Source organism: Manis javanica, chromosome X, assembly GCF_040802235.1.
Source record: "Manis javanica isolate MJ-LG chromosome X, MJ_LKY, whole genome shotgun sequence".
NCBI classification, from domain to species: Eukaryota; Metazoa; Chordata; class Mammalia; order Pholidota; family Manidae; genus Manis; species Manis javanica.
The window spans coordinates 97,654,543-97,715,490 of record NC_133174.1 but is presented as its reverse complement, the minus strand read 5'-3'; the positions used below and the strand labels follow the sequence as shown (position 1 = coordinate 97,715,490).

The 60,948-nt window shown below is 42.4% G+C and overlaps 1 protein-coding gene and 1 long non-coding RNA gene across 5 annotated transcripts in view; one reads left to right on the top strand and one right to left on the bottom strand.

Annotated features, from left to right (window-relative positions):
• Window positions 1-1,219: 1,219 nt before the first annotated feature.
• LOC118970971 (uncharacterized) lies at window positions 1,220-33,091 on the bottom strand. 4 transcript variants are annotated; one of them, XR_012127518.1, is made up of 4 exons: window positions 32,335-33,091; window positions 25,041-25,216; window positions 4,754-4,881; window positions 1,220-1,421 (listed from the first exon to the last, which is right to left on the bottom strand). It is a non-coding gene; the product is annotated as an uncharacterized lncRNA (long non-coding RNA). The 4 variants fall into 4 exon arrangements; XR_005059200.2 differs by lacking the exons at window positions 1,220-1,421; window positions 4,754-4,881 and adding an exon at window positions 17,607-18,084; XR_005059199.2 differs by lacking the exons at window positions 1,220-1,421; window positions 4,754-4,881 and adding an exon at window positions 22,185-24,329.
• Window positions 33,092-57,830: 24,739 nt separating this feature from the next.
• LOC118970918 (melanoma antigen preferentially expressed in tumors-like) overlaps window positions 57,831-60,948 on the top strand; it is a 3,470-nt gene continuing 352 nt past the window's right edge. Inside the window, exons 1-3 of the mRNA XM_037010318.2 lie at window positions 57,831-58,120; window positions 58,577-59,179; window positions 60,083-60,948. The exon at window positions 60,083-60,948 is cut by the window's right edge and continues 352 nt beyond it. Of these exons, the coding sequence (XP_036866213.2) occupies window positions 57,831-58,120; window positions 58,577-59,179; window positions 60,083-60,596 (1,407 nt within the window). The 3' untranslated portion in view covers window positions 60,597-60,948. The remainder of the gene's footprint in view (window positions 58,121-58,576; window positions 59,180-60,082) is intronic.

Genomic DNA, 60,948 nt, shown 5'->3' with positions numbered 1-60,948 from the left:
ACACTTGGCAGAACCTGGAGTGCTCCCACACGGCGACTACGTAGTTTTACTGACAGAACTTAAAGGTAGAACGTAAAGGAGAAGACTTGCGCAGGCTTGCAGGATAAGCCAGTCCGGTCTCTAAGACTCTGAGTGAGCCAGACAAATTGATCACTCACTGGACCGCGGGCAAGTCAATCGACTCTTGAGCAAATGAGCTTAGAGCTCGCTATTTCGGAGGCGTTCCTTTGTTGACATTTCCACGCTCCACCTCCCGTTTCCGGCCTGCCTGAACCTTTCCCACCTCATCCCACCCGCTCAGACGCAGGCTCCCTCCCGCCTCCCCATCCCTCTCGCCTCCCCCGTCCCTCCACTTCCTGTCTCAGACTCACGTTCACAGACTGTGGTCCCGTTTGCCGCCATCCTTTCTGCCCCCCCCCCTCCCCCAGCACCTCCCAGCAGGCCCAGCTGCCAACAGCCCCCCTCAGCGGCAGTCACCTCCTCGGCCACCAACTTGACTGAGATTGTCATCCCAGCCTGACAAGTGCTCCGCTTGAGGCACTGACTTGCATGTGCCTCCTGCCATGTCTGCCGCAGGGAAGCGAGCCCCGGCTCCAGGTCGTAAAGGCAGAGAAGGCGGTGGGAAAGGCAGCGACCCCACACCCCTCAGGGTCGGGGTGTCACCTTCCGAAGGGCTAGAAGAATTTGAGGGGCCACGGCCCTTGTGGCTCCCCAGGGGCTCTCCATACCTGGAGCCCTCTCCTCCAGACCACAATCCCCTGGGGTCTTCAGCCCCCAAACACCCTGCTACTCCCAAATCTGCCTATATCCCAGGTCCTCCTGATGCCCCTGGATGTCCCCCTGATCCACAGGGCCACATTTCCAAGGAAGAGCAAGTATTACCTCCAGAGCGAGTCTGCCCCCTTGTGGAGGCAGCCGGGAGTTTGGCCCCACTTGTGCATAAACCTGCTCTCTCACTGAACTTAAACAACTTAAAGTAGACCTGGTAACCCCTTGTTATTGTTATCTGTAACAGCTCAAATGAAATTAAAAGAGAGTCCTTGGTGGGCTCTTGGTACTAGACCTAGAGCAGATTTCAGGCCATCTGAGCCTGGGCGCTAGCTTCAAAGCTGCCTCCCTAAGACAAAAATATGCTGGTGTTACGGGTTGAGTTTGTTCTTGGTTTTTGTCTCTGCTGCAACAAAGAATTCAAAGTCAGAGACACACCAGTGAAGCAGAGTGAATGTTTTATTTGAATACACTCCAAGGGAGGAGCAGGACATCATCCAGGTGGACAAAGGCAAGGAGTTGCGTCTTTGACTGACAAGGTGAGGTTGTTTGATTTACAGGTCTTTCTATATCGTCATCCCTCTCGGTCAGCATGTCAGTTCCCCAGGGTGAGGTGTAATTCAGGTAGTTCTTCGTTCCGTTCGACTGTTCCCCTGTTGGGATCTGGTTGGGAAGGAAGTTATCTCTCCGCGAAGCCTTTGTTGTCTTCATGTGGGACCCCTGACTTAGGCAGAGTCTGGGTGGCTCTTCCCCTGAACTTTAGCTGGGGGGCTTTGGGCTTTGTCTTTGAGCCTTATCTTCCCTTTTCTAGCTGCTCATGTCTATCTTTTTACCTAACATCCCCCCTTTCTTTCTTGCAACAAGAGCAAGGACCATCTCCAGTAAAAAGTTCACAAAAGGGCTAGAGACCCTTGGCTCAGCCCCCTACTGAGGACCGAAAGTCTTTTGCCAGAGAGTGAGTAAAATGGTCAGGGAGTGGAAACGAGGTTTCCAGGAATCCTTAATATACACGCCTTATGCCAGTGGTAACAAAACACACTGGTGAAGCCCTGATCTGGGTGGCGATTAGACTGAAAGAACATAAAAATATAAGAGTCAACAAGGTTATCAAAGTTGGAAAGTTTAAACAGGCCACAAGAAATTGTGTCTCCTTTACCTGGATATTTTATGAGAATGGGTATTATGTCACGTTGGGACACATGCCCCTTACTTGGTATTGTGAAGCCAAGCATTTGATGAAGTCCTAATAGAGGCTACAGTTAGACATGTAAGGGTACATGGAATCAAGGTAAAAGTTTGTAGGAGACATGATGTGTTTGAACAGGATTTATGTGAAGTGGCTGTGTTACTGGAGACGGGTTCTTGCTCTCATTGCAAGAAAGAATTCAAGAACAGACACAAAGAGCCACTGAGCATTAAGCATTTACTTAGAGAAGAAACTTTCAGAAAAACACAAAGAATACATGCCCGAGAGCTGGGGTGTAAGCAGACTGAGAGAAGGTGGCACCAAGGGAAATAAGTCGGGAGCCGTTTTTTTATACGAAGGGAGATGAATATTCACTAAGTGAGATTAGGCTTCAAAGGGGACAGGTGGAGTCTCCCTGGAGTTAGGGCTTGCTCCACCCTCATGTCAGGTGGGGGATTTTGACCATAGTTGGTTCTCTTTGAAACTGTCCTGTTGAGGTGCCGTGCAGGGAGGCATGATTTTTACTATGCTGTGATGGAGGGTCATGAATTCTACTATGTCAATGAGTGCATAATGTATTTGGAGGTTAAGTCACAATCAACTTCTCCTCCATGTTGGAACCAGCCTGTCTAGGCCGATCTATTATCTGTATCCTCACCCCCATCCCTCGGGAACTGCTTCTACAGAGTGCATAGGATGTAAGCAAGCAACCAGCTGAAGTCCTGCTCCCCCTTCCCTGCTTATGTCTAGCTATCTACCTACTCTAACAGCTGCATCTTTTTTATGTGATTGTATTATGGGTCCTGGGACATTGTATCTGACTGGGGAATGCTTTCCCAACCTACTATTGTAAAACAGAAGGCATTTAAATCCACTCCTCAAGCAAAGTTAATTTGCACGTTCAGTGGGAAAGAGGAAGATGGCCTGAGTCTGCACAGTGTGGAATAGAAACTGGAGTGCTGGTAGGGTCAGATTCCCTAGGACATACGTCCTCAGAGACTGCTCTGTACAACTCCAGGGGCTACCATTCACATTTATATAGGACCCCTTAAACTCACCCCTTGGGAACAGGAGCAGGGATGGGGGAGGTTGACTCGAGGGCAGCCATCATCAGCCCCACTGAAAGGCAGGGTATCTAGTGGCAGCTAGGACTCCAGTGAAGAGGTAGAGGTCTATCCATTAGTGCACTGAAACCCCCTCCCTCCGTAGGGTCTCTGTTCCCTGGGCCTATTCCCCTCTGCTACACTGAGCTTCTAAAGGTTGGTTTGTAAATGTCAACCTGACTTGCCCAAATACAGTTGATCATTTTGCAGCGTATACAAATATCAAATCATTACGTTGTACACCCGAAACTAATATAATGTTATGCATCAATTATACCTCAGTATAAAAAGTGGGAAAACATTAGATACATAAAAAGGCCCATTTCAGTTAGACCATGAAAACTGAGGGCCTCTGGTGGCTAGAAGTGGTAATGACAACCGCCCTTCCAGATGGGAGACACAAATTACCTGATGGAGGGGAAGGAAGGAGTGAGGTGAAGGCCAAGCGCCAAGAAGTTGGAACAGACAGGAATTGCCTCCTGTCAAAGTTGTCCCATTAAGAAACAGGCATGATGAATACTTACATATTTCAGATGAGAACACTGAGATTGGGAGGCTGTGACACTAAATTTTCAGATTTGTGGTAAGATGCCCTGTTTGGGGTACCGTGCTACTCATCTCTGGTATAAAAGCCTTTGAGTGAGTGGACCGTGTTCCCTGCTCCTGCCCTTCCATGGTAAGGGAGGGAGACACTGCCAGAAGATGCTCTAGATGTTAAAAGACAGGTTTCTGCAGGCTTTGGGGAGAGAGCTGTGACCTACACAAATTGTGACTACTATCCAGCAAAGGTGAAGACAAACCCTACAAAATCAGAATAAAATATCCAGAAATCTCTCTCTGTGTGACACTGGGTCAAAGTTGTTGGTGACATTTTGCATACCACAAATGAAGACAGATTAATGTCTTTACCAGTGGACAGCTTTCTGATTGGCTTGGTGTTAGGCAATGGAGGTGGCTTTTCTGCCCTCCCAGTGAGACAGGGACCATGGGTGTAGTCAGAGTAGGGTGAGGGCCTCCAAAAAACGCAAGGCAGGATATTTGCAGTCAGAGCAATGTAACTACATTCAAGGAAAACCCCCTACTAAAACTCTGTGTTAAATCTTCAGCACTAGAGTCATTCTTCAGTGAGATCAGTTGGTGTACGCCAGATAAAGAAGAGTAGCACATGTTTATTTTATGCTAATTATTTATAATCATGTATAAGATTCACTTTAACATGCTAAAAGGCCCAGGCCGTCTTTCCTCCTTCAGATCTAATGAGGTGATTTTGCCAACTGGGCAAACTAATTTAGCATGCAAGCCCAGCCATAACACAGTAAAAGGCAAGAAGGATTCCACCTTAAAGATAAGATTGCACTTAACTTACTCTTTAGCAAACAATGCCTCAGCCCACCTTGGGGTCAGGCTGAGCAGATGGCCTTGTTTAGTATGCCCCCAGACCAAGATGCTGGTATCTCCGGGGAGAAATCAACAGAGCAGGAGGTTACTTGTATCAAGTTACTTGTAAATATCCTAGGGCCACTTAGTAAGTCCACACCCCTAAGCTTTTTTTCATGTTCTCGAAAAATCCTCATCTGCCTATAAAACCACTAGAGAAACGTACCACCCCGGACTCTCTTGTCCCCTCCTGGCATGAGCTGGAAGCTCTGTCCTTTCACTTTATCTCTAAATAAAAGCCTCCTCCTTGCTCTCCTACCTTGAGTGTTTGTGAAGCTCATTCTGCGGCTTCGTAAACAAGAACACCGGCAACACCAGTATCTTCTTCTTGGAGAAACAGTATTCTATGGGGGCCTGAGGAGTCCTTATGGGTGCCTACAAGTGTTCCTCAAAAAATAAAAAAATCAGTTAGAGAAGGGTTTTGAGCAAGACACTTGGAATTCTTCTTAGAAGAGCTGTTCTTGGCTTAGCTTGTTGTCGGGAAATTTTAGAGGTTCAGGGGACCACAGAATCTCTGGTACAACTTTCCATATGAAGAAGGGTTTCTTCTGTCACGTTCCTGACAAGCAGCCATTTGTGATTTGTATGAATGGCTCGAGTAACAAGAAACTCCCTCCCTTGAAAGATAACCCATCGCATTTTTGGGTCTTTGCACATATAAACCCCTGCAGGAATTCTATGCTGGCCAAGCATAGATAGTCCAGTGACTGAATGCACCTGGTCAAGCCTGAAGGTTGTACTAGCCCACCCTGGGAGCCAAAAGTTGTTCATTTGATATATTTTTCGTTAGAAACGGAGTGAAAGTTGGGTGGAGGAGATAAATAGAACAAATTTCTACATAGGTTCTCCTGTGTTTGCTTTCTCTTAGAAAGTCATACAGAAGCATAATTCTCTAGTTTTAGACCTTGGCTGCTACTAGCATTCTGTTCCTGTATTAGGGTTCTTCCGAGAAACAGACCCATAGAATATGTATGTATGTACGTATGTAGGTAGGTAGGTATTTACTGATTCTAAGAACTGTCTCGTGGTTATGGAGGCCAAGAAGTTCTGCTGTCTACTGTTTGCAAGCTTGAGAACCAGGAAGGCTGGTGGTGTAATTCAGTCAGTCTGAAGGCCTGAGAGTCAGGGGGCTGATGAGGTCAGTCCCAGTCTGGGTCTGAAAGAGGGAGGACAGGAGCATCAGTGTCTAAGGGCAGGAGGTGGATGCCTCAGCTCAAGTAGAGAGAACTAGCTCATCCTTCCCCCACCTTTTTGTTCGAATCAGGTCCCCAGTGGACTGGGTGATGCCCGCTTGCATTGGTGAGGGTGATTGTCTTTAGTCAGTCTATGGATTCAGATGCTAAGCTCTTCCAGAGACACCCTCACAGACACACCCAGAAATAATGTTTTACCAAGTTGACACATTAAAAGGAACCACCACAGTTGCTGTGGAAAATACTGCTCTCACAGCACATGAGATAAGACACACATTATTTATAGGATGATGACCCTCTGTATGGGACAAAGAAAATGGAACAGCTCCTAGGTATCAGGTTGCTCCAACAAACAGATTTGTTGATATCTGTATATCTCTAGTTGGGAATGGAGTGGGTAACATCTTTATAAAATAGTCTTTCATAGTAAGTTTGAGAAAAAGGCATTTGTGAAAATGAACAGAGGGAAACCTCCCTGCAGGGGAGACAGGAGGCCAAATGGGAGAGGGTATCCCTCCATGTCAATTATAGGACAAATTGTCAATTACAGACCCCAGCAGAAGAATCATCAACAGGCAGGAATCATCAATTACAGGCCCCAACAGGGAAAGATGGCCCTTGCATCACCTACAAGAAATGGACTAGCCCTGCAGCTCAGCCAATGAGGAACCATTGCCACTCTGAACTCTTCTTGCTTTTTTCCAGTGGGCTTTTTGTTCCAAACAACCCCTCCCAACTTCCTTCTCTCCACAAAGTAACAGGCCTTCTCCTTTGTTGGTTTTGCTGTATGTTGCATATCCCACATTGCAATTCTCTGCTATTCCCCAATAAACTCACTTTTGCTGGTGAAATAGCTGTTTTATTGTTAAGGTTAACATTACTTGGCAATCAGAAGTGGGATCCACAGAAGACCCCCCACGACAGCTCTGAGACTGGTGAGTAAAAAGGTGCTGGTGTTCCTGGAAACAGGTCCTTGTCACCAAACTCAAACCACAAAACACAACGACAAGGTTTTGAGGAAAGGAAAGGAATAGTTTGTTCCTTTGCCAGCAAATGAGGCAGTGGCAGGCTCATGCCTTAAAGGACCGTTGCTCCCCACAAGCACAAGCAGCTGTGGCTCTTAAAGGTGAAACTGGGGGACAGGGGCTGCGGTGTTCACAGACACATAAAGTAGCAACTTGCAAGGATGCGAGCAGACATTCTTGTACGGATTCCACTGCTTTTTGTTTCTCTTACAGGTTCCTCCTCAGTACTCTGGGACAGGATGGCTTCTGCAAAATCAGCTTTCTGCTATTATCTCTGACCCTGAAAACAGGGAGTTGCATGTCCCACATTGCAATTTCTCCCTCAGAAAATGGAGAGAGAGAGAGAAACTGCCACCTGCTAGTGGTAACAAAGTTTTGGGGGCCACTTGAGTTCATTTTCAAGTTAATGTTCATGTTAAATTTTAAATCCCAGGGATTTAATTCAGTTTTCCTGTTATACTGGCACCCACACAGCCCACTGAACTCAGGGTCTACTTGCCAACCTGGCATTGGAGGGCCAGTTTTCTCCTGGATTTCGAGCTCTGCTACTTCTGTGTTTCTGAGCTCTCTAGGCATGATTCAGAATCTGTTTTAAGGCCTTATTCTTTCTGGGAGCACCCAGTTCCTTCTCAGAACTGGGCTGTTGCCAGGGGAACTGTGCTGGCCTTTGGTCTGCATCCTTTGGGGCAGGGGACTTTTCCCGCTGGAACTATGCCATTGAAACTGCTGGCCTTCAGTCTGCATCCTTTTGGGGACTGGACTGCTCCTGTTGAAACTGTGCTTGTTGGACCTGTGCTAGCTTCAGTCCAAATCCTTTTCAGAACGAGGCTGTCCCTACCAGAACTGGTGCTGGCCTTGAGTCCAACTCCTTTCGGACCCAGAGTGCTCCTGTTGAAACTCTGCTGTTTAGGGATTTTTATTTGTGCTCTAGAGAAAAACCTTGAAGAAATGGGATCTCAGACATCAAAATGCTTTCAGGACACCCCCTCTTTCTGGGACACTGGCCAGTTTTGTGTTTCAAGTCTACTGTTCTTCCTCATGTGCCTTTCTAATGAAAAGGACCAACTTAACCCAAAAGAACACCAGTGGCCATTATGGGGAACTTCTGATTGCTCCAAACTTATCCCTCTCAGAATAGATTAGAAAGCCACAGCCCCAACACAGAACAATACAAATCTGAGTGGGGGGCCTATTGTAGTTGATGCCTTGAGGCCTCCAAATATTTTCAGGATTTGGAGTTTGCTTCTTTGTAAAATAACTATTTCTAAACTAACTGAGGCAAACAAACAATTGAAAGAAGCCAAACCAGCTTCTGAGGGCTCTTTCTCTCCTCTGTCCTCTTCTTTGTCTCCACACACGTGACAGCCACCTTGCGCTCGGGCCTGTCTTTGGTGCCGTTTTCCCCTACTCCCTCTGCATTGTCCCCTACCTCTTCTACACCCTCTACTTTCTCCCGCTAATCTTTTTGCCAAACTGCCCTTTTCCCCTGAATCTCCCCACTCTCTTGTCTCTTGAATCTGTTACAAAACCTGCGTCTCTAAAGTTAAGTCTTCCAGGGAACCAAAGAGACCCCAAATTTCTTATGTTCCCTGGACAAAGGCCAAATTGTGAGCCAAGGTAAAAGAGTTTCCTACAGCCACCGAGGAGCCCCATAGGTTTGCTGAAGAATTTAACGTGGTTATTCAAACTTACTAGCCTGGCTTCTCAGATTTGTATCAATTAGTCCACAAGACTGTCGGTGACAGCCGGGCCAAGCATTGGATGAATTAGCCCAATGGGAACATTCTGAAAGGGATTTAGAGAAACAGACCCTATGCTTTTGGTAAAGTGCTAGAACACTCGCTGGAAATCTCCACCAAGCAGTCAGAGTAGCTTTTCCTAAGCCTGTAGATTGGAACAAAATTCAGGCTTGCACGCAAAAGCCTAATGGACCTGCTCGTAGTGATGACAATCGGCTTTAGATTGTTCTCAAAGAAAATTGTGGTCTTCATTTTGATGCTGAATCCACCCGGGGAGCATTTAACTCTGTTGATGGGCTGAACTTGGATCTTTGTCTCTCAGTTAACAGGACCAGGATGGAATGGGAAGCTATGTCCACTCCAGATTTAGTTAATTTGGCAAACCAGCTTGTTCACACCCTAGATGAGTCACCCGAAAGACAGACTGCTCAGTTCCCAACTTTCAAGTCTGGCAAAGGAAGGCCCCTAAACGGAACCAAAAAATCTTAGTTTTTGCTCTTACTGCAAAGAGACTGGGCACTGGAAAAAAAAGGCTGTTAAAAAGTAAGCGCTTCAGTTGCCTTCATTCCTCTAGTCAGCTTTCCCTGTGTCCTCCCAGTTCCCAAGGACAGAGCTCCAAGAAACCCCAGGGGCTCTTCCCAGTCCTCCCTCTGAACTGGCTCCAAGAAACCACTCTCCAGATTGGGACTGACTCTCTCTCTGTCCTTACTGACCCTGGTGCTACATTTCCTGTGCTCAACTCCACTGCTCCAGAACAGCCCCTGCCTCAGAGTACTACCACAGTTCAAATAGCGGGGTCTCTAACGGACCTCAACGTGTTCCTGTCTCTGAACCTGTTCCCCTCGGCTTAGGCCCTGGGAGAGATACACACCCTTTTCTTTGCAGTTCCTCTGCCCCTGTCCATTTACTTGGTCAAAATTATCTTCAAAACTTAAAAAAAAAAAGCCAGAATTCCTTTCTTCCCAGAGGGGGAAATAATTCTAGAATCTGGCACATTCTAAAGGCCAGAGTCTAAACGCTTATCCCCTTGTCTCAGTCTGTTCTGCTCCTTTCTCAGGTCAAGACCTCATTATCTCTAAGTGGATCGATAGCATAGCCTTCTTTCTTCGGTTTACTGCACTTCCACTATGATGTGTGTAGGAGTGATTTTTATTATTATTATTATTATTATCATTCATCCCACCTAGGGTTCACTGGGCTCTTAGAATCTGTGGCTTATTGGCTCTGGTCTGCTCTGGAAAATTCGGGGCCATCATCATCTTCCCCATTTCTCTCTCCTGTCCTTCTGGGACTCAAATGAAATATACCACAGACCCACTCACTCTGTTTGTGTCACTTGTTGTACGTTTTCTTTTTCTTTCATGGAATTTGTTTCTCCAGGCAGAATTCTGGGTGATTTCTTCTGATCGATCTTCCAACTCAATAATTCTCTCTTAACTTTATTTTCCTTCATTGCATTTATCACCACCTAACAGTTGTGTTTGTTCTGCTGTTAAACACATCCATTAAAGTTTTTTTGTCATTAAAGTTTTAATCGTTACATTTCTTGGTTCTAGGTGTCCTATTTGATTATTTTTCAAATTGACTATGTTACTTTTCATGATTTTTCTATTCCCTGCATGTATTATATTCATAAGCTTATCTTTTATTTTTTGAACCATAGGTGCTCGTAGTCTGGGTTGCATAGTCCTGATACTGAAATCTTTCTGAATTTGTTTTCATTGTCTATTTCTTCTTCTAGCCGTCACTTAGAATGTATTTCTTCCTCGTGTGTGCACTTACTCTTGACTATGTGCTGATAAATTATGGAGGAATTATTTGTAAGACTGATTTCAGACCCAGGAAGACAGAATCTTCCTGCAGAGAGTATTTTCACTTGCTTTTGCAGATGTCTGGTGACACTACCTGTCCAAGACCACGTTAATCCAACCTCAGTCACTGAAGTTCCCTGGATCACCCGGGTCCTGAGTATCTAGGCGGCAAGGGCCTTCTTATTTCTGGCAACCACACAGTGGCTGGGGCCAGGTCGGGGTGGGAGAGCAGTAGTAAACAGATCTACTCAACTTGGAACTTGGGCTCCAACTTTTTTCCCTTTGCCCATGAGATCATCAAAACCATAGCTCAGTTTTGTAACTCTTTCTTCCACATTCAGCAAATTTCCTCAGGCAAAAGTGGCTCTGAGTGTTGGGCTTACTTATTTGGGTACTTACCTTCTTCTAGACCTTAGCCTTATCATTTCTTAGCTCTTACTGAAGAAAATCTCTTTTTATATTTCACCCAGTTTTTTTCCTGGTTGCCCTCGTTGGGATGGTTAGTCCAAATTACTCAGCCTGCCATTACCAGAAGCAGAGGTGTGCAACACCTTCCTAACTGCTCTCCTTGGCCCCAGTTTCTCTTCCAGCTCCTCCTTCCAAAGTAACTGAAAGCTTCTTCTTGAATGTGTCATCCCCCTGCACAAGTCCTTCCAAAGCTTACCGTCGAGTGGCAAATAGAAATCGAATTCCTCAGCTTTTCCTATCAGATCTGAAACTCTCTTCCTTGCTTTACCTAGTCACTGAACGGGTATTTACACAGAGTGTTGCGGCACTCCCCAGGCCAGGTGCTACCTATTCTTTTGACTCTTACCTCTTTTATCTCTTGTCTCACCTCCCAACTCATCTTACACTCCAGCCAGACTGGAATACTCTGTGTCAGTAACGTGGCACAGCTGGGTGAGAACACACGTGGGCTAACTCCTAGGTCACTGCTCTTTCCTCTGCTCCGTGATCCCAGTCTGGATTCAGTGTGGATAGTCTAATATCCAGGATGTATATTCTCATAAATTAACGAGGCAAAAACTGAAGCACAAATCATGCTGGCTTTTTCATATTTCTTGTTGCTTTTGGGCTGTCATGTGAGTCTGGGATATAACCTCTGGAAGTGAATTCACTATTGCCATCAAGTTTTTGGCCATCACCAAAGTCACAAGGACACCTAGGGGGAAAAAAAATCAGGCTTGCTTTCCCCACCAAATGAGGGACTGACCTGACTGTGCAATCTGATTCCAGGGTGCTAGGAACAACCTGCTTCCAAGCCATCCTACTGCCACCTGCTGGCGGCTGCCCAAAATATCATCCAAAGCCAACTCGCTGAAAACCCATGGTTCTGAAAGTATGGCAACCTGGAAGTAAAGTTCTCGTTTTGGCCTCTGCTACTATGTAACCTTGGGCCAGCCCATCCATCTTCCTTCTCAAGGCTTCACTCTTCCCCAAATGTGCAACTCGGGCCCTTGGACAACATGACCTGTATGACCTTTCATTTTTGTTTGACAAGCAAGGGTTGTCTCTACAAGGATGCCTGAGTGACCAGGGACACAGGAAGCAGGATGAAGAGTGACAGGGGTGGGCTCAGCTGACCCATTCCTGTTTGTGATGGTTAGCAGTATATGGATCTCCCCACCTTTTCCCCCCCTAATCTTGCACCCATGTGGGAAGGACACATTTGCTGCAATGGATGGAAAAAGAGGGGGAAAAGGAGAGGGGAAAATGGAGGTGTGGCCATGCTTTGCTGGTTGAGAGGAGGCAGGGAACTGTGAGACACATATTTTAAAAGTGTGATTCTAGAATGTTAAAAAAAAAAACGGTGTGGTGGTGGTAGGGGGGTGGGTGGTGGTGTTGAGGTGGGGTAGAGTTAAACCTTTAGCTGTGCAAAATACACTCAGCCATCTCCCTGCCCAGGGGTTCCACAGAACTGAACATTTGCAATATGCTGGGCACAAGCAGTCCCAACTCATTTCACCAAATGCTGAAGGAAAGGGGAAAGGGACAATGGTCCTGTTTGAATGTTCTAGTTAACTGAAGAGTGAACTTGAAATCCATTTTGATCTCAATACTTTGAAGTGGCATGCCTTAGGAGGCCCCCCAGTGGTGAACACGACTGGGCTTTCTTTGCTGATTGCCCATCTGGCTCATATGCTCTGAAGAGGCCTCTGTCTGAATGTGCTTCAGCATGGACCTGAGATGGGAAGGACTGAGAGTAATTCTGGAGGCATTCCTTCATCATCTGAGATCCTTGTATCCCACAGGGCAATGTTCAGGGGAGTGGAAAGAATAGGATCCTTCTAGTCAAAATGCCAGGCTTTCCCGCAAGATGGGGCCAGAATGCTGGATCATCAGAGGGGCCTGCTCTCCACAGGCTAACTCCCTTGAAGATAAGATACACTGACCTTTGTCTTCTTTTCGTCTTCTATGGTGTCACCCATGAAACTCTGCTTCAACTGTGCATCCCCTACTTGGGAGACTGGGGGCTGGAGCCCAATTTCTGTCCTGATGAACGGTCACTCCGGCTATGGCCAGCGTCCCTGCGCCCCATCATAAAACCCATTGGCTGATCCTCCACGCGGCCATCCAGAGGCAAAGCCCTCGGGTTCACTGGAGGTTCAAGGATTGAGGAATGACCAACAGTCAAGTGGGTACCTCCTGATTCCCCAGAATGTCCAGCTCTCTCAGAATGCAGATTCAGCCAGGACAGTCAAATCGCAGACCTCTGTTGCCACGAAAAGCAAACTCTTAGACATATGCTGTTCCTAGAGAAGAGTAAACTTTGCATTTTTGCAGAGGGAAGGTGCAGAGTAGGGTACCCCGAGCCGCCTGCCCTGGGCCCAGTTGTCCAGCAGCCAGGGGGCTGGAGGCGGCCTGGGAATGACCGCAGAAGACTGAGAGAACAGAACACTGGGCAGCACCCCAGCTGCCCTAGGAGGCACAGTCGCATCTTTTGGTAACATGGCTCCTGGCAGCTGCCCGACTGGCTAGACTCACGATGCCACACACTGGGTGCAGCCAGCTGCCTGCTGGGCTCAGTGCCTGCCCAGTGGCAGACGCAAGTGGCTTCTGACTCAGTGCCCTAAAAGCAGCTGGACGCACCCTGGGGGCACACTGTGTGGAGTAGCGCTGCCACAAGGCTGCTCCTCTCCAGGCTTCAGGTCTACGGACTCCTGGCCAACTTCCCCACCCTGGGCTCCCTTTGCCCTCAATGCACACTTCTTAGAGGGGATCCTTTGCAGAAGAACCAGCGTCCACCACCTGGCTCCTTCTCGCCTCATGCTTTTCTTCCCACCCACCTCTGTGCTCTTCCTGATCCGCGGTTGTTTCTTGTTCTGCATGGGTCGGAGCCATGCTCCCCTGGGCTTGCTGTCAGCCACTGTGTGCCTGCTGCTCATCAGCACCTGGCTCTTGGAGGGTGATGGCCCCAATCCCACCTCGAAACTCCACTTTGACCTGTCACCTCTCCTCCTCCGACATTCCCAATATTGTAAGTGGGGTTGCTAGGCCGCCATGAGCCAGGAGGGCAGTGGGGAGAACGGGCGGGTGATCTCTTGCAAGGAGTCAGCTGGGGGAGACATGGACCTGGGCTTCTGAGCCCGTGCCCATGCACCCTCTCTGTCAGCTCCTGGAGGGGTTGTCAGTGGCAGTGGGGGTGATCAGTTGAGATGGGGCCCTGTACTGCATTACTGTGGCACCTGATAATGGCCGATGTGTGCCCAAATCTTACGGGGTTGGGATGTCAACACCCTCGGGTCCACCCACCCATCCCTAGGGACTAAGGTCCCAGGCAGTTCTCAGTCATGTGCATTGACCCCTGAGTGTGTGTGTGTGTGTGTGTGTGTGTGTGTGTGTGTGTGTGTGTGGTGGGGGGAGGGGGGTTATGGGGTGAGGACTCTAATATTTTGTGCTGTGTTGATATCTGGTAAAATTGGGAGGGCCTCCAATGGCGTAACTGCAAGTTTCTCTCCCAGCTCCATTTTCCTTGGCCAAACAACCCTCCTTATCCAATGGACCAGATGTATTGCTGTGGATTATCCCTGGGTAGTTGTGTCAGTTCCCAGTTAGCAAGCAGAGTTATTCAAACGAGCCAGTCACATCCTCCCTGGGGAACCTGGGGTTACCTCATCCTCTTAGCAGGGCAAAGCCTGTCTCCCACAGACCATTCTGGTTCATGCTTCTTCTGAGGGCAAATCTCCCCTCTCCCCCGCTCCCCATGAGTCCTGTGTGGCAATGCAGTGGCCTCCTCTTTCACACTGTGAATATACGTGATGGTTGATCTTTTATGTCTAGTGTTGGGTGTTGTGTTGAGCCATCCTCATAACTTCAGGGCGGGACTTCCTCCTTCACAAACAGAGGGTGGAAGAGATGATGAAAACAGTTGTTGTTATGCACAAGATGACCCAGCCACAATCAAAGACAGCTGATCAGTTTTAACTGGCTGGTCCTTGGCTAACTAACTGGTTCCTTGATACACTGAAGGCTGCCTGGGATGCTAGTGGGTTCGTACTTGCACTTGAATGGCGCTGTGTTGTCTCTGCTGGGTGTTGCTGTCTCCTTCTTCCCTAAAGCACCCTCTCCCCAAAACAAAAATTGTAGCTAAGTGACTGTATCCCAGTGTGATGTGCCATCGAGTCTGGGCTGTGCATGGCAGGTGGGGTCTGAGTCTCCTGCCCATAAAGGTGGTGATAATCAGCATCCTAACCAGACAGCACTTGAGTCTCACTTACTACTGATTCTGCGGGTGACTTGTCAGGCAGTGACCACTGCGTCTAACCTAGTGATCATTTGTGGCATGCCACCTGTGCTTGTGGTAGCCATATATACATTGTGATATGCGCTTTTGGGATGGCCCTTTATTAGGTTGCCTGGAAGAAAGAGGGCTACTACCACAGGGAGAATTAAGCATGACATCCTAGTTGCCTCAACAGTGATTGTTCAGGTCAGGGTAGTGAGCTTGCACATCTCCCGTGCTGTGGCTTCCCTTGCTGCTGTCCTGCACATTCTCCTGATGCCGAAGACTATTGAAGTGCACACCCAGTGTGGCCTGTGGCCCAGGAATTGGTGAGAAAAGAAAAGGGGAAAAAGCATTTGGTATGGAACTGCTCTCCCAGGGCAACGTCCCCATCTCATATGCCTTGGCTTTGCTTACCGTTGCTACTTACCCGCACACCAGAGGGGCTAATATTGTGATCATGAGGCCACAGATAAAATGGCTCCCCCATATTTCCAGGGTGAGTCTTCCTCCCTTCCTCACAAATGGAGTGAAGAGGAGGCGATGAAAACAGTTGTCATCACACGCATGGTGACCCAGCCACAAGCAAGGACAGCTGATCTGCTTTAACTAGCTGGGCCTTGGCTTACTAACTGGTTCCATGATTCATTGAAAGCAGCCTGGGATGCTGGTGGGTTTGTGCTTTGGTTGGGGCGACCCCTCACCCCGGCCATAATCAAAACAGATGTGAACCCTGACCATGGAGGAGGACACTGCTGCCAAACTGGTGGGCCTCTGGGCCCATAACCACTCAGAAGGTATGGACTGCTTGTGATAGGATAGAGATAAAAACTCAAAGCTGCAAATTTGTATGACTAGAAACAAAATATTGTGATGGAATTTGTACAGAGAGGAGAGGCACAAAAGGAAAAGAAACGAACATGGAAAAAGGAAAAGAAACGAACATTTTTATAAACGCTTGGGCTGTTGCCTAAGAGTTGCCCCCTCTGGGTTAAAGAACTCTGGGAATTGCTTGCCTCACAGATATCTAAATCAGACATGATGGACTGAACTGGGTTCCTCCCAAATGCCTCTGTTGAAGCCCTACCACCGAAGTTGACTGTATTTGGAGATACAGCCTTTGAGGAGATAATTAAGGTTAAACAAGGTCCTAAGGGTTGGGCTCTAGTCCAGGGGGACTGGTGTCTTTAGAAGAAGAGACTCTAGAGAACTCTCTTCACATGTGACAAAGGGAAGGCCATGTTAGGGCACAGTAAGAAGATAGCCATTTGCCAAGGACAGAGTTATTATGAGAAACTGACTCTGCTGGCACCTTGATCTTGAACTTGTAACATTCAGAACTGTGAGAAAAGAAAGAAGTCACATATTTCCCTGGAAACTAGAGGTTCCCCATCCTCTTGATAATACAAAGCCTGCTTTTGTAGTTTAAGCCACCCAGTCTGTGGAGTTTTGTTATGGTAGCCCTGGCAGAGATAAGATACATAAGATAGCAGATGCCTGTACATGTGCAGTCAATGCTTGTTATTTGTGCTAGTTATGTTCCATAAAGTCACCATGAGTATGGAATGCTAGACCACTGCTTCTAGGAGAAATACAGGATTAGGTTCCTGTGAGTCTCTGGTCACAACATTTCATAAGCTAGTCACTGCATAAACTTGTTTTATGTGTGTTTTTGTTTAGACACTGCGTGAAGTATATTCTTGATACATTTCCATTGAACTCACAGACAACAGCACTGCAACTCGTGCCTAAACATGTGTTTTCTCCATAAGGCACATCACAGCCTTCCTGTGCTTAGGAACCCTGAACAGGGCTTCAGCACTATGCCGGGGACCATTTTAAACTGTGAAGTCGTTAGCAAAGGGCACACAAATGTGAAGAATGTGGCACTAAATATACTACCAAAAGATCACTTGTTTACACCATGAGAGCTGAAACAAGGTCAAGTGCTGCCTTGTCTGACCTCAGCTGAGAATGTGTGTGTCAAATAACTCTAGTTTTTTGCCATCATACACTTGTTTGCAAATGACCACAAAAATGCTCCAAGCATTGATTTTGGGGTTACAAATACGATCTAGTGGTTAGGAGAATTTTCCAATACAGAATCTGCAAATAATTAGCATCACCTGTATGAAGGCCACGGTATAAGGCCTCAACAGGACACGATTTATATCCTCTTTGGAGTTCCAGAACTCACTGTTAATGACCAAAGCACTCTTTTCAGTTCTCAGAATCCACAGTGCTGGGCTCTTTGAAAAAGACAGTAAGTGGAACTTCCAACTGCCCTGTAGGCCCAAGGCTGCTCATTTAACTGACAGGCATGAAGGGCTCCTCCTCAAAGAACTTCTATATAAGTTGCAAAGTGGTAAGTGGATCTGCTCAAGCTGTCACTATTGCTACAGGCATTGAGTTGTCTAAATTCATGCCCCTGTGGGACTCCCTGCACCAGTCCCACACAGGTCCCTCAGTTGTCTTTATTGGCCCTGAAGGAGGATACCTCTGAAGTTCGTGGTTTTGATGACTACTTCACCATGTGGCTTTCTCCCTTCTGGGCAAGTGCTTATTCCACTTACTAGGGAGGTACTTCTCAGACTTCCTAAATGTCTCACGTCAACACCAAGGTTTAAATTGGTGTGAAGGCATGAAAGGGTGAATTATGGCACAAGGCTAAAATTAATATTATATGTTGTCTTGACATCTGGTAAAATTGGGAGGACCTTGAATGGCCTAACCACAAGTTCTTCCCACTCTGTGCCCATGGATAATGTCCCCTGTCCAAGCAAGCCTCTGTATTAGATAGACAGGTACGGTTCCTACTGATTCCTACCTGGAGGGTTTCCTTTCCATGCTAGATGTGGAATTACTCACACAAGCCAGTCACATGCTCTTCTGGAAGCCAGAGGTACCTCATCCTTTCGATACTACAAAGCCTGCCTCCTAGAGACCCTGGTTTATTCACTCTCTTCCTGAGTGCAACATCCATGTGGCCCTTTGTGGTGTGCTGCGTCCTCTTCTCTCGGGCTGTGTCGGTGACTCGTACACCACTGTCATGGCATCTGTCCAGTGTCAGGTGTTGTGCGTTCAGCCATCCTCATGACCCTGGGACAAGAACCCCTCCCTCATCAATGAGGTAAACAGGGTGTGATCATAGCAGGGGTACAGGGTGATGGGCAAGACACAAAACACAGACATGAGGGACAGACACTTGTTTGAGTCCTGACTTTAGCCCATTTCCAGTGTGACTGCGTGTATGTTGAGGGACTGGGGGGCCCATTTCAATGCCACCAATAGAAATTATTGCCTGAACTTCACTGGAGCCCAGACAATGCAATCTTTGGCTGTATGTTCATGTGGACTGAGTTAGGTGTTTTTTCTTAGTTATTCTTGTGGAACTTTCGAAGATACAGGTTTTTTTCCACGTTTGATTTTAAATTTAGGTCTGTGAGTATCTGAAGAGATGTTAAACAGTCATCCACTTGCATGCAGATCATACAGAAATATGTATTTGTAGTGGCTATAAGATCCTGAGTTCTAGCACACGGGGAACATGTGGTTGGAAACAGGTGGGAGGGCATTAATTCAGAAATAATTTGTGCATGTACTTTGGAATATTGCAAAATGAAATTTTATGATTAAAGATAATTGGGAAGAAGTTTTTAAATAGCAAACCAGAAATTAACATGTACCCAGGGGGGGAAAGAAAGGTAGTTGGCACGTTTCCAGGTAGACGGCTCTGCAGTGCCTACAACCCACATACCAGACTGTGCTAGTGAACATGCGTGCACGAGCACACGCACACGTGTGCAGGCACACACACACACACACACACACAAACACTTGTAGGGACTGATGTTCCTTGGTCAGCCTGTGAAAGAGCCCAAGTTACAGTGATGCCAGGTTCAAACAGAAGCTTTATTACTTCCTTTGTTTCTTGATTAACATCTGTAAGGAAGGGAGAGGTAGTGAGAACAGGAGGAGCCAGGGAAAGCTAGCAAAGCTGCTTCCCTCTGGGCCAGAGAACTGGCACTCCTAGTGTTCTGAAAAGCAGCTCTTACAGGGCTTCACCCAGTCCAGCACCTGTCATGATATGGGGCTAAAGCCATCACTCCAAAGATATTGTGGAGTGAAGGAATGAGTGAGACACTGCTATTATTCTTTCATCCATCTGTTCTTAGAGCACTGGAATGGTGACAGACAACTAGGGAAGGAGAAGAGTTGGAGCAGTAAAGTCCCAAGGAGGCAGGGAAGTGGTTACTCCCAACGCTTTTCTTGCCATCCTGAGCGAATGAAGGACGACAGTGATGGGATATGGAGCTAAAGCCCATACTCCAAAGATGGCATTTAGGCACTTTATCTGGAGGCTTCTTGTCTTAGTTCTGGCTACTCTGACACATACCGTAAGCAGGGGGGCAACAACAGGCATTTGCTTCTTATGCAGGAGCCTGGGAAGTCCCAAGATCAAGGTGCTGGCCAATTTGCTTCCTGGGTGAGCTCTCTTGCTGGCATATGGATGGCTGCTTTCTTGCTGTGTGTTCACAGGATGGAGACAGAGATTTCTGGTGATTCATTAATCCCATCATGGGGATCCCCCTTTCGTGACCTCATCTAAGCCTAATTATTTCCAAAGGGCCCCACTTCCAAATACCATCACGTTAGGGTTTAGGCCTTTAGCATATGAACTCTGGGAGGACACAAACATGCAGTCCACAACACTTCTCTTTCAATTATCCTGTTAGAGGTGTTGGGAGACTTTAGCTAAGCCTCCATATGGATCATTGTTAGCACATATGGTGGACCCTCTGGGCAGATGAAGTATAAAAAGTTTCCTTCCTCTGGGCTGCATCCCTGTGCAGGTGAGGGGAACGTAGACTGCATTTCAGCTCCCACTTGCTCTTTTAGCTGGGAGCCGTCAGACAAGGCTCTGTGCTGGCCCTTTAGGGTCCCTAGGATTCCGCCAAAAGGGAGGGAATTGCCAGAGCGGCACTGAGTGATCTAGAATGACAAGTATGACCCTGGGACTGGTAGGGGGTGGCGGTGGCATGGGATCCCTGTCTGCCTAGCCCCGCTGGGGTTTGTTAACTGCCTAATACAGCTTCCATCCTCTAAAAGCATGTGGGAGGCCTGAAAGGCTGTAATAAAGAACTGTGTCTATGGTAACCCCTGCCACTACATAGCACTTTATTGGGGCTTGTTCACAATAGCCCTGAATGCCAGACATTCACTCACACATGAATGTACTTAAACATTAACATTCCCCGACACACGAACATGTTCACATATTAGTTCATCCACAAGAGTACATTCCTGTTTTCACTTACATTCACACATAAACATACACACATCCTCCATTTCACATATGAACATGATCGCACACACCCACAAACACAACATTCACTCACACACACTCACAAAGTCACATAGAATGCCCTCACATTTATCAAGAAACGGGAGTAACTCATGCATTCACACAGTCACTTATGCATGTACAAGTTCACACATTCACACAGTCGATGTACTCCTGAGCACTGACACATTCACACACCCCAACATGTACTCACACATATGAACATGAGCACACATTCACACACAGAAGGCTCATATTCACTCATACAACCATACACAAACTCACACACACTCACACTTGTACATGAAAACACATGGACACACTTACGCTATCACTTCCACACAAACACACATTGCATTACACACAAACATGGTCACACTCACTCACACAAATGAACATACACATTAACATGCCAAGACACATATGCATATTCATTAACTCACACACACATGCTCCTATATTCACTCAAACTTGCATTTTAACAATATGCACACATATCGGCATTCTCATGCATTTACTCAAACATAAATATCCTTGTACATTGACTCAAACACAAATACAGAGCACACATTCCCATAAGAACACACACGGATATGCTTATACATTCATTCAAACACATGAACATGCTTACATGTATATACTCTCATAATCACTTGCACACAAACATGAATGTATTCACATATACACCCCATGAGCCTGTTTACAAGCTGACATGTGCACTCATTAACACATTTATGCATGTGGACATGGTGAAGATTTGCACAGAGATGTTATCACATATAAACACTCTCATGCATTTGCCCACAGAAATGTATGCACACATAAAGAAGCTCACACAAATGAACATGGTTACACATTCACTAGCAGATGAACATGCTAACATAATGTACATACTTACAAATTCACTCATACATGAACACACATAAACACAAATTCACAAAACTGTCACACACACAAGCTCAGTCCACTCTCACACATGGACATGCTCACACACATGGACATGCTCACAGATTTACTCCCATGTGGTGTAATAGACACTCACATACACTGACCCCCACACACATACATTCATTCAAACACACATATTATACTTAAATTAACATGCTTGTGCATTCACTCACACACCTAAATAGGCCCCATATACACCATATCAACTCACATGTTTTTTCACATGCACGAGCATTCTCAGCCTTAAGATGCTCACACACTCACACGTACATTCAGTCACACACACAAACACGGTCACGTATTCCTACAGACACATAGACACACTCGCATATAATCATTTGCACACACACGTGAAAATGTTCACACATGGCCACTATTCACTCACATGTTCACTCACACATGGCCATGCTTCCAAATTCACTCGCATAGACTCATAAATGCTCAAAAGCATATACTCACATTCACTTACACAAATTTGCTCATGCTCATCACAGAGCTCACACATTCACTCACACAGGTATGCTCATAAACCCACATGTACCTTTGTTTGCCTTGATTTCACCCACTTCTCCCTTGGAGTGTATTCAAATAAAAGTTACACTCTGCTTCACTGTTGTGTCTCTGCCTTTCAGTTCTTTGTTTCGGCAGGGACAAGAACCGAGGCAAATAAATCCAGTCTGGTAAGCCCTTGTTATTATTATCTGTAATAGTTAAAATGAAATTAAAAGAGAGTCCTGGGTGGGCTCTTGGTACTAAACCAAGAGCAGATTTTCAGGCCATCTGAGCCTGGGCCACTAGCTTCAAAGCACCCCCCAAGAGAAAAATATGCTGGTGTTAAGGGTTGAGTTTGTTCTCCTTGGTTTTTGTCTCTGCTGCAACAAAGAATTGAAAGGCAGAGACACACCAGTGAAGCAGAGTGAATGTTTTATTTGAATACACTCCAAGGGAGGAGCAGGACATCATCCAGGTGGACAAAGGCAAGGAGTTGCGTCTTTGACTGACAAGGTGAGGTTGTTTGATTTACAGGTCTTTCTATATCGTCATCCCTCTCAGTCAGCATGTTGGTTCCCCACGGTGAGATGTGATTCAGAGAGTTCTTCATTCCGTTCGACTGTTCCCCCGTTGGGAAGGAAGTTATCTCCCTGCAAAGCCTTTGTTGTCTTCATGTGGGACCGCTGACCTAGGCAGAGTCTCGGTGGCTCTTCCCCTGAACCTTAGGTTGAAGGCTTTGGGCTTTGTCTTTGAGCCTTATCCTCCGTTTTCCAGCTGCTCATGTCGATCTTTCTACCTAACATCGCCCCCTTTCTTTCTTGCAAGGAGAAAGGACCATCTCCAGTAACAGGTTCACAAAAGGGCCAGAGACCCTTGGCTCAGCCCCTCACTGAGGACTGAAAGTCTTTTGCCAGAGAGTGAGTAAAATGGTCAGGGGGTGGAAACGAGGTTTCCAGGTATCATTAAGATATGCACCTTATGCACAGTGGTACCAAAACTCATTGGAGAAGCCCTGACCTGGGTGGTGATTAGACTGAAAGAACATAAAAATGTAAGAGTCAACAAGGTTATGAAAGTTGGAATGTTTAAACAGGCCGCAAAGAAATGGTGTCTCCTTTACCTGGATGTTTTATGAGAATAGATATTATGTCATGTTGGGACACATGCCCCTTACTTGGTATTGTGAAACCAAAACATTTTGATGAAGTCCTAATAGAGGCTACAGTAGACATGTAAGGGTACATGGAATCAAGGTAAAAGTTTGTAGGAGACATGGTGTGTTTGAACAGGCTTTATGTGAAGTGACTGTGTTACTGGAGACGGGTTTTTGGTCTCACTGCAAGAAAGAATTCAAGAACAGACACAAAGAGCCACTGAGCATTAAGCATTTACTTAGAGAAGAAACTTTCAGAAAAACACAAAGAATACATGCCCGAGAGCTGGGGTGTAAGCAGACTGAGAGAAGGTGGCACCAAGGGAAATAAATCGGGAGCCGTTTTTTTATACGAAGGGAGATGAATATTCACTAAGTGAGATTAGGCTTCAAAGGGGACAGGTGGAGTCTCCCTGGAGTTGGGGCTTGCTCCACCCTCATGTCAGGTGGGGGATTTTGACCATAGTTGGTTCTCTTTGAAACTGTCCTGTTGAGGTGCCGTGCAGGGAGGTTTGATTTTTACCATGTTGTGATGGAGGGTCATTTTTACTATGTTGAGATAATAAAACTCTTTATTATTCTACTATGCTAATGAGTGCATAATGTATTTGCCAGGCATCTCCCTGCTTGTTGATAGCACAGCGTGAGATGAGACAGTTGAAATAAAGGAGGGCCTTCTTAAAGAAAAAGGAGACAGAACTTGCTGCTTTGAAAACCTCCAGCCACTCTTAAATGGCAAGTGATGCCAAAGTTAAGGAAAGACTTCCAGGCAAGGGCCACATCCAGAGCCCTCCTGGGAAAATGTGGTGTGAAGATGAAGCCAAGGCTGTGACTATACTGTCTTCTGTTTAGGCCTCAGAAAGATCTGGGCCAGCATTTCCAGATCCTTAAAGTCAACACAGGCCTTCCAAGAAGTTGAAGGCTGTTGTCCCTAAGCAGTCTCAGCAGAAGCCCAAGTCCCAAAGGGTTTATCCCAAAGAGAGTTCTGTATGAGCCTCTGAAATAACAGAGTGAACCTCAATTAAGAGTCCTAGAAGGTTCACGTAGGGACTTAAGAAAAAGAAATTTTAGCAGAAAGACTGGCAGCACAGCATGAACCAATCTGAACTAATTGGAGGCTCTTCAAAGACACTTAGTGGATAAATTCCTACTTGGACTGCCCTTTCATTTTAAATAATGTTGACAAAAGGCCCCATGCCATCTCATAAGGAATACTGCATGTGATTACACGATAACACATTTTAAAATGTTAACACTGATGACAAAAAGAGATTGTAGATGTGTTACCTTTACTTTGTTTTAACAGACATTTATGGAGCACCTAAGAAGAAAACACAGTACCAGGTGCTTTGGAGGAGAGAGAGATAATAAAACTCTTTATTACCCAATCATCCAGAAACTCAGATCCTAGGGGGTGGTGGAGAGAGACACACATATGCATATAAGTAATGTCAAAATACGTGCAAACATGTGCTACTAGAGACTATGAAAGAAGGACACGATTAATGAGACCTATCTAATGTGCACCATACCGAAACAGAGAAATGAGATCTTCTGCCCTCAAACCCCTGGCCCTTCTCCTTCTCTCATTCTCTATTCTGGTCAGTTCATTCCCCCGACCCTCCTTAAATAGTTCCCATATATGTAGGCCCATTTTCTCCTTTTCTTCCAGTACCTCAATGCTGTTAAGGCCCCCACATCCAGAGTTACTGAAAGCACTGCCTCCATCCAATCAGCAACTGGTAAAGGCTTTGCTATGATAGATTTTGCTCATGTGTTCTGTTCAGTGCCTATAGCAACAGGACCTCCACTGCAGTGCAACTTCACCTTCACTTCTGAAGCGACGTGATGCACATTTACCTGGCTACACACAGGGTACCTGGGCAGCCCTCAGGTAGGGAAAGGCTGTGCCACCTAGGTTAAATTCCTGAAGATTTTTTGGTAGACCAAGGGCCGCTCCCTCGCTGACACTACCAAGACGAGCTACTGACCCTCTTGGCACCCACGATGTTAAAACAAACCCAACATCTTATAGACCTTGGTGGGCCCAGTGGGCAAGCAAGCCGTCATTTGCAAATGTTACATAAGCCCATTGACGCTATTTAAAAACCGGCCTACCTTGAAAGGGCCCCCTATGGGCAAAAGGCACCAGAATTTGTCCAGATTGCAAAACAGCAGTAGATCTTGGTCGGGACTCCTGGAGAGTTCTTTACTGTCGAGGTTTCAGCAGCCTCGTCTCACGCCTCCTGGAATCTCTGAACCTCCTGTGATGACCATAAATTGTCCTTGGGATTCTGTGGGAAGAAAGAACCCTGCTCAGCCCCAGGATACAAGACACTAGAGCGGACATGCTGTCCACATACTGAGCTCTCCTGCCATTAGAAGTGCTCACAGGTCCAGGCCTGTGACACTCAGTCGCCAGTTGCCCATTAGGCCCTGGGTTATAGTCGCAGCATCCTCGCAAGTTAGGCAAAGCCACCAAGGCCTCCTTGTTACAGATGGAGGCAATCCTGGGCCCTCTGGCATATCCATCCCACTAGCAGGAGGGCTTGACCTTCCCCAGCATCATTCCCTTGCCAGATGCCACAGTGTTGGGCAAGTTCACCTTTCTCTCTGACCCGCTGGTGACCAGGGGAGCCCCTTGGGACCAGCTGAGTGAACAGCAATGGGTGTTACTCCACTCTGTGCCTGGAATCGTCACCATCACTCTGGTCACCAGTGATGGAGCTCTCATCCCTAAACCAGGACATCTCTACTATGATGGGTCTCTGGGACCCGAGGGTCAGTCAGCACAGTTAACGGAACTTTAGGCAGTCACCTCAGCACTGGATGTCCTGGCCAATAGTCTGTCCCAACTGCACTTTTTTTTTTTTTTTGGTATCATTAACCTACAATTACATGAGCGACATTATGGTTACTAGAGCCCCCCATCAAGTCCCCCCCACATACCCCATTATAGTCACTGTCCATCAGCACAGTAAGATGCTATAGAATCACTACTTGTCTTCTCTGTGTAGTACAGCCCTCCCTGTTCTCTCCCTACATTATGTGTGCTAATCGTAATGCCCCTTTTCCCCCCTTATCCCTCCCTTCCCACCCATCCTCCCCAGTCCCTTTCCCTTTGGTAACGGTTAGTCCATTTTTGGGTTCTGTGAGTCTGCTGCTATTTTGTTCCTTTAGTTTTTTTCTTTGTTCTCAGAGTTTGGAGAGTTACTATTTCTGCTATAACTGGGCCCAGAGTTACCTGTAATCAGACATCTACCTAGTTAATATTTTTCCAGTCTGGGTTTTTAACTCAAAACCTTCACTAAATATATATGTATATGTGTGTGTGTGTGTACATATATATGTGAATTACAGGCTAAACATAGAAAGTGAGGAATCTTAGTAAATTCATAGAAATAAGTGTGTTCATTATCAAAAGAGAATGAAAATAAATAAACTAGATATTCAATATAAAAATTAGACAGTAAGCAATAGAACAGTGCTTCTCAAACTTTTCAGTCTCAGGCTTCTTAAAACTTATTGAAAACCACAAAAAGCTTTTGTTTATGTGGGTAATATGTACCAACATGTACCATATTATAAAGTGAAAGTAAGAAAAAATTACTCATTAATTCCTTTATAATAACAATAATAAACCTATTATGTATAATACAAATGCATATTTTTGCAAAATGACTGCATTTTCCTAAACAAATTGTTGTAGTGAGAAGAGTGGCATTGGTTTATATTTTTGCAAATGTCTTTAGTCTCCAGCATAATACAGGATAGCTGTACTACTCATTTTTTCTTTGGCATTTTAGCATATTAATATTCTTATTTTAGAACATCCATCTGTTTCAATGTCACAGAGCCTCTGGAAAATTCACTGTCTACTTTCAAGAAAATGAGAATGAAAAAAGGTGTATAAAGCCTTCATATTATTATGAAAATAGTTTTGATGTCAATTCCCTGAAAAGGTCTTGAGGACACCCCTAGGGGTCCCTGGGCCACACATCAAAAACCACTGCAAAAGAATAAATCTAAGAAATACAGGAAGTAATTCAGATAAAAGCTGAAAATCATGAATTAAAAAGCAGAGCTGGTAAACCCAATTCCCTCAAAAAATTAATGAAAAGGCAGATATTTGACAAGTGCAACCACAAAGAAAGAAAAAATTAGAATGTTTGGAATGTGAGCCACTACAAACATAGAGAAGAAATTATTATATATGATCATATATAATCAAACCTGAAAATATCAGCAAAATAGATAATTTAGAAAAATACAAATTACCAATATTGCCTGAAGAAGCAGAAGAAAACTGGAGTAGGACCATAACCGTGGAAGAAAAGGAAAAAGTTCATAAGTAATCAGCTCCAAAAATGGCACCAGGCTCACATGCTTTTACAAGAAAATTCCCTCTTTAAAACTCCTCTAATAATTCCTTAGAAAAATAACATCTTTCACAGAATAGCTCTTTCCCTTAACTATAAGCTGTCCTATAGCACAGTAAAATAGAGAAATTGCAGCATTTATAAACTTGGATAAACACTGAAAAATGTGACAGAAACAGTAGAAAAGAGAAAACTGTAAGCCCAAGCCATTTATGATATAAAAATCCCAAATCAAATACTTTCAAATCCAATATAGCTGTACGCCAAACTGCTTCATAATCAAGCAAAGTTCTAAACATCTTGTTTGGGAGATAGATATTATAAATTCTGAATAATTCTGGAGATTGTCATAAAAGTGTGAGTTTAAATAATTTTGTTGAAACATTAGGGGTAAAACATTAGGGGTAGCCATTAGAAGACTATAAATGTAATGTGTAACTTCTAGAGCACTAGAAGGAAAAACATTTTAACCCTGAAAAACTAAAAACAAAGACGGAATATAGTAAATATAAAGTAGGATTGCAAAAACAGACACAAACATCATTAATCACATTAAATTTAACTGGATTAAATTCCTCTCTTAAAAGAAAAACAAGTGGTTTGGGTCAAAAAGCAAAATCTTACCTATATGTTTCTTACAAGAGACAAACCTGAAAGAAAATAAAAATAAAGGAATGAACAAAGATACATATACTAGGCCAGTTGTTCTCAAAGTGTGGCCTTTGCACCACCAGTATCATTACCACTAGTGAAGTTGTTAGAAATGCGCCTTATAGGCGCCTTATAGGCCCTACCACAGACCTACTTAATCAGAAACTGGCAGTAGGGGCTAGCAATTTTCATTTCAAAATACTTTGGATTTTAAAATGATATGGATGCCCACTCACATTTGAGAACCATTGCCCTAAATGTTAACTAAAAGACAGGGGAAGTGCTAAATATTACTATCAGAAAAAATATAATTCAAGGCAAAAAGGGACAAAAAGACAAATACCATATTGATAGAGTAAAATCCACCACCAAGATATTAATGTTATGAAACTTTACACAGTATACAACATCTAAATAAAAAACTTATAAAATTATAAGAAGAAATGAACAAAACCACCATCATAAAGAGAAGCCAATACTCCTGTCAGAGAAAATGGGCAAGTAAAATAGGTTAAAAAAGAAGAATATGGAATATTTTAAATAAAATTCAAAAACTTGGTATAATAAGGAACATCATATCTAATAAGTAAGCTTTTTCTAAACTTTTAGGGGTTAAAGAGGAACTCAAATTTAAAATCAGAAGATAAGAGTAATGAGCAGAAATGAAATCTAAGCAGTACCCACATGAAATTTCAGAATTTTAAAGCTTTTGAAAGAAATAAACAAGTAAATAAATGAACCAAGCATTCAACTCAAGAAGGTAGTATAAAAAAACACATGAACAAGGGAAGTAAAAGGAACTAAAGATGATGGTAAAAATAAAGTAGAAAATATTTCCCCACTCTAGACTTCTTAATTAGCTAAGCCAAGAATCTTTTCTTTTCAAAAGCAATAAAATAGACAAACCTCTGGCAAGGCTGATCATAAAAAAGGGTGAACACACAAACATTAGGAATGTGAAACGGGATGTAACTAAAAAAATAGAGATGATGAAATACAGACTACTTTGTACAATTTTGAGACCTAGGTGAAATAAGACTTCCTAGTAAAATATCAACTCTCAAAAATGGACTCAAGAAGCATTATTCGTTTCATTACTTTTTCTACAAGAAATTGAAAAGGAGTCATTCTTCCAACCCCCAATCCTGGGCCATGGTTCTAGGTTCAGACAGTTTTAGAGGCAAATTCTACCAACCCTTCAATGAACACATGATTTCTGTAAATACAAGAAAAACAGGGAGGTTTCCCAGTCCATTCTACTAGCTAATATTAATTAACTTAATACCCAAATTGGATTAAAATAGTATCCACCCCAAAATACAAAACCTGTGGATGAAATTCACTTTTGTGGTTTTTCAGATGTAAAAATAACAACCATGATGACATAGAGATACAAAAGTAGTTCACTATTAGAAAATTCATTAATGTAATTTATTTCATTCATTCCTTTATTCAATAAACACTTACTGAATGCCTACTATGTGCCACACATTGATCTGGGTATAAAGGAAATGACCCATTGTAATGAAAAAAAAATAAAACAGAGTCCTTGCCTCATAGATCTTACAAACTTGTGGAAAGAGAAAAAAACAGAAATATTTTCAGAGTGTTATAAATTCTATTAAGGGCAACTGAATGGTGATGTAGTAATAATAAAGGGGAGGGAATATATGTTTAACCCTTTTCTAATATGCTTTATGTATTAGAGTTACAACCTAAGGATGGAAGGGAACATTCCACAGAGAGGAAAGAGTAGGAGCAAAGCACCGGAGGCAGGAAAGAGCTTGGAGGTCTGAGGATCAAAAAGAGGGCTGGTTTTGCTGAAACAAAATGATGGGGATTCTGAAGAGCAGGGGTTGGCAAACTATGGCCCGCAAGCCAAATCTGGCCTACTGCCAGAATTTGTAAGTAAGGTTCTATGGTAATACAGCGAAATCCCTTTGCTTACATATTGTCTATGGCTGCTTTCACTATGCAATAGTAAAATTAAATAGCTGCAACAGAGATGGTACGTCCAGTAAAGACAAAAATATTTACTACTAGGCTCTTACAGAGCATGCTGATGGTTTTAAGGCCATCTGCACCCTTGTAGAAGGTCTGCGTCACTTTCTAAGTGTAATGGAGAGTCACTGGAGAGATTGAGGCAGAAGAGTTTAAGGTATGATCTACTTCCATTTTAAAAAGCTGGCTTTGAGATGACAATATTGGTTACTTTTGGAGTAGGCTATTGACCAGAAGAGGGCATGATGGAGCCTTTTGGCGTGCTTAAAATGTTCTGTATCTTAATCTGGGTATATGTGTGGGTGCGTGGGTGTCTGTGTGTGTATACCAAGCTCTATTTGTAAGACTTTCCTACTTTACTGTGTACACATTATACCTTAATAGGAAAGCTCTGAAAGCAAAAAAACACACCATAAACAAAAGAGAAAAGGGACAGTGTAAGAGAAGAACTTGTAATACATACACAAAAACAAAAACTTACTACCCATTAGCAAAGAAATCTTGGAAATTAATTAGAAATGGTCAAAATGATATAAATAAAAAGAGTATGATATGGGGAAATGGGAATGTTAATTTGTACAGCCTTTTCAGAAGGTGATTTGTCAACATCCATTAGATTAAAAATTCAATACTCTATAACCCAGCAATTTCACTTGCAGGAATCCATCCATTCAACAGAAATACTTGAACATAATGAACAAACATGTACATAACCTAATGATGTTCAGCACTGGATCTAAAACTGAAAAACCAGTAACTGCTATAATGACAAATTATTCATTCACATGGGCATGATTTTATATAATTACTGCCTCCACACTGCAGAAGAATATATGTATGGATGTACATTAAGGATACCTGGGATATTGGGGATAGTAAATCATCCAATACCATAGAATTATTTTTTTCAAAGGTATACACCAAACTGCTGAGAATTTGGAGTTTCGAAAGTTGAAGGCATAGGGGGAGGTAAAATGGGTCCTTCACCCCAACATTTTATTTAAAACTTTCAAACAGCAAACCTGAAAGAACACCAATACACCACTTCTAGATTTTGTCATTTTAAAATACTTGGGGCTTACATTTTTAATTCAATATACTTTGAAATGTGTAGTTTGGATTTTTTAGCAAACGGATATTACTTTTTGTAATAACAATATGGTTTCAATAATGAATAGATATTACTTCCATAATCAGAAAAATTAAATACTTTTACAACTTGTTTCCCCTGTAAATCTTCTTCTACACACTGATTTTTCGTTTATACAACCAATTCTAAAATTAAAATGATCAACACTTAGAGTAGTATGGCCAGGCTGCCTTACTCCATGCTTGACACAAAAAATATCCCCTTATTTCATCCCTGAAATGATGATCCTGCTTTTAAAGCTTAAGTTATTTAAATTACCTTTGGCTACACATTTCTAAAACACCTTTTCCTCCTTATAACTGGATATTACTTTAACTGCACATTTTGACCCAGTCATATTTTCACTTGCAAGTTCGTTTCTGTTACACATCATAGTAAGGTTATGATCTAGCATTATGACTATAATGGGGAAAAAAACTGCCTGAAAAGCAGTAAATGTAGAAAATTATCATCTTTCTCCCTTCAGTACTTTTGTTTTCATTTTTTGCATTTTCTTTCCTCCGCATTCCATACTCATACGTGCCAGTTGTTACTCATTCCCCTTACTTCATCTCTAAGACATAAAACACATTTTCGAGCAATTGCTGATGACGAGCTGGCATTTTCAGGTTAACTTCCTACTTCTGATACAGAAGAATTGAGCTTCTCGGATCACTACTATCCGTGCTAAGAAATAAGAAACAAAAACTTGAGAGTTCCAAGCCTTCCCAAATAAATCACACATTCAAAAAGGCACTATTTATATAAATACTACACTCAAAGACACAATAGCATTTCATTAAAGTAAACTATTAAAGAATAAATCAAGAAACATCCTTTTTTGAATAAAGGTTAAAACATGCGAAACCCACAAATATTTACAACTTTTATGCCTTATTCAAATCTACACACTCTCCAACCAACACCGAAAGTACTATTTCCACACATGGAATGGCAATGAAATACGACTAATTCCACTGTAGTCAAAAACATAATGAACACAAGCGGAGTACTAACTCAAATCAGGATGCTTGCCAGATCAGATGTAAGCTGTTTCAGGCATAAAAGCCAGCCTCGGGCTGTGCAAATTTCATTAAGCGAGAGCCTCTCTGTTATTCAGGAAAACTTGTCTCCTACTACTCGTGGCTTGTAATACTTCAACAATACCAAAGCACCTCCTTTTCCTTTCCCATTAACGCCAAGCTCCTAAAAACTATTTTTTAACCCTCCGTTGTTGCCTCTAATTCCTTACCGTTACAATTGTGTTCCTCAGGTTGCTTGTTGGTTAGTCAGATATCTCCACACCTGTCTTCGTTATTCCACAGCGCCAGGTAATGACTCCTACCGCCCTTCAAGGCCTCTTTTTGTATCTCCTCGTGCGCACTATTTCTAAAGAGCGTTTCTAAGGAAATAGTGTCCAAGGTCTTTCCACAGTGGACGCTATCTATGCACAGGATGCTCTGGCCTGTTCTTCTCTCGTTGTAAAGACACGAGACTCTGGAAATTCTCATTTCTATGCCAACATTCAGAATATTTTTGTATACGAGATCGTTTAGGCTGGGGACCAGGTAGCACTGCTGGTACACCCTGTCGGAGATCGTCACATCAAAGCAGTAAAGAGGCGGTTTCGGTATCTGGTCGCGTGGCTCATCCCCTAACAGGTACCTTTGGACAGCCAGCCCAGCGACAGGCACCACCTCCGACGGGGTGATCCACTGGAGAGGTGAGTCCGTTCTTTGCTCAAGAACATTTCGGATCCAGGAGTTGGACCCTTGGGCTCCGGCCCCTCGGATCACCCATCCCGGGACGCTAGCCCCACTTCTCTCACGGTTCGGCCGGTCTAGCCTAGCATGTGTGGGGCTGGCTTCAGGCTGGCCTAACTCACCAGACGTGATCGTCAGGCCACTGACTACCCTCTTCACTCCCCAAAGCGAATTTTCCCAGTTCAAAGCGAGAGAGCAAGAAACCGCGCGCTAGGGCGACGATCTCTACCCAGCCTGGCCGACTGAAAAGGCTCCTCCCCCGTAGGGGGCTGCACGTCGTTTCGCGTGTGCGCGTCGGCTCTCTAGCCCCGCCCCTAGATCGGCGCACTTCCCTCGCTCAGGCGCTGTTACTAGGCAGCCACGAGCGCGGTTACGTAGCAGGTCCTCGGTTCTGGTGCCCGCGGGATTGCCACGGGAGGGGTAGCAGGAAAAGCATTGGTCGCCCTGGGTCCCAAAGCGTAGCAAGAGGGAAGGGAAGGAGTGCTCGTGGCCCCTCTAGTAGGGAGGACGCCGAAAGGCAATGGAAAAGAGAAGGTGGACGTAAGCGGGGTGCAAGTAGTCATAGCTCAGGGATTTGAGGGTTTGAGCCTTGGACCACCAACAGAAAGTAAATCAGAGTTGGTATACTGAGTATATATTGAATGTGTATATACCTTCACTGGTGTGCTCTGATATATAGTGCACGTATGTATCACTGAATGTGATAATATGGGTTTCCTTTTAGTATGAACAAAACCAGATAACGTATGCACAGCCTAGCACAGAAAGTCCTCCCTAAAAGTATTTTGCTGAATGCACGGTTGGTGAATTAGTGAGTACTGCAAATGAAAACATAAAATTGTAGAACTGGCTTGGTAAAGAGCTGCCTTTGGATTAGACTCCTTAAAATGTACCTATGTTTTAAACAATGCCTGGCTTAAAATAACAGCTAGGGTGTGCAATTTCAGAAACCACTCCTAAACTACAAAGAAGGTATATGGAACTAATGTAAAGTGAAAAAGCTGTAAGAATACTCAGAATTAATAGTTAAGATGTGCCAATATACACCAAATGCAGTAATCGTTCATGAGTACTTTTCAAAGATGGTTATAGGCTTGTTTTGATTAATCTCCCTTTGCTACTTCATCACTGTTCATTTACTATGAAGTACCTAGTATGAGGCAGCACTGTTTTAAGTCATTGGGGATAATAGTAGTCAGGCTCCTTTATCAAGCTTCTCATTGCCTAGGATGAAGAACATTGCCATTATTAATCCTTAATTCACTCATTCTGCACATATTTCTTGAGTGCCTGCTCTGGGCCAGGCACAGTCTTGCTATGGAAAGCAAAAAACGTAGTAAGGGGAAAAGCAGCGGAGGGGGCAGGAGTTAATATTTTATAGAGAGTATGATTAAAAAAGGGTTCATTAAGAGATTGAACAGCGCGGAGACCTACGGAGGTGAGGAAGTGTGTATGTGGATTATTTTGGGAAAGGGCAGTTGTGTCAGAGGGCACAGCAAGAGCGGATTCCATGAGAGCAGAATACTTGATATTTCCAAGGAAATGCAAAAGTCAGTTGGCTGGGTGGACCGATGAGGGGGAGAGTGCCAGGAGATGAAGTCAGAAAGTAGCAGTGTTGTAGGCTTTTCTCTGCTTCAAGCAGGAAGGACATACTGAAGCTTGAGCTGTATTTCCACCAATAAACAATACATTCTAGAATGATGTTTATGTTATTTCTGTCACCTTGTTATATCACTCATTTACCATTTGTCACCTAATACTGTGATGAACAAAATTAAATACTGTGAATAAAACAAAACATCTAATGTATGTAGTTTGTCTCTCTAACTCAGGGTTTCCCAACCTGACATTCTTGACATTTTGGGCCAGTAAATTATTTGTTGTGGGGATGTCTTGTTCACTGGGGGATGTTTAGTAGCATTCCTGGCCTCTACCCACTAGCTACCTGTAGCACTACCCTCCCCCACAAGTTGTGACAACTAAAAATATCTCGAGACATTGACATATATTCCCCAAGGGCAGTGCAGTATCACCCCTTGCTGGAAACCAGTAATTTAACTAATTTAATTTAAGCCTTTTAAGAGCAGAAGCTGATTTATTCTTTAGAATTTCCCATAGTTCTTTCACTACTGTTATGCATAAATAGGACCCAGTATTTTAAATAAATAAAACGTATAATTCCCACTTCCTCTCCACGTCAGGGAATATATGTATGTGTCCTCTGTATAAACAATACAATAAACAAAAATCCAAACTTAGAAAACACAAAATAAGTAAGCTCCCTGAGTTTCAGTACTTTATGTTCACTGCTGAATCTCCAGTGCTAAAATAAGTATCCAGCAGATAGTAGGTGTTTAACAGTAATTGTTGAATGAAAAAAGAAAATGACATATTTTTATTGGATTTACTGCCAGAGTCATTAAATATCAACAACCTCTATTATTTATCCAAGAAGGACTGGTTTGAAATCTTCCATATCTGCTCCATCACCTCTCCCAAACTATATATTCAGTGGAATTGATACCTAATAATACTGTATCATTATATTCTGGGGCTTTCCAGCTAATTCATAGAAGATGAATATTGGCAATGGTGCTCAGCACTTGGGTAATTACTGGAATTGCGAGGAAATAGCACCCATTTTTTTTACAGTACTTCACAAAATACAGATGTACAGTGACTGAGGGCACATATTTGGTGTCTTCTGTATTGCTCTACCAACAATCTGCTGATAATACATCTCCCCAAGATGTCTACTTGAGTAGTTATCACACCTGTGTGTGAATGTTCCCTGATGTAGCATTATAAGAACCTGCTTAAGATTGATTACACAATAGACTAAAAGAAATAATTTTTTGACCCAATAATGCGTTATTCATTTTTTTCTCCCCTTAGATTCCCACAATTTGTTATAGTGCCCCCCAGAGCTTAAAATAGTAAAATCAGCCAAGATAATCATTTTATAAAATGGCTATATTGTAAGATATTCAAAACATAAATACTGCATGAAATTTATTTTGTGGTCCCCTAAATTTGGTGCAGATATCAGCCATGTTTATTTTCCTCAACTTTAAAACTAGACTAATAAAAGTAATCATAGTTGTTGAAAAGTTAGTATAAATAAAGTGCTTAAAACACTAGCACATTCCAAGTGTCTAGCACATACCAAGAGTTCAATAAGTGCTAGCTACTGTTACTATTATTTTAAAAGGAGGCATAACATAAAAATCACAGAGTGCTGGAAAATTAGATACCCACTAGTTCAGAGTTCTTCAAATTGTGGGTTGTGAAGCATTAGTGAGGTTATGAAGTCAATTATTGGGTCACAGTCATCAATTAAAAATACGAAAAAGAACAGAAAATGTCAGTACATCATGCATAGTAAGAGTAAGGATTACTTCTTAATACTTTTGTTTCAGATTTGTTGGCATGTATATGTGTATACTGGATTGTGATGTAAAATGTTTTTCTTACTATAGACTGTGACCACAAATGTTTAAAACCAATTGCTATAGTTCAACGCCCTCTTACTGTAGAGAAAGAAACTGAGGCTGAGAAAAGGGGAATTCCATGACCAAGATCACATAGCAATAAGTGACAGAGCATCAGGGCTACTAGCCAAGTCTGATTACAAAGCCAATACCCTTTCCATAACATAAAGTTATTATGCTGATCATTTCTCAATATATACAAAAAAATATGTGCACCCAAAATACGTAGTCCCAAATACATGAAGCAAACTTTTGACACACAGGAAGGAGAAATAGACAGTAACAGAAAAATAAGAGGAGGATTCCATACCTAGCTCCCAGTTATGTATGAAACAACCAGACAGAAGATCGACATGGTAGCAGATGACTTCCACAACATGACAGACCAATTTTACGTAACAGACATTACAGAGCACTCAGCTCAGTAACAGCAGAATCCACATGGAACGTTCCCCAAGGAAGCCCACGGAACAAGTCTTAACAAATTTAGGAAGATGAAGTCACACAAAATACCTTCTTCACCCACAATGGAATGAAACTAAAGATCAATAGCAGAAGAAAAACAGAAAAACCCACAAATATGTGGAAATCAAACGACTCACTCTTAAAAATCCAATGGGTCAAAAAATGAATCACAAGGGATTTAGAAGATATCTGGAGAAAAATAATAAAAAAAACCACAATACACATACAGATACAGATGTTTAAATACAGAAACATTTATCAGTATGTGTGTATACAAGGGTTTGATGACACACATATATTGCATTACTTTTTCATCAGTGACGTCCTAGAAGAAATGATACAATAGCAGTGAGAACACCTAATGTCCAGATCTTGTTTGAACAATTCTCTAATAAAAAGAATCAGAGCTCCTTGAAGAAATAGCTCATTCAGGAAATGGGAAAAGAGATACAAAACCTGAGTCTGGAGCATCTGCAGTTCTAGAAAATAAGGAAGTGCTAAAAAAGAATCCCTATATAAATTGGTATGTATCAAGGGGGTACAGGAGCCAACCAAACGCGCCCCTATCGTCAAAGCTGCAGCAATTTGAATAACAATAAATTAATTAGTAGTGAATTATAACCCAAAGTACAAAATTCATACCCATGTTCCATACTGATATAATAAATATTAAATAAATAAATGAATTGGGCAGAAGAGACCACTTTGTCTTGCATAAGAATTCTCAATAATTTATATAGATACTTTTCCCTAAAAGAAGGGGAACATAAATCCCTATACCTTAAAGTGTAGCTGAGTGTCATGAATTCTTTCCCTAAAGTACAGTATGCTAAAGGGGTTGGAGGAAAGAGCATGCTCAGGGGTAACAGCATGCTCAGGTTCTTTTTTTTTTATGAAGGTATTATTGATATATACTCTTATGAATGCTTCACATGAAAAAACAATGTGGTTACTACATTTACCCATATTATCAAGTCCCCACCCATACTCCAATGCAGTCATTGTCCATCAGTGTAGTAAGATGCCACAGATTTACTATTTGCCGTCTCTGTGCTACACTGTTTTCCCTGTGATCCCCCACACCATTTGTACTAAACATAATACCCATCAATCCCCATCTCCCTTTCTCCCCACCCGCCGTCCCACACCCCTCCCCTTTGGTAACTGCTAGTCCCTTCTTGGAGTCTGTGAGTCTGCTGCTGTTTTGCTCCTTCAGTTTTGCTTCCTTGTTATACTCCAGAAATGAGGGAAATCATTTGGCACTTGTCTTTCACCGCCTGGCTTATTTCACTGAGCCTATTGTTCTCCAGCTCCATCCATGTTGTTGCAAATGGTAGGCTTTGTTTCTTTCTTATGGCTGAATAGTATTCCATTGTGTATATGTACCACCTCTTCTTTATCCATTCATCTACTGATGGACACTTAGGTTTCTTCCATATCTTGGCTATTGTAAAAAGAGCTGCAATAAACATAGGGGTGCATATGTCTTTTTGAATCTGAGAAGTGTACTCTTTGGGTAAATTCCAAGGAGTGGGATTCCCGGGTCAAATGGTATTTTTATTTTTAGTTTTTTGAGGAACCTCCATATTGCTTTCCACAATGGTTGAACTAGCTTCCGTTCCCACCAACAGTATAGGAGGGTTCTCCTTTCACTGCATCCTCACCAGCATTTGTTGTTCTTAGTCTTTTCGATGCTTGCCATCCTTACTGGTGTGAGGTGATATTTCATTGTGGTTTTAATTTGCATTTCCCTGATGATTAGTAATGTGGAGCATCTCTTCATGTGTCTGTTGGCCATCTGAATTTTTCTTTGGAGAACTGTGTCTTCATATTGTCTGCCCATTTGTTAATTGGGTTATTTTCTTTTTGGGTGTTGAGGTGTGTAAGTTCTTTATATATTTTGGATGTTAACCCCTTGTCAGATATGTCATTTACAAATGTATTCTCCCATGCTGTAGGATCCCTTTTTGTTCTGTTGATGGTGTCCCTTGCTGTACAGAAACTTTTTGGTTTGATGTAGTCCCAAGTGTTCATTTTTGCTTTTGTTTCCCTTGCTCGAGGAGATGTGTTTAGGAAGAAGTTACTCATGCTTATATTCAGGAGATTTTTGCCTATGTTGACTTCTAAAAGTTTTATGGTTTCATGACTTACATTCAGGTCTTTGATCCATTTCAAGCTTACTTTTGTGTATGGCGTTAAACAATAATCTGGTTTCATTCTCTTGCATGTTGCTGTCCAGTTTTGGCAACACCAGCTGTTGAAGAGGCTGTCATTTCCCCATTGTATGTCCATGGCTCCTTTATCATATATTAATTGACCTTATGTGCTTGACTTTATATGAGGGCTCTCTAGTCTTTTCCATTGGTCTATGGGTCTGTTCTTGTGCCATTACCAAATTGTCTTGATTACTATGAGTTTGTAGTAGAGCTTGAAGTTGGGGAGCATAATCCCCCCAGCTTTATTCTTCCTTCTAAGGATTGCTTAGGCTATTTGGGGTCTTTTGTTGTTCCATATGAATTTTAGAATGATTTTCTCTAGTTCTTTGAAGAATGCTGTTGGTATTTTGATAGGAATTGGATTGAATCTGTAGATTGCTTTAGGCAGGATGGCCATTTTGAGAATATTAATACTTCCTATACATGAGCATGAGGTGTGTTTCCATTTATTGGTATCTTGTTTAATTTTTCTCATGAGTGTCTCGTAGTTTTCAGAGTATAGGTCTTTCACTTCCTTGGTTACATTTATTCCTAGGTATTTTATTCTTTTTGATGCAACTGTGAATGGAATCGTTTTCCTGAATTCTCTTTCTGCTAGTTCATTGTTAGTGTATGGGAATGCCACAGATTTCTGTGCATTAATTTTGTATCCGGAAAATTTGCTGAATTCAGATATTAGATCTTGTAATTTTGGAGTGGATTCTTTAGGGTCTTTTATGTATAATATCATGTCATCTGCAAACAGGGATAGTTCGACTTCTCCCTTACCAATCTGGATGCCTTTTATTTCTTTGTGTTGTCTGATTGCAGTGGCTGGGACTTCCAGTACTAAGTTGACTAGAAGTGGAGAGAGTGGGCATCCCTGTCTTGCTCCTGATCTTAAAGGAAAAGCTTTCAGCTTCTCGCTGTTAAGTATAATGTTGGCTGTGGGTTTGTCATATATGGCCTTTACTATGTTGAGGTACTTGCCCTCTATACCCATTTTGTTGATAGTTTTTATCATGAATGGCTGTTGAATTTTGTTGAATGCTTTTTCAGCATCTATGGAGATGATCATGTGCTTTTTGTCCTTCTTGTTGTTGATGTGGTGGATAATGTTGATGGATTTTCAAATGTTGTACCATCCTTGCATACCTGGAATAAATCCTACTTAATCATGATGGATGATCTTTTTGATGTATTTTTTAATTCAGTTTGTTAATAGTTTATTGAGCATTTTTGCATCTATGTTCATCAGGTATATTGGTCTGTAATTTTCTTTTTTTGTGGTGTCTTTGCCTGGTTTTGGCATTAGAGTGATGCTGGCTTCATAGAATGAGTTTGTAAGTATTCCCTCTTCTTCTACTCTTTGGAAAACTTTAAGGACCATGGATATTAGGTCTTCACTAAATGTTTGATGAAATTCAGCGGTGAAGCCATCTCATTCAGGGGGTTTGTACTTAGGTAGGCTTTTGATTACCAGTTCAATTTCTTTGCTGGTAATTGGTCTCTTCAGATTTTCTGTTTCTTCCTGTGTCAGCCTTGGAAGGTTGTATTTTTCTAGAAAGTTGTCCATTTCTTCTAGGTCATCCAGTTTGTTAGCATATGATTTTTCATTGTATTCTCTAATATTTCTTTGTATTTCCATGATGTCTGTTGTGATTTTTCCTTTTTCACTTCTCTTTCTGTGTACACTCTCATTTTTTCTTGATAAGTCTAGCTAGGGGTTTGTCTATTTTGTATATTTTCTCAGAGAACCCGCTCCTGCTTTCATTGATTCTTTCTACTGTTTTATTCTTCTCAATTTTATTTATTTATGCTCTAATCTTTATTATGTCCCTCCTTCTACTGACTTTGGGCCTCATTTGTTCTTCTTTTTCTAGTTTCATTAATTGTAAGTTTAGACTGCTTGTATGGGATTTTTCTTCTTTCCTGAGGTAGGTCTGTATTGCAATATACTTTCCTTTTAGCACAGTCTTTGCTGTGTCCCACAGATTTTGTGGTGTTGAATTATTGTTGTCATTTTTCTCCATATATTCTTGATCTCTGTTTTTATTTGGTCATTGATCCATTGATTATTTAGGAGCATGTTATTAAGCCTCCATGTGTTTGTGGGCTTTTTCATTTTCTTTGTGTAATTTATTTCTAGTTTCATACCTTTGTGATCTGGGAAGCTGGTTGATACCATTTCAGTCTTCTTGAAAGAATTTAACTGCAGGTAAACTTCATAGATTAAGCTTAGCCTTGAAAACACCATGGGCTTTTGTGAATATAAAAGGAAGGTTCAGGTAACTGTGGTATTGCTCATTCTTCTTCACAAGCCACACAGGGGACCTTGGGAACCACCTGTAAAGATTGTTGGTGTCCTTCGATAAGTCATATTGAGGCTTGGGATGGGGGGTGGGGGAACAGACCTTCTTTCTGAAGAGGAGAGTATGGGAGCCAGTTTGCTAAAAATGAGTCACTCTGTACTTGAAAAGGTGACACTTGATTGTGTATGTCCAGAAGCTGATCAGTTGGTCAATAATATTCATTGATCATTCATGGCCTACAAAGAACTAAAGCCAAAGTGGAAAGAGGAAAACCACAAGTGTAGGTCTCTTAACACAGTTACCATTTTATTGATGAAACAGGAAAAGCAACCATGGAAAATACCCAAAAAAGTCTTAAAACAGTATTTAAATAAAGTGTATGGGACTAAAGAATAGTGAGTGGGTGCAAGGATCGATCTTGTCCAATTTATCTTTTCTTTGAAGTGGAATGTAATTTGATGTGTCTGAATTTGTTGGCACCTTGAGGGAAACGGTGAAGGTATTTCACCTGCACATGGTGTCCTTCTGTCTACTAGTGGTGTGGGGCTGGAATTCTCCTTTGAGTGGGCCTGGCTTCTGGAATGGTGCTCTCTGTGCTTTGCTGCAATGCCAGGGCCGCTCTGTTTTCTGTCCTTTATCACTAGGTCTGAAGAGTTGATGCTGAGTGTGAGTGAACAAGTGTCTCAGGAAATCCATCAAGGCCTCAGAGACAGGGGCTTCACTGCCCTGAGCAGTGAAAATGCAGCATCTCTTACAGGTCAACTCCAGAACATCGTTAAGAAGGATAACTGTATTCGTAGCATCATCGGTAAGAATCCTCCCCAGGTTGTGGTGGCAAGGGTTGGCAAGAATGGGAGAATGAGCTGGTAGACTCAGCCCTGTAAGTCAGTTCCCAAACCACATAGAAATGGAAAAGCATGATCACTGGGAAATTCTTTTGGCCTTAGTTTCCTCATCTATAATATGCAGGGTTGCAGTTGACCTCTTGCAGTTTGAAGTGAATGCATAATTCTGAGGTGTATCTGCAGCTAGGATATGTGACTTTGAGGTGTGTGAGATACTGTCCCACCAACCCTACTAATTCATCCCTGATCATTGTCTGACTGCAGCCCAAGACCTATGGTAGGAAACCCTTTGTGTATCTCATGCTTTAAGCTACCAAGCAGGCTTCTACTTCCCTCTTAGGAACTGATGCTGACTTAGGCTGCAGGACATATTCCATGCTGGAATGGAAGCACTGAACTTGACCAGCTAGCTTCTAATTTTCCTATCTTTACATAGTCTGTTTTGGGTGTGTGGGCCTGAATTTGGTGCATTAGCTGCAACATTTGAACCTTAGGATCTCACTTAGAATATCTGGGAGCCTCCTAGTAGGTCAGATGCATGCCAGGAGCTCACTTACAGCCACGTAGTCTCATTAACAGCCAGAAATTTATGAGCTTAACATATTTTGATCATGCACTCTGTTTGGGAGCTTGGTTGCATTCCTTCCCCCAGAATAAACCAAATAGATCTCACTTAATTGGTTTACTCAAATGAGTACGTAGGTCAATGAAATACCTCAGGTAACTTAAACGTTGGGGAGCAGAGAGTACAAAGGCATTGTGCATTTCTTCTCAAACCTCTTTGATCTCCTTTCCATAGTTTTCACTAGCTCACAGGTCAGCAGACCCATGTGCTTCTCCAGTGCTATTTGGTTCGTGGCAGCCAGGAATCTCGGCTAGACTTCCCTGGAGGCATTACTGTCACTGAAGGGGAGCTGGCAAAACTGGGCTGTAAGTTTCCCAATATGATGCATCCCACTCAGCAGGTGTTTAGCCCCTGCTATGCTGAAATCCTAAAAAAATAACATCCTGTCAGCTCAGGCACAGGGAACACAAGTGGAGTCTATCTGATAGTGTTGACCCCTGGCCGTGGCAACAGGGATCCAGAGGAGAGGGCTCAGCATGTTGCTGGGATGCCATCACCTGTGGCCGACAGAGCAGACAGTCTTCCTCACGACATCCAGGATGCAGGACCGCAGGGTCCAGGCATGTAAACACCGAGTGGCCCAACCCTCTTCATCAGTAAACTTCTTGGCTGCAGGAAAACCTTGGTTCCTTCTGTGTTGCAACTGGACCCTGGTCGTGTGCCCTTATCCCCTAACTACCTGAGAAGAAGCCAGTGGGCGCACAGTTTTCCTTTCAGTGGCTGATCTTTCTTCAATATGCTGGCTTGAGCAGGCACCAGAGTATCATCAGCTGCTAGCATTATTTTCTCTAGTGAGAAATTGTTGTCTTGAGCACCATGAGAACTCTGTGAAATTGTCCAGAGTGAGTATAAGGGCTTCCGGAAGTCAGAAATTCACTGTTCTACAGATCAAGAGAGGACATAGAACCCATTTCTAGTACCAGATTTCCCTACAGTTTTCAAGGATGCAGCAGTAGTAAGAGCCCCCACCTCTCTGTGTGACATGAAGCAGTATGAAAACTAGGGTCTGGATTAAAGCTAACATTATCTGCTTGCAAGCACTCAGTTGGGGACAGGTCCCAGCCTCTGTCTCCCAAGGGATCCTCAGGGTCAGAGTTGGAGTCTCTGATAGTGACAGCGGAGCCAAGCAGTTAGGTCAGTGACTTACCTGTGTCACGTCCATCCCTGGTCCCATTCTGTAGCTGAAGGAATCTCCTGTTTCCACACCTCCAGGCTCAGAACACACCATTCTCTTTGACAGAAGTGATGTGGGTACTCAGGGCTGGGAGCGGCCACCACGCCTCTTCCCACTTGCAGTCTGGGAACAGTGTTAACTACCGGGTTACGGTCGTCAGCTTGGTTGGCATCACAAATGACCGGCAGTCTAGCTTTGCAGGTACCTGGGCTTGTTTTCTTAGTTGTAGAGATTCATCGTCTCATTCTCAGACCAGCTGAAGCAGACCAACAGCAATCTATAAAGTTACGGGGAAAAGTCAGTTTAGATTTGGACTTGGTTGGACTGGACAAGAGAAAATAGAAACTCACTTATGGAATATTGTAACTGGGTGGGAAAATGTCTTTACTATTTCAGGATGGAAAGAGCTGTGTATCCTACTAGTCCCACCCGCACCCCCACCGTCACCCCCACCCCCAAGGAAATAACAGGTGGGATTTTAGTTCTGTGAACCCCAGGGTGATTTCTCTGGAGGGTGGATCCCAGATGGGTGATACAGCCGGGTGAACAGAGTGAATCTTTTACTTTGGCTGGATGTAGAGAAGCTGGGAAAGACACCATTCGGGGGTTCTAATTTTGTGACTTAAGACTCAGGAAAGAAACCAAGGCTGGTTACTACGGTGTATTTAATAAACAGGCAGTAAACTGTTTCTAGTTAGATTTTCTGAATCTGATTTGCCATGAGGAAAGTCTAAAACAGAAATCTTAGCATTGGAAACCTGATTACCTTAATAGAAAGATGTGCTCTTAAGGGATCCCTGTGGAGGTGACTGAGTAGTTGGCGGCTGCAGACATTGGACTGGAATGCAACTTTGCTTGGTATTTTATATTTAAAATTTGGCATGACTGATTTCTTAGGGATTCTGAGTTGGTTCTGTATCCTCACATGGAGGAGGTAGGAATCCTCATTGAAAACAAAGACAGTCCACCAGATCCTGCTCATCACGGAGGGACCTACATATGTATGTGGTATGTGCACGTGGTTAAAAAAGACATGCGGAGAAAAGTCAATTGCTCTCCCACCCCGTTTCTCATTTTCCCTATCCACAGGAAACCACTGTTACCATATTTTCGTGTATCCTTCCAGCAATGGTCTACACAAGTGCATATTATGATAACAGATAATGTTTATGAGCGCATATTTGCCCGGCACTGTTTTAAGCTCCTACATAAATGATTTCATTTATTCTTCCACAATTTATCTCCAGTCTGTCCCTCCATTTCTAGCGCAGTGTGTCTCAAGAAGCTGCAATTGGGAGTCAGAACTTGCTGTCTTCTCTGGCTGAGTGAGTAAGGTAAAATCTTTCAGTTTTTCTGGGCTTTTTCTTCATCTATAAAATTGCGTATTGGATTGTATCCATGATCTTATTGTTTAATCCCATACAGTTATTCTACAAAAAAATGAAATATTCCCAGGTGACCATGAAACAGAAAAAACTGTAGGCAGCCTGATTTGAAGAACAGCTGGAATAAGTAGTTTTGAGGATGGTTTGAAAACCGCTGGCCTAGATGATGTCTAAAGGTTCCTGTATTATTTCCTTATGTCTGCTCTGACAAATTACCATGAACTTGGTGGCTTAAGACATGCATCACTCTCTCATAGTCCCAGAGCTCAAGTCTAAAACCAGCTTTACTGGGTCAAAACCAAGGTATCAGCAGGGCCACCCTCCCTCTGGTAGCTCTAGGGGAGAATTTGTGGACTTGCCTTTTCTACTTGTAGCGCTGCATTCTCGTCTTCCCTGCCTTGTGACCCATTCCCCCATCATCCAAACTGGTAGCATAGAATCTTGCTTCAGTCGTCACATTGCCCCCTTCCTCTGTGTCAAATCCCCTCTCTTCCTTTTAATAAGGACACACTGTGTCACTATTAGGGCCCCCCCAGGACAATCTCTGTCCATCTCAAGATCCTGAGTCTCATCACATATGCAAAGTCCCTTTTGCCACATGAGATAACATTCACAGGTTCCAGGGATTAAGACATGGGTATCCTTGGAGGCCATTATTCAGCTTACTACTACAGTCTGCCTTCTGGACCCCACAGGTTCATATCCATCCTACATGCAAAAGACATTCACCTCCTCCCAAAGTCTCCCAAAGTCTCCACACACTACATATCAAGTCCCAAACTTTGTCTGTAAATCATTTAATCAGACATGTGAGAAATTGGGTACTGTCCTCCCTGAGACAGAACTTCTTTCCATCAATGGACATGGGTTCTAGTAAGAAGTGGACTTCCAAATTACAGTGCTGGGTAGCCATAGGAAAATACTTGCAGACATTTCCTCTCCAAGTGAGGGGAAACAAAGAAAAGAGTTGTCAGCTCCAAGCAATCCTGAGATCCAACCAGGCCAACTCCATGAGGCTTTTAAGCCTGGGAATAATCCTCTGTGGCTGGAAGCTTTGCCCTCTGTGCCTGAGGCTCCACCTATTATATCCAATGCTCTGTCCTCAGAGCCATCCTTCCATTTTTCTTGAAGGATAGTTCGTGTTTGCAGGTGAGTGCTTTTATCAGTCTGTTCCCTGCCTGTAGAATTTTGAGAGTCCAACAGGTTTCCTTCTTTCAGTCCTCTCTCTGACCCATTCAGTTCGAGTTGGCAGTCTTTCTGCTGACACAACATTCTCAAAACCCTTCTGGGTTTAGTGTGTGTGTGTGTGTGTGTGTGTGTGTGTGTGTGTGTGTGTGTGTAGGAATCACTCCACTTTACCAGGAGATCTTTCACAGATCTTCCCAGATAATCTTATCTGTTTTCTCAATTCTATGGAAATGGTGGAGGTGATAAAAAAGTATTGGAAGAAATAATGGCTGAAAACTTCCCAAAGGCATTCAGATTGTGAAAAAAATAATTAAAAACTGTCTACTTGCAAATGCCATGACAGTCTACATAAAATATTCCAAACAGCATGCAAAACCAAACTCCTATATCTAATACATGGGTTTAGCAAGTTGGTGGGCTATAAGATCAATGCACAAAAATCAGTCACACTTGTATATAGCAACAAAACTGTGAACATGGTGACAAAAAATACAATATGATTTACAAATGTCCTAAAGAAAAGATATTCTTATGAATAAATCTAATAACACCTGTACAAGGTCTGTATGATCCACATCTCAAAATACTGAGGAAGGAAATCAGAGACCTAAATAAATACAGAGACATACCACATTTACAGATTGGAAGAGTTAACACAGTAAAGATGTTAATTTTCCCCAAATTGTTCTACAAGTTTAGTGCAATTCCTACCAAAACCTCACCAGGCTTTTTGGACATGTAGAGAAGCTTATTCTAAGATGTACGTGGGATGACACAAACCCCACAGTAGCTAAAACACGCTTGATAAAGGATAATAAAGTAGATGGAATCACTTCGTGTAATGTTATTCTTACTATACAGTTATGGCAAGCAAGATAATGTGACATCAGAAGAAGTATGGACAGATGTGTGAATGGAACAGAATATAGACCCAAGAAATAGAACCACACTATGTTCAAGTGATTTTTGAAAAAGGTGCAGAAGGAATTTAATGGAGAAAGGGTAGACTTTTCTGCAAGCGTGCTGGTGTCTTAATGGGACATCCACAGACAAAAAAGAAAAAACAAAATGATCTTTGACCTAAACTGCACCTTACATGAACAACTAACTCAACATGAGTCACAGATTTAAATGCAAAACTATAATACTTTAAGAAAATATCACAGGAGAAAAACATTTGGATCCAGAGCTAAGCAGAATTCTTAGAGGTGGCATCAAAAGCACAATCCATTAAAAAATTAATAAATGGGACCTTATCTAAATTGGAAACTTTTCTCTTTGAAAAGCTGTGGAATTGATGAAAATGTTAGCTACAGAAAAATTTGGAAACCACATATCCTTCAAAACACTAGCACCTAGAAAATAAAATCAACTCTCATGTCAACTACCAACAGTGAAAGAAAGCAGGTAGAAAATGGGTGAAAGACATGAGCAAAACTTTGGCAAAGAGGACAGACAGATGGCAAATAAGAATATCAAAATATCATCCACATCATTAGGCATCAGAAAGGGAGATATCACTATACACCTATTAAAATAGCTAATAAATTTTTTAAAAGGGGATAACATCAAATACTGGCAAGAATGTGTGGAGAAACTGGATCACTCATGCATTAATGGCTGGAATGTAAAATGGTTCAGGCACTTTTTAAAACGGTTCAGCAATTTCTCTGAAAGTTAAACATGAACATAACATGTATGGCAGAACTCTCACTGTGGGATTTAAATTAAAGGCTTAATTTCACACAGAAACTTGTACAGCTTTTCACAGCACCATTATTTGTAATACTCACCAAACAGAAAACTCCAAGTGTCCCCGAATGGGTGAATGGTTAAAGAAAGGGTGGTATAATCACATCATGGAATTCTACTCAACAATAAAAAGTTGCACATTCTTGACAAATCCAAAAACTCTGGTGGATATTCAGAGAATTGTGTTGCGTGAACAAGAACCAATCCCCAAAGTTACTAACATATGATTCCAGTTCCATAGTTTTGAAATGGCAAAATTTTATAAATGAAGACAGTTTAGGAGTTTCCATAGGTTAGGTATTGGGAAGAATTCTAGAAGGGAGGTAGGTGTGGTTATAGAACAGAACACTATAAATGAAGAAATAGAAACACAAAATGGTAAAATTAGAGAGATCAATGTGCTGATGGAATTCTTTGGCATCTTTTCTATTGTGATGGATACATGGACCCACATGTGATAAAACTACACAAAACTTAAGTACACACACACAGATATACACTGGAATAAAGCAAAATCTAAATAAGATCAGTGGATAGTATCAGGGTCACTATCCTGGTTCTAATATCATTTTGTAATATGTCATCATTGGGGAAACTGGACAAAGCATCCACAGGGCCTCTATGTGTGATTTCTTACAACTGCATGTGAATGTACAATCACCTCAAAACACAAAGATAAAATATCTTTATTTTTTTTTACAAAAGAAAAATGTTCATCCCCATCCTGAATCTATGCTGCATTCCTCCAGGGGAAGAAACACCTACTGCATCTTTTATTGACATGGCATAGGTCCTGAGGCATAGTCTTGAGGCAGCAAAAGGGGTTGCTTCTATCTAACTTTCTTACCATCCACCTACGAATGTTAGGATTCAGAAGGAAGATAGAACAGAGTCATTTGTACAATTACTGAAAGTGAAAAATGAAATCAGACTTTCAATAATGAAAGGTAATTCTGATCACATTTGAATTTGTTTTTCAGCGAGGACTAGCTTTCCAGTTAAGTAACATGCTGACGTTTCCCATAAACTGAGTGAGGTAAGACTGTGGAGCCAAGATTTAGAAAAAGGATACTCAAAGCACATACAAAATGTACAATATACCAGGGACTGAGTCCTTTGCCAATGAGACATGGGAGGGGGCTGTTTCCAAAATTCTGTGCGGATACATAAGGGGATGGGAGAAGAAAACATCACCTTAAGATTCTGCTTTGGAAAACTCTCTGCTGTTGTGATCTGCCCCAAGGAATACTCTGCCTAAAGAAAGCTGTTAAGTGCTTTATCATCCCAGCCTGCCCGTTTCCCCTCAGGACAAGTGGGACTCTAATCTGGCCCCTTGGCTGTTTCCTGTTGAGGAGTCTCTGGGGCAGTACTAGACGATAGGTTGGGCTCATGTCCTGTCCTTGGGGGGTGGGGGGGGGAGTACAGGGTTTTGAATGATCCCTGCCTCGGGTTGTTTAGGACCTTTTCTGGACCCCTTAAGCACTTTAGCTGTCCATCACCGATTGTGAAGAGTCAAAGACTTATACTGTCCTTACACCACATATGGTAAGTAGTATTGACGGGGCTTGAAACCCCAACAGCCTGATGAGGTCACCTCAACTGCCAGACGCATTTTGAAGATGGATAATGGAGTCTATGAAGGGTCAGTGTACCTGGCCGAGATCACCTATCTTCCACGTGGTAAATAAAGCCCTATCACCAGGGAGCTAGTCTGACGGATTTTGCCATCAACTGGTTGCTCATTTTCAAACTAATGCCCCTTTTTGCATAGCTGATACATTTGGACATTGAATCTCTGTGTTTGAGACCTGGCCTGGTAGAAACTGTGGCCCAGGCACTGCCCAGGCCACATGCAGCAACAGCGTGCTTGACTTTCTTTCTTTTTTTTTTAATTCGATCTTCAAGGGACGTGTCCTGAGGTGGATACTCCGTTCTTCGCTTTCTACCCAAGAAATCCAGGATGGCGGACCGCGCGGACACGCAACCTTTCACCCCTGCGCGCTCCGTAGACCAGGGTTCCTGGCGGTGGGTCACGAGTCTGGCCCCTCCTCCCAGCACAGAGCTGTTTGAGTAGGAGGGGGTCACCTGACCTAAGCTCCACCAATAGAAGTCCTCTCCTGGCCAGTTTAACTTCTAGAAGAAACCACTGACACTCTGTCCACCGCGGAGACAGGTGTTCTTTTGTGGCAGCCTCCTGAGAGGAAGCAAGGGGCTCCTGCTGCTGAGGTCTTGGATGGTTCCCAAGTTTTCTCCAACTCTTCTAGCAAGTAGGTAAGTTATACCAGTGTTCTCTCGATAAATGATACCTATATCGGTCTAAATTACCCACGGTCGAGGTTTGGAGATTTAAAAGACAGGAAATCCATTTGGATTGGAACCACTTTCCTCTCCGCTCTCTCTTCATCCCCCTATTCTTACATGTGATTCACTTCAATTGTATGGCTACTAAAGTCATACTCTCTCCTCAGAATCTAACAGCCTTTCTCTTCTTAAAACAAAGTATATTTCTCCTTTGCATCTTAGTTTTGTTTAGATTACTGTTGCTGTCCCAGAGCTTAGATTGTAAATATTGAATTGTATATATATATACTTCTCTTTTTATTGCATTTCATTTCTTTTATACTTAAAATGCTTTTCTCATGTGGAGATCAAATAAGTATTCAGGTACATCCTGGGCATGAATGCAGCTTCATTCCTTAAAATGGGCTCACAAAGCAGTTTGAATTCATTTTTTAATGGGTGAGGTGCTGTGAGCATTTATCCTACTGTCTTCCTTGCTGTGTTTCAGCTGGCCAATTATTATTAAACCATGTGATTTATAGACTAACCATGTCCTTAACCACTGACATTGTATTTTTTAATTCCTTATTTTGAATAATTTTAGATGCATGTTAAGGTCACAGAAAATGGCACAGAGCATCTTTACCCAGATTTCCCTAATGTTAACAGTTTACAACACCAAGGAAGGATGATCAAAACCAGGAAATTAACATTGATGTAATACTATTAACAAATGACATACTTTATTTAAATTTCCCCAGTTGTCCCACTAATGCCCTTTTCCTATTCCAGGATCCCATTCAGGATACCGCCAGGACATTTGGCCATCATTTCTCCTTAGTCTCCTGCAAGCTGAAGATTCTGCAATCTTTCTGGGTCTTTCATAGCCCTGACGCTTTTGAAGATCCTATACTGGTCAGGTATTTCATAGAATGTCTGCCAATTTGGGTTTGCCTGATATTTTCTTAGGATTAGATTAAAGTTACTCATTTGGGCAAGAATTGTTGTTTACCTCCATTGGTGATGGGGGACTTTCCATCCTAGTGTTATCAGGGTGGCTGAACACATGACACCCAACACTGAGCAGGTGACATCCATAGTAGTTTATTAGTAACATTTACTGAGTCCCTGGGTGAGGATGACGCTGCATGCCAGGTAGTGCCTCACAGGTGTCATGCTCTGGAAGAGAGTGAAAACCAGGGGCTGTTGGGGGCAGTCTTAGTAGTAACGAGAGGATGAAGTGATGCTTGGTTCCCGTGGGAGGATGCGATTGGCTTGTTTGAATGATTCTGTGGGCTGGTTGTGAATGGAAACTGACTACTCAGGGGTAAGCAGGCACTGTGCCTAGCTCCCATGATAAGAAAGGTTCTTTGGCCAGGGAACCTTCTTTGTGGGAAAACAATACGGGAGGTGACTTATGGTTAGGCCATTCGAGGTCTTCTGGGTTTTCCCCAGATGTCAAGGCATGTATATCATTGGGCCTTAATTTTAGGGCTTATACCAAGATACTGCAAAAGTGATTTTGCTCCCTTTCTATGTGCAATGTGCATCATGTCAGGGCACACGGTGTCTGTATGTTGTACTTGCTACTGCTGGTGTTCATCTTGATCACTTGATTGAGGTGGTGGCATTTATGTTGCTCCAGGTAATGCTGCTGTTTTCCCATTGTTAATGACAAATACTTGATCAACTTGTGTAGGAAACACTTTGAGGCTATGAAAATACCTGTTTCTTCTCAGATGTTAACTCACTGCTTTTAGAATCCATCTGGGGATCTTGCCTACAACAGTTATGACCTAATGCTGACTTCCTATTGTCCTCATTCCTTTCACATATACTTATTGGAATTCTGAAGAGCCATCCTTTATCCCCCACTTATTTATACATTTTCAAGTTTTTTACAAAATTTATCTCAAATTACTGATTCAGATAACTTATTCAAATTATTTTTATCATTCTGGACTCCCAAACAACCATGATACATTATCAGTTATAGTCAAATTAGATCACTGTTTATTTTGTTCCTTGAATTGTTCCATCTCTGGTCATCCAGAGCCCCTTTTGGTTGGTTCTGTTCTTCTGACAGACCCTTTCCTTTATCACACCGGCACCATAAGATGTTCATGTTCATTTTGTGTTTTTTTCCCACTGCAGCCCTGGCATTGAACCACGTCTGCAAGGATCCTTGGGTCCTTTTCTTGGAGACTGACATTTAGAAATCAGTATCTGAGTGTGCATCCATTGTTAGTGGAGTTTCATTGCTGCTAGGCCCTCTCCATCAAAACAAAGTAGGCAATATATTGCATGTATATACCCATGCTTCCAGACACATCTACGTTTATTTCTGTACCTATCTTTATGTATACATATTAAAAGCCAGGAGCTCATGCTGAAATATCTAATTTCAATCCATTCTAGCCTTATCTGTAATTTCTCTGATCTTGCTCCCTTTGTCTACACTACTTACCGGTTTGTTCATTTATGACGTATACAAATAAAGTAGTTGCAGAAATGCTAACCTTATACCCCTGTTAGAAACAGATCTACTAAGTTGTATAGTTCTTTTTGTCTTTAACCTCAGAGGATGCAATCAAAATACTTTTTTCCCAAGTTTCTTAGCTTAGCTGTTTTCTTCCTCACCTCTCAGTGTGGTAAAGATAGTCATTTACAATATGGTTAAATTCATTTGTTGCTCTTTGTATTTGAGTTTGGGACCTGCCCCCACCCTCATTGATTTTAATTGTTCATTTAATTGTTGGGTATGGGAATCATTACCACGATTCAGAATCAAAAATGTCTTCTCAAGTGAAGGGTCACTTTTTTGTTTTAGTATTCATTTGTCTGATTGTTTGAATCATCATGTCTTTAAGGACTGTGATATATATTTTTGTGAATAATCTGTTCATACCATTTTCCCATTTTTTGACAGAACTTTTAGCCCTTTGTCTTTCAATATTTAAAAGTTCTCTATATATTTAGGACATTACCCATTTGTCCTTGGTGTATGCTGCCAGTCCTCTACTCCAGTTTCTCAGGTTTCTTTTGATTTGTTTAGGATGTGTTTGTCAAACACTTAAAAATTTTGTGCAGTCAAATTGGTCATTCTTTACTTTCATGGCCTCCTAATTTGAGTCACAGTCAGAAATCCTTTCCCTACACTGAGGTTAAAGAAAGTTCTACCATATTTTCTTCAAGAACTTGTTGTGGTTTCATTCTTTTATGTTTAAATCCCGAACACCATTGCAGTTTGTTTTCTGGAAGGTATGTGATATGAATCTACTGTTATTTTTCTCCAAATGTCTCAGTTGATCCAGCACCATTTATGAAACGTCCATCTTTGCCCCAGTGATGTTGCATGCCCCTCTTTTTTTTTAATACTGGAATTTCCGTATGTACTTGGGTGCATCTCTGTGTTTTCTCTTCTGTTCCGTTGGGCTATGTATCTGTCCAGGTACCAGTGCCATGATGTAATTGCAGAGGCTTTACACCATGCTTGAATGTTTGGTATCATTCCTCCCCTCTCGTAGGTTTTCTTTTTAATTTATATCCTAGTTATTCTTGGATTTTTTAAGATATGAACTTTATTATCGACTTGTCTAACTCCATAACAATGTTTGCTGCTATTTTTGAGATTTTATTCAATCTATAAATTAACTTAGGAAGAATTGACATGTTTTTAATGTTGAATTATTCTGTCCATGGACAGTGACTGTCTTTCCATTTACTCACTGTCACAAAGGAAAAAGTTTGCCTTGTATAGATGCAATGACAACTCCTTGTCGTTCGGAAAACCCTTTCCTTATATCGATGTTCTTGCTAAGTTTATACCTATACATTTAATATTACGTGTTGCTGTCATATATGGGATCTTCTCTCCCAATGTGTTCTCCACATTGGGTTTTCTCCCCACTGGATTTTTGTGTGGTTATATACAAAGACTATTGATTCTTTTATGTTAGCTTTATATGCTGCTCCCATACTGATTTTGATTATTTCAGTTAATGTGTCATTGTTCTGTTGGATGTGCAGCTATACTGTAATATCATCGGCACACAGAGACAGCTTTACCTCTTACTCTCCATTCTTATAAATCTGATAGCTTTCTCTTCTCAACTGAGTAATACTTATAGTACAAGACTGAGTAAGAATGAAGGAGTGGGCATCCGTTCCTTACCTTTAGTGGTCCCTCATTTAATAAAATACTGGCATTAAGGATTAATTATGTATCTTCTTTCATGTTTAGAAAACTTCCCCTGACGGCTGTTTTCTAGACGTTTTTCTTTTTTTAACATGTACCGTTGTTGAATTTTCCCAAAGGCTTGTTCAGCATCTATGGTTGTCCTTAACTATGTTACTACCATGAGTGATATAAATGGAATTCCTAATATAGAGCCAACTTTGTATTAATGGAATCAATCCCAGTTGGTCGCAGTGTATTAGTTTCTTAATGTATTATTGTTGGATGTTTGCTAATGTTTTATTTAGGATTTTCATATCTACATTTTACCTATCAGTGTCATACTTGCTTCATAGGAGGAGTTAGGGACTTTTCCTTCCTTTCTAATGTTATTGAATAATTTATAGAGAGGTTATTGGTCCTGTGGCATCCTTGATACTTTACTAGAATTCACCTGTAAGACCACCTGAGCAAAATGCTACTTGGGGGTAATTGCATAATAACTTTATTTCTTCTATGAAAATTGGCAAATTTAAGCTTTTTAACACTAGAGTTAGCATTATTTTTGTCTGAATTTCTCTAGGACAATATCTGCTTCATGTGGATTTTCAAAGTTATTTGCAAAGAGGTTGCACAGGAATTTCTTTTTTCTGTTTCAGTATTTATTTTCATTCTTCCACTTTTTCTTGTAAAAGTCTTTAGCACTCCGAATTTCCCTCTGATCACTACTTTATGTGTATCCCATAGATCCTGATACATAGTTTGTGTAACTTTAATTTGAGTCTCCTCTTTAACTCAAAAAATTTTTTAAACCAGAAACCTTTCCTGGTAAAAAAGCCTTTGTGTTTTCAGTTTGTGTTAGTAATTTTAACTTTAGCTGCTTTGTGATTAGAGCGGACTATTTGGTCTATTTCGAATTTATGGAAGTAAATGGTGCCGTCCCTGTTTAGTTTGTATCAATTTTGACAAGAAAATAAATTTGCTATTTTCAGAGCATGTACATACACACACACATGTATATATAGATACTGTATATATATATATACACACATATAGTTTACTTTATTATGTTGTTTAGATTTTCTACATCCTGTCCCAATTTTTTATACTACTTGATCTGTCTTATACTAAGACTGGTGTATTAAATCAACCATTTTTACCATATTTTTTATCTATGTCTCTTTGTCTTTTTGCTTCATGAAAATGTTTGCTGTGTTATTTAGTGTATAAATATTCCTAAGTGTTACATCTTCACTGTGAATCTTGGCTTTTATCATCAAGATGTGTTCTATGTCATGTTAAATGCTTTGAAAAAGCTCATCCTGAACTACCCTGTTTTCTGAACACTTTCCTATCTGGTCCATTCTTCCGCACTGCCCAGTATTATTTAAAACTCACCTACTATGTTATGACAAAAAGTTTAACTGTCTTTTGTTCTATTCTTCTGCTTTCTCTCATGTTTAAGTGCACAACTTCTGTGTTTTCACAATATTGAAGCATTTATTAGTCTTCCCCCCTTTTCCACCACGTGGATTTTAGTATTAGCTGTAACATGCTCACCATCAGATATTTTGGTGACGTTTTCCAACATCACATAGGGAATCAAAATCCCAATTCATCTTTTAGAAGATTCTTGACAATCAGCCTGTGAAAAGGCATATAGTAAATGTTTTTAAGTGTGTGGGCCACAGTGTCTCTGTCAAAGCTACTCAACTTTGCCATGGCAATGCAAAAGCATCTATAGACAATACATAAACAGTTGGTTGTGGCTTCGTTCCAATAAAACTTTATTTACAAAATCAAGCGATGGGCTAGATTTGGCACAATGGGCTGCAGTTTGCAAAGCCCTGCTCTAGTAGATACCTCAGAAAGCGCTGAGTGGTGCCAAATTCCCAAGTTCCTATGTGTTGAAAAATTTTCTCTATAGGCTGTGATATTTGAAGGACACTCTAGCTGGGATGGAAAGTCTCAACTTCAGACTTGTTTTTGGGTCACTTCTGTTTTTATAGTTTTAAAAGGATTTTGATTCAAGCAGGTTTCATATCCTCAAATGCTTGCTTGAGTGCAATTCTGTTTGGAGTGTTGGCTTACAGTCTCCTGCTTCATGGTTGTTTTAATATGTGTGAAATTTTTTTCCTCTTTTTTTTTTTTTTTTTTGCAATGGTTGCATATGGGATTCCCCTTCCTTTTGCTCATGTGTATGATCTTGGTTTTTTTTCCAAGACTCCTACTTTAGTGATGCCATTTTCATGTCATTATAGCAAAGTCCAGATCCTTAATTTATTTTGTTTTGGTTAAGGGAGGGAGAAGTTGTTATTGCTCTGATTTGTGGTTCTCTTATGTCTTGGGAGATCCTTCATTTCCCCATTACCTAAGTGCCCGGGATGCTTCTCCTTTACTCCTTGACTTTATTATTCCCTAGAAGTTATGTCTTTCAACGACTTCACCTTTATGCCTTTCCTACCCCTTTAAATGCTCATATTACAGATTCCTTTCCCTGTAGGTTCCAATCTCACCTTCCAGGACACTGTTTTGGTATTTTCAGACTTATTCTGCTGCAGTGTTGTATCAACTTTAAGCCCCTTAACATTTTCCTCCTTCTGTATGTCTTGCAGCTTTTCTAGGTCTGTCTTTGCACGCCACAAAGCCTAGTGATGGGAGTGTGAAAGCCTGTGGCTGGAATTTCACGATTTTTGTTACTCCCAATTACATTGAACTTTGCACATTTTATATGTTAAAGTAATGATCAGAGTGTGGCTTTTGTGTAGATTTACATTTTCCTTCTGATTGGTCGGTATCCTTTTGGGAGGAAATATATTGGGAACAAGACAGCTCCATAGTCAACATCATATTCTGCTAACTTACCTGTGATTTCTAGGGGCATTTTATAGTGTGTGTGTGTGTGTGTGTGTGTGTGTGTATGCACACACACACATACTTAAACACACAAGCCTATTTGTATTCTATCCCTATAGTAGAGGTCACTAGAGGTCACCATATATTAATTCAGTATATATATTTTCTGTAACTGACATTGGAGGCTGTGGATGTCCTCTTAGGATTTCTAAATATTGTTTACCCTGAAGCAGGTTCAAGATGGACCAGAAGCCCACAAGCACTCTGCTAGAGCTTGCTGCAAAGAGTCTGCTGAGTAATGAGCAGGCTGCTCTCCATGCCCTGGATGAGCTCCCAAGAGCGCTCTTTGTTCCACTGTTCATTTCTGCCTTCATGGGCAGGCATAAAGAGATACTAAAGGCAATGGTGAGGGTTTGGCCCTTTCGCTGTCTCCATATCGGGACACTGAGTGTACAAGGGTCAGACTGTGACATCTTGGAAGCCATGATTGATGGTCTGCAGCTCCTCTCTGCCCAGAACTCTTCTTCCTGGTAAGACTGTATCCAGTAGCTATAGAGTGAGTCAGCAGGAGAGTGTGCCAGAGCCTGGGACAAGGGATTACATAGCAGTCTTCCAGAAGTAGCCAGTAGTGACTTATGAGGATCTCTTTGGGGCTACTGGTCCAACACTTGGGGTCACCTTAACTACTATAACATCTCACAGACTTGATTACAGAATAGAGGTGACTGAGGATACTATGGGTGGAATTACCTTCTGAGTGTAGTTACATAGAAGAAGGACATGGGCATTGATATGGGAACAGACCAGAGGTAAACAAAGTAGGGGGAAAAGAACAAAAGGTACTGAATTCTTAGGAAAGGAATTCTTGGTGAATTACATATGCTGTGAAAAACCAGGGATAAAGGGTTCCTTCTTCTTAACACTGATCTTGGGAGATTACATTACAATCGGCTACCTCTCATGTTTTCTGTCTCCTCTCCTTACAGGGGCCCAAAACTGAGGCTCTTAGATTTAAGGCAGGACCCGGACTATAAGATAATATGCTCTGAGATCAGAACCACATTCCCTTCCTGCTTTCAGTCTCGTGCTTACTCTCAGAACTCTACTCTTAGAACAGAAGAAGCCCAGCCTAGTGTCAGGTGCCACGGATTTGATAATTCAGAGTCAGGGCCTCACTCAGCCTCGGAAACTGTGGAATTACTCGTGGACCTCTCCCTCGATGGAACCTTGAGAACACAGCAATTTGTTTCCTTTCTTCAGAGTAAACTCAGGCAGAGCTTTGGGTCTTTGCACCTCTGCTGCAGAGATTTGGAAATTGTTGACATGTCTGCCCACAGAAGTATGCTGCAGTTTCTGGATCCACAATGCATTGACTACCTGCAGGTGGATCAGGCTCATTTGAGGGATGTCAACACTCTTCTGGCTCAGACGGCCCACCTGTACGGCCTTCGTCTGTCTAACATCCGCTTTAGATGTTTTCTGGGGATACACTTCCAAACTTTTCTCCACTGTCTTGGGAAGCTGGACAGCCTCCAAGAGCTCGACTTGTCTACCCAGTACCTCAGAGATCAATTGCACAGACTTCTCAGGTGAGCGGGTGGGAGGAACTGGGGTTCCCTGCAAACCCCATGAGTAAGAGAAGAGAAGCAATCATGCTTAGATATTCCTGAGCTCCTTGTAAAGTATTTCTCCTTCCACCTCAGCATAGGAACTGCTGGGAATTAGCATTTGGCCAGGCTAGAGAGAGGTACTTCATGGTGAGGAGAAAGACAAATTTAGAAAGCAAGCTGTGCTCATTTGTGCATTCATTCATTCAGCCAACTGTGGGTAGACTCTGTGATGAGTCTGTAAGTATACTGGTAAAATCTCAGTCCTAGTGGTGTCTACAGTTCTCTAGTGAGCAAGAGGAGGCGTTCAGATGGAAAAAGTCTTAAGCTGTAACACTGCTGCACATCCCCCTGGACTGGCCACAGTAGTTAACACTGCCAAATCCTCTTGCTCCTGTGTTTTCCCCAAGGCTTAGACACTGAATGGCGGGGCAGTCATCTGGGAACCAGTCAAAGGGAGCCTTCAGTTGGCTGCTTTCCCAGACCTGTCCTCGCCATATAAGTGACCAGGAGTGGCCATTGATGATGCTGTATATACAACGTGCATATAATTTTTTTTCACTTAATCTGCGGCACACTCTGTAATAATAATTACTGGTGTGCACATTTTAAAGATTAAGAACATGTGCCTTAGAGTGGGAAAGTTACTTTGTCATGGTCACAAATATATTTAGTCTGATTCCAAAGCACACATGACTAAAGACTTGCAAAATAGGTACAGAAGTGACCACGGGGGAGGCGCTGGGGTGGGACTAACCCAAACCAAACAGAATAAGATATGTCCAGATTAGTTTATTCTACACCTTAGGTATGTATTATTTACGGCTCACTGCCCTGGTCCAACACTCATTCTTCTGAAATAACCTTTCTTTTTTCTCTCTGCAGAGTGCTGCCACCTCAGCTGAAGACACTGAATCTGTCTTTCTGTGGCCTGTCTATCGAAGATGTCACCGTCCTTTCTCAGAGCTCTCAGGCCACCCACCTAAGTCAGTTGAATCTCAGTCACAACCAGATATTCCCAGAGGCTCATGAGCCCTTCCAGACTCTGCTAGAGAGGGCCTCAGGTACCCTGCAGCATCTGGAAATAAATAATTGCCTATTAACTGATTCTACTCTCTCTGCTCTCCTGCCAGCTCTGAGCCACTGTTCGTGCCTCCGCGTCCTTAGCTTTGCCTTCAACCGCATTACAATGCCTGTGCTCACGAACCTTCTGCAGCACCTAACATCCTTGATGGAGCTGAAGCATGTGATTTATCCCATCCCTCTCCATTGCTACAGAGAATGGGATGTTCCTGGCAGTTTGAACCGACGGCAGTTGGCTGAAGTGCAGGACCGATTGAAGGCAATGCTGCAGGCAGTACAGCGGGACGACATGATTTGGAGTACTCGTTCTGCGTGATTCCCGTAGTACAAGGAGTCTTGTCAGCACTGATGTGTGGCCACAAAAGCGCTCAGTGTTTTGCTTGAAGGCCTAATTTGTAGAGACACATGTATAATTGTACTGTTTGGGAAAAGGACGGTCAGGGAGATTGGCTGTGTCCTTGACCTCTGTGAAAGAGGAACTCTAAGAAGGAAGGAGAGGAATTTGGAAGCTCCTGTGGATCTGTTGCCCATTGCCCTCTACATCCTCTTCTGCTTGCTAAGTACAGTGTTGGTTACATGATGGGAGCACTCTCCCAGTTATGTCCCATCACTTCCCTGTGCACACGGGTGGGTCCATTTATCCTCATAGGCCCTTGGCATGAGTCTGA